The sequence below is a fragment of the Macrosteles quadrilineatus genome, unplaced genomic scaffold (assembly GCF_028750875.1).
Source record: "Macrosteles quadrilineatus isolate MER2022 unplaced genomic scaffold, UCM_ALF_1.0 Scaffold_6__1_contigs__length_79288215, whole genome shotgun sequence".
Classification (NCBI taxonomy): Eukaryota; Metazoa; Arthropoda; class Insecta; order Hemiptera; family Cicadellidae; genus Macrosteles; species Macrosteles quadrilineatus.
Genome location: NW_026542599.1, coordinates 78,748,441 through 78,809,388, shown reverse-complemented (window position 1 = coordinate 78,809,388; position 60,948 = coordinate 78,748,441). Strand labels below are relative to the sequence as shown.

Sequence of the window (60,948 nt, the reverse complement as noted above, 5' to 3'; positions counted from 1 at the left end):
TGGCTCTTCTTCCCGACCGATTTTTATTATTGATGTCTCAAATTGAAGGTATGCACGCACAGATTTGCCATCAAGCATCGGCTTATATACATATCTATTTTCCAACTCGGCTTACACGTAAACGAAATTAGCTCCCCATGTATTTCTTATGGAAGTTAAATTTGGTTTTTCCGAGTTCGTTTGGCTCTTCTACCCGATCGATTTTTATGATCGAGGTCTCAAATTGAAGGCATGCATGCCAAGTTTTCACATAAAGCATCGGCAAATATTTACCTACTGTACTACTCGACCGAAACACATAATGTGATTTATTTTCTAACTCTTCAATTTAAGATGTACCTTCACCAGTTATAATTTTACAATCCTATATATATATTAATTATTATATGAGGGAGCATCAGTGTCTACGACACGGATATCATATAATGCATCCCCTCTGTGTCTCCCATACCCCTCTACATGCCAAGTCAGCTTTAATTGCAGGCCCGTTTGCATTTCCATTCTCTACTATAAGGGGCTCTTTGATACAATTCCCCCATGCCTGTTCCATAATGTTTCCTAAAGCATCTCTAATTTCATTGTGTCGTTTTATAATTAGGCCACCTACAAGACATATAAGGTCTGTATTAAATTCTTTCCCACAGCCATCACATTTGGTTGGTAAATGGATCGGTGTCCGACCATATCTCAGTGCCAGGGAATCCCTAAATTCTTGGGGTTACATGTCTAAATTTAATTTCTTCAATGGTATACAGGATAACCAGCTGCCATGTTTTGATTTAGGGTCAGCATTTCGTAGAATTACATTTTGTCTTTGTCGTGAAAAATATTTTAAATTTTCATTTAATAATTTGTTTTCTTCAGTTTTCTTTCATTATCTATCTATCTATATATTAATAGGCAAGCATGTTTCTTTAAAACCTTTTTTCTCAGCTCGTGTGCATCGTAGGGAAAATCTACGCATACCGTTGGAAAGCTATTTTCCTGTAGGTGAGCAGAATCCCTTTATAAATTTAAATAGGCTCAAAGATAAGCACAAAAAATAAGTTTAAAAGTTTTAAAAAATTAACATGGATCTTATGCGTTGCTATGCTGGTTACGAAATAACAACGAAATATAAACAGAAAATCAAAACAAATGGAGGAAACTCCAATCACATGTTTTATTTACAGTGTGGGGTGAAAATAGTTAAGTGAGTACATTACATATTTTTGGTCGAGTTTCGACCACTGGACGACCTCTCGTCTATATATTAATAGGCAAGCATGTTTCTTTAAAACCTTTTTTCTCAGCTCGTGTGCATCGTAGGGAAAATCTACGCATACCGTTGGAAAGCTATTTTCCTGTAGGTGTGCAGAATCCCTTTATAAATTTAAGTAGGCTCAAAGATAAGCACAAAAAATGAGTTTAAAAATTTGAAAAAATTAACATGGATCTTATGCGTTGCTATGCTGGTTACGAAATAACAACGAAATATAAACAGAAAATCAAAACAAATGGAGGAAACTCCAATCACATGTTTTATTTACAGTGTGGGGTGAAAATAGATAAGTGAGTACATTACATATTTTTGGTCGAGTTTCGACCACTGGACGACCTCTCGTTTATTTTAATGTGTAAAATACCTACATTTTGAGAAAACAATAACTACAACACAAAAATTGAATTTTGTGCAGTTAGTGCCTATAGCCGTTCGCGTTGTCGACATTGTCTTTGTGTCAGCTGTTTCGGTTTGGTCTATACCAACTAACTATACCCTCACTAAGTCAGTGGATGGTTTGATAGCTCCGCGGTGGCAGGTTGTCGCACGTCCATCGGTTCCGCCTCGGACACCAACCTTCGGCTTTGTCTTTCGGCCTTGATGACGCTCCGACGTGACCACCGAAACGGATGTCGAGAAAAAACGTGTGAAGAACAAGTCTCGTTCTCGTACGTCGTTCGGATAAGGATTCCATACTGCTCCTCCTCGCCACCAGTTTCCTATGTATATCACAAGTGGGAAATTGAAGAAAAATATTTGTTCATTGAGCGTTTACGGTATTAGTATAGTCATTAAACCGAATCATTCCTAACGTACCTAAAACAGAATTTATAAGAAAAGATATTTTTACATAATAGCCTACATTTTTAATCTTTAAATACGTATGACATTCTTAATTTGCAAAATAACGTAAACAGAACAAAGTATATACGGGGTTTATATGATTTATATAACGAGCAGTATATGTACAACAATTAGAAATAAATGGTATCAGCATTCTGACACATACTTTCTCCCATAAGCTTGTCAACAACCTTTTATCATAAACGGTGAGAGTAAATATTTTATATTTTATTTTTAAATAAAAGAAATGAAAAAACGCCTGGAGATACCATGAATTTGTACCTACATACCTACCAAATTTCATCAAAATCGGACTACAGGTGTGGTCTGTAGCTCTGTACACACGCAGACACACAGTGGTTTTCAAGTTCGAAACCCACTTTTTTTGGGTTCAGGGGGACTCAAAATTGATATATCCATTCAAAAATCAAACTCGAAAATTTTAACGAAAACGATACTTTCTCAATATACTATGTATAGGGGGAGAAAGAAAAAAAATAAAACTAAGGTAAAAACTCATGTAACAACAATCATCATGAAACTTAAAACCTAAAGGATACTGTAAGTAACTGAACAATAAAACATTTTAAAGTTTATTGCAAAATCACGGTATCATGGTTCTTAGTAAACTTTTAGAGATTTAGTTATTTGATTTGCCTTGACACATTCTTTAAGTTTTCTAGCCTTTGCTCACAATTTTCTCCATTTGTTGTACTGTTCCAGTATTTCCAACACCTCCCTGCTCTTGCTTCTCGTAGTTTTCTTCTATACAATTTCAGCACTAACATTTTCCTTTTGTTATGGACAGAGACTCGTGCACTCCATTTATTGATGTGAAGTGATGAAACAGAAAAACAAAATTATATTGTAATTTTTTTTTAAATTAAAGCAATATGTAAACTTGTTTTAAATTTCAATATATAGGCATACTATGGAATCAGTTTCGTTTGGAAAAATATAGTTTAGTCAAATTAGCAAGTTTTACTGTATTCTTAATAAAAAAAGCCACTTATAGCTTTGTTTCTCTATTATAAAGGAAATGTCACAGCATTTTTTTCTCTGTGGTTATAGTATCAAATTACAAAAGCAATAAATTCCATATAAAATGTTCAGTTCAGTTACTGTTATTTCAAATTTGGTAACATCTAAAACTAAATACACCAGATTCAGTACTGTAACATATCTCAATATTTTCCCCAACTACTAAGGATTACAGTATACAGTAATCAAATCTCATTAAAGTTTTTTTTAACGTTAAAGATTTTGTTTAAAATTGTATTTGAACATTTGAACATTTTTATAGTCAGAGTCTTAATATTTGTTTTGGTAATGCTACTTTTCATTTATGTCTACCAGATGTTAAACAATTTTCTAGTTGATATGAGCACACTCTGTAGAGTTTTTGTTCAAACAACTCAAATCTTGCTCAACATAGTATATTTTAAATGTGCACAAATGACAGTTTTATCTTTGTGGTCTAAACTGAGATGATTTCTAATAATATTAATGGGTAATTTGCATCGACAATCATTTTAAAAGATTTCCAAATTAGCTTACAAACAGATTGTAAAACATCTATGATCTGTATACATATAAAACTACTGAAAGTATGAAAATCAAGTTCTTGGATCTCATTATTGAACATGAACTCTCATCAATACATATTTGTTATTATTTTTGTTATTCTTTGTCCAACTGGAGGTTTGTATTACCATTGTCTGAAATCTTCAACTTCCTTAGGGAAGTTAGAGGATAATAATATGCCAACTTGAATACCATTTCACATGATGGTGGAAGGGAAACGGACAGAAAAGCAACTGTCAACCCCATGTCCGAAGAATTCGCAAGGGTAGGATCGAGACGCTCCTCGGTTCGACTAGTGCGAGTATGAACTATAATCTCCTATTTATTACGAGGGTAGAAAAATAAATGACTGGTTCATAAACTCCATAAGTCACGTGCACGTCCACAGACTACACCACTGATTCTGGCATTTCCCCTAACTTAATAGATCAAAATAACATTTTGTCAACAAGTACACTCCCAGTGTTGCTTACTAACTTTCTTTATAACGGTTTAAATTTGAATTGTAATATACAAGATGAACCTTCAGTTGAATCTTTAACCCCATTCTGATTGTAACCAAGATAAATTAAATATGCTTCCAAAATAGTTGACAGTTACACTGCCCGTCTATTTTAACCATTTTCATTTAATGAAATTACGATTGGTAGCAATAATAGTACAATACTTCATACTTTACTACACAATGAGGCTTTTAGGATATCATACTCATAAGAAACCTACACTAGATATTATTAAGAATTTTACTCACTTTTCACCCTGAGTTGAATATGTTCATACTGCATCGCCATAAATAAGATGTAGGTAATGCATTGTTTCCATGGTTTTAAATTATTTTTACAAATTTTAAAATATAAACAGTTTAGTTGAATTACCTAGTGGCATAGTGACATCAACAGAATTTACTTTCTTTGTTTTACTTTGCTAACATTAAATCTTTTCCCCGGACCTACCCTCTCGCTTGTAAGTGGGCGGCATATTGGAGAATCCATGCCTCCAAATAATTAACGTTTTCTAGAGAATGAGAAAAATAATAGTAAAATCGAATTTTCTTGAACTGGCTATTGAAAACGGTCCTCCTGAAAATAATCTAACTTGTATCACTCTGGTTTATCGCTTATCATCATCTTTAAGATTATCTATCGTTCAACATCGTTAACAACTACCAGGATACTACAAAATAATTATACCGTACGTTAACAATATGGACCGATCAACTAAAACCCACGTTTGATAGTATCAGACTATAGATGACCACACAACTAATCGTCAAGTAAACAATACTAAACCCGTTCGGTTTACTTACGTTAAACAATCGAGGTGTGGACAATCATTAATTATAACGTTTCATAGAACAATTGAATAAACATGACCAAGAGAGTTTCATATTATTCGAATTACTACCATAGATAAAACATATAGTCTATGTTACTACTCTCTACACCACTCATAGCCAACAATCCACTCATCACTCTCCACTCTCCTCACTACCACCATTACACACGAAACTCACACACACACAGTCTGTCTCTCTCTCTCTCTCTCCTGGCCACCACGAAATCTATAATGCGCAAACTCGCCAGCGCCGTGTTCACGAAAATACATTTCCATACATCACTAATAATAACAACCCTTTTATTTTTAATTGCCATTCCACAAATTCAATAATTTCCTTTTTTTTCTATTTGACAGCAACTTAGCAGACGCACAGGTAGCACTGCCTATGTCTGCTAGTTGCATTTGTTTATTGTTGAATATTTTGGTTCATTAAAACTTGTATGTATTTTAGTGTCATAAGTCTCTGTTAAGTATATTTGATTTTATAATCACTGTTTGTAGCCAATGTTTTTTGGAATAAACTATATATTCATTCATATATCGATTAGCATTTAAATTACCGACATAGCGGTTGTCTGAGTCTAAATTACATGGTTGTGATCTCCTGATGACCATACAACACCGTGTCTAATTACATTCAAAGAACTTACCACGTAGGCCTAAGTTTGATGGAAGTTCATGTCTCGTTCATTGTCCTAAACTCTGGAACATCCGGAGACCACATGAGGACCACTAATGAAATGACGTCATCATAACGTCTGTCTGTCTGGGGCTAAGGTTAATTCTACCCGCAGCTGCACCCGCGGGAGTTAAATCCAGAGCCATTCCATGAGTTAAAAGCCAGTAAAACTCTTGAGTGAACGAATCTCGAAATGATTTTCGTTACTAAGCAATATTGAGAGCAAACATTGTTACTTTACAAACAACGATTACAAAGAGATGTATGTTGTCTTGGTGTGATATACGATTTTATGTCTACGCCTCATTGATGGTGAAAACAATAATTATAGTAGGGTTCAGATACTAGTGACTTCTGAACCTATTATACAGTGCTGGCCAAATTATTAGACTAATGCATTTTTTTCGTGTTTTTTTTATATTTTTCGTACATAAAAATTGCATAAAAAATTATTGTATTGCCTATTTAAGTATAAAATGTCTTTTGTATGTTACTTAAGTATAGTATAAGCTGAAAACTTCATTATTTAATTTTGCAGTTGGCACCCCTGCCTTTGGTGGAAAAACAGCAAAAATAAAGAAATAATTCAGGGCTACCACTTGTGAAAATAAAAAAACAGAATTTTTAGCTTATAATATTTAAAAATAACACACAAATAAGAATATGTACTTTAACCAGTAATAAAATAGTTTTTTGGCTGAAAAAAAAACCAAATAACTATAAAAATGAGTTTAGTCTAATAATTTGGCCAGCACTGTAAATTATAAACCTAATAACCAACCTAATAAAATAAACCTATAATAATTGTATGTGTGTTTTGATGCACGTTTCAGTATATTTAGTATGTGTGTGGTTCTACAATTGCTGGCCAGTGAGAAAATTCCATTAACCCTTTGAGGTCGAATTCTTTTTTCTTTTTACGGCGAGTAAACTTGGAGTTGGGAACATCACAACACATGTTGACCAACAAAGAACTGATAATCACCAAGAGGGATGGTATTAATGGTATTGTAGTAAGAAAATGTATGACTAAAAGCCACAGTGTCTCTTGTTCACTTTTCCTATGTATCTTACGGTCTCTGTGTATACAGTGAGAACCCTAAACAGAGTAAAACAACCTTTGTTTGATTTTTTTATGGTAAGTATATTTGAGGGATCATTGCAGGCATTATTTTTAAAAAGCCCAGCCATTCCCTTAAACAAAATATTGAGTCGAAAATAATTTTTTAAAAACATACAAATAGTAAAAACAGCTTTAAATATTTTAAGTATGAAAAGAGTTGAGCCAGAACGCACAAGAGTGTTATCCTCCACTTTCAAAATACCTTTACCGCCACAAAATAAGTGTAGAAAGGACTAAAAAACAAAATAGTTTGTAAACAAACATTTTATTACAAGTCCTAATTAAAACTTCTTGAAGCTCTTTTTGGCTCTTGTTCCCTTGGTCACTTTGAGAACGTTGAACCTGACTGTCTTGCTGAGCGGACGACATTCGCCGATGGTCACAACGTCACCAAGACTGACATCCCTGCAACATGGCGGTTTCTTAAAACTGAGTATTGAAAACCCATTAAATTATATATCTGAAAAAATTATTAATAACCCTTTGGTGTGGCAATTTTGTTATGTCACAAAATTTTCTTCACAAATGTTCTTTGTTAAGGTTATGTTGTTCATGTCAATTATGGCATATGTCTTTTGTTTTGATATTACATATTTTACACTGAACACGACAATTTTTAACCAAAGTACAAAAAATGCAAGTTACAAAAAATGCATAGATAAATTAGGTGTTAAATAGGTGTTAATTAGGTGCTAGGTGTCAAACTTATTTTAGTAGGTACTAGCTGTTGTACCCGTGCTTTGCAACGGGAAGAGGACACAAAATAGAAACATTTTAATCTTTACATCTGTTGCTATAATAGTTACACATCCCCCAACGCTTTTAGAAACAAAATTCAACTTTTATGGCCAGCTAATAGAAATGTTTAAGTTATGACTTTTATCTGGTAAGCAGTGGATACCACCATTTCATCTCCCTTAGTAACATATCTTTTTATTTATTATTGACATTTTAAATTTCAATTTTGAAGTTACTACTAATTATTAAATTTATATGAACATTTTTTTAAATGTCACTCTTCTTTACCCTATATTAAATCACAAATCCTTCCATCTTCAGTTTCTTCACTCACAATAAATCATTAGCACAAACTAAGTCAGCTGTTATAAACTTTAGAAATATTGCTATGCCTTTTCAATACAGTCTTTTAAATATTAAAGAAACTATATCTATAGGCACTATAAAAAATGTTAAACAAATAATTTAGCATTAAAGACAGCAGACAAAACTAATATGATTATCAAAGCATCAATGCCTAAACAATTTAACAGCAAATACAGTGTATATGTTTCATTGCATCTCTGATTCTACTCTACAAAAATATCAACAAACAACTTATTAATATACAAACCAGTTCTTTTATATGTAATCAGTTCCATCGTCCATTGGCTTTACATTTTCACACTTACCATAAAGTAAACATAGTAACAGATATTTCATTGATTTTAGAAACAAAAGAACACTTTGTACTGCTTAGTTTTATGATATTTTCCTTGGTTTAATTTAATCAGTGGTGTGGCAAAACACAAATAATAAATGTATCAAATAAAGTAAATGTGAACTGAAAGCTATGTTAAGACAAAATAAGAGTATTTTGTATTACCATTTGATAATTAATAATTATAGTTACATACAACAGATTAAAAAGAAAATCAACACAGTACAATTTAGTTATTGATGATATTCTTTAGTTTAATTTATGCATAGGTTTAGCAAAACACAATAACTTAATTTACTTAAATATACATATAAAAAACAATGTGATGTGCAAGTTATGTTAAGTTAATCTAACACATGTTAAGGAGTTGGAGTTAGAATTTATTTAAAGTAGCCTCCAAATTCATATAAAATATCTATACATTGTAATTTTCATACTGTTTCCATCAAATCACATTAATAACATTATTTTCATAACTTAGACGCTTAAAAAAAATCCAAAGCAGAGCCGGAGTTGATACAGCAACGGTTATAGAATCTTTTTTTCATATAATCATTGACATAGTTTTAGAATAAATAATCCATGATAAAAGGTTAGATTAAAATAAACCTACCTCATAGTTATGGAAAATATTATATTTAATTTCTTTGTATCAGCTGTCTGAAATTGTGAAATATGCAGTTTAGCAGTTCTTCTTGTTTACATTTAAATGACAAAGCAAATGTAAACAAACATTGTTAAGTGTTCTCATCTGCAGCCATGGAGACTAATCAATATTTACTTTTAAAATCTTCACCTCACAACCTTTAAAGCCAAAGGGGCAAAGCCTACGGTCAGTATCGAAATGTGAATAGTCCTATAATGGTCCTCGGTATGGTAACTATATTTTTGTAAAATTTTAGTCCAGTTTGTACAGTAGCTTTTGCACCTATTAGTAATACACATACAGACAGACACCATTAGATTTTTATATAATAGTATAGATATAGATTTTAGTTATTGCAACACCTAAGTTAATAAGATGATATTCTTATCCTTTAATGTTATATCAATTGAAGAACAAGACCAGTTTTATCCGAATTATTTAATAATTGAGATTTTTGTTAAAAGAAGGGGATATTTTTGTGAAGAATAGCCTAGGCCTACTGAAGATGATTTCAAAACAAAAGAATGTAACTTATTGACGTTTTTGTCAGAAATATTAGTTTTCAAAAACGGCTTTTGGCGGATCTCCTGAAGCGTTACAGCAACACAACCATAAATAGTTATTTTGATGACAGGTTCGCTGCAACAGGCTAGACTGACAACAGTTGACGTGCGGCAACCATGTTATTTATCTAGTTATGTCTCTATTGCAGTCATTAATGTTATTGCTCCACTGAAGCCCGAGACGGTTTTTAAAGGTGGGTGAATCTACCAGCTAAGCCACATTAGTTATCCTAATATCGATTGTACTTGTACGGGGGGAATCAGAGCCGAGCATGTGCAAAGACCACAGCAACACTCGTCAGTGCAACAGGTTAACCCAGCCACCACGCCACTGTGGGTCACCACAGCCTAATAAATACCAGCCTGAATGTGACACTACTGCCTGGTCAATGAGATTTAATTAACTTAATGTGGATTGGCATTAAAGTAACGAAATGCCGTGATACAGTCAAGTCAGGTACAGTAGACTCTCGCTAATCCGGTATGTTTGGGGTTTTGATGTTGCTGGATTTTGTAAGTACCTCCATTACACATATAGTCGTTCTTTCAAATGTTGCGGAACTACCGCTAAATATAGAATGCAACCACCATCTGAAGTATTGCTCTTGTCTGACATCTGCTATGGCTCTTTGCAAAAACATTTTTTACATTTTAGACATATGCCGTAGGTCTATTGAAAGTGTCGAATCGATGGATTCCGGATCAGCAATCTTTTATAGTACGTCAAAACCATCTAAGAGCTAACGTTCATACTTCAAGTAATAACTTAAGACTGGTAGCTGTCTACTACAGTAGAACCTCACAACTAAAGCCATCCACAAACAAACTTGCAGACTCGGATATTCTAAATTCAGTGAATTTTCTGTAACATTCAATAATAGTTAGGGGTGTGCGATGCATCGAAAATGCATCGAAATTTCGATTCGATTCGATGCATCGAATCACGATTCGATTCAGCATGCATCGAAATCACGATGCATCGATTTGGCCTCGATGCATCGAAAAAGACCGATGCATCGGTTAGCTCCCGATAAAACGATTACGTCCCGATGCATATTTAAAATTAATTCAGGACTCCAAAATGAGTTTTAGATGTCAATTGTCATTAGTCAAGTGTCAATTATCGCTACCACCGATACTCGGACATTGCCGATACTAGGAATATCGGTATCAAGAATCGATTGCCAAACATCGATTTCACCCGATTCCGCCGATACCGACAGCCGACAGGGATGGATAGATATTTTATTTTAACATTTATTTATTTGATATCTATTAGTTTTGTAATCACGCTAACAACTTTAGTAACCAACTTAGCACACTATTTAGTTCAAAACAGCTAAAGTTTATTTTCAGCTGTTCTCTCTGCAGGCAGATGATATTGCACAACACAATACAATCTACATTTCAAGATGTCAGAAAGTCAGAATTCAGTCTCAGACAACCGGCGCGCGAGTGTCCTCAACACGAAATTATACTTAAAAAATGTCTGTATCAATAAGTCAGATCTTTAAATGTATTATTTTTATTTTTAGAACAAAATAAATAACCTAAACTTGTCTAAATGTTCAGTTTCATCCCTGCATTACGCATCATTAGAAAAATTCGATTCAATTACAACATCGAAGTCAGAGGGTTAGGCTTGCACTTGCCTATTGCACCAAAAAGTAGATCCACATTATATCTGTACTATCTACCTAGTTTAAGAGTTTAAGTGAAGTTTTAAGTGCTACTATAACATAAGTTTTGATTGAAAAACACCATACGCATAGTCCATGTCGATTTTGTAATGTTATAATGAAAGGTAAATGTTGACCATCTAAGATAAATCAAAGTATGTAACAAGAGTTCTCATTGGTCGAGAGGCCACGCTGCACTGTCATGTCAGCCAATCGACGTTCGTGTTTCAATGGAGCAAGTGACGATTGCTAAGATACATTGATAAATATCAAGAACCGTTATGTAGGACGTGTTTGTTTGTAAAGAGTATAAAATTAGGTTAAAGTTTAAAACGGTGTGATTTTCTTTTGTCTTACAAAGACCTAGATTTGACAATAAGGTTATAAACGAGTATTGTCGCCTCGTTGTTCCTTGTTTGTTTACTTTTAGATTCCCTATCAAACGCCCCTATCTGTTATCTCTCTCTCCCCCCCCCCTCTCTCTCTAACGATGTACTGATTAAACAGATTGTGGTTGACGACTTTTCTACTTAAGATTCCCTGTGGTTATTTTAGTTCAATCAATCCCATAACCTTTCTATCGTTTATCAAAATAATTAATTAATCTGTTTTGTATTTTATTTCCTTTAAACCAACCCCTATTTACCATCTGTATTTTATAGAATAAAATGTTTGTTTATAAATTTTGACTGGCCACACAATTTTGTACCTATTTTATTTTGTATAAAGTAACAGATACTTTGATGATTATATATACAGTATATATATATATATATCAATAAGTGCTGCGTGCTGTAATGAATGCTTTTTATTATCAAAATAAGTAATCAATTATAAATTTTTGATAATACATGGGTCATTGAATAGGTACCATAATGTCATGTAGTTTCCTATTTGTAACTTGCAAATAATAATAATTGATAGTTAATTCTGGAAAATGAAAAATAGTGAACGCATTCATAAACCTGTTGTCAAAACAGCAACGCAGGTGTAAGGGTTTATTGTTTCAGAGGCTAGGGTGTTTCAAGGACAAAGTGTTGGGCCTCCCGGCTTAGAGGGGAGGGGTGGTGGTTAGAGGGGGAGGAAACTGGTTTTGGCTATTTATTGATTAGTTCACCGACCCTTCTAGACAACAAAATTGAGTGACAGTGACAGTGTTAAATCACCGTGTTCTGTATTTAATTTGTTGTTTACTTTGTTTGTTATTCTATTAATTTTAGTGTTTTGTTCTATTTCCTCCTGGTCATTTGCAAATTGTATTATCAATGCTAAATAATTGTGGTCAATTCAAATTATATTTTTGATTATTCAAATCTCCTACACAAAAAGACAAAAGTCAAACCAGGCAAGGAAAAAACCTGCTATTGTAATCCCGTACCCAGCCATTTGGGAAGTGGTGAAAGTCTAGTCTAAATATAGCTCAAAGGTCTCACCCTTCCCTTCCCCTACTCAATGTTACTATTCCGCTCATTTCAAGGTCATTGCACAGCCTGCCTCCCGTCTATTGTTTTGCCTTTATAGTGTTTCTATTCTGACTTTTATAAACATAAATTTATTGCTTACGTAGTTCAGTAGTGAAATTTTCTATTGTGAAACAGTAGGCCTACTTTAAAACAAAATCACTACCGGTCATGTCAAGTCAGTATACCATTGCCATTGCCAGTCAGTCGCCGGCCACTGCTTTGAGTTGACCTATTCTGTCGTGACAGCTATAAAAATAGGTTAAGACAACTACCTCTTGCTTATTTCTATATTGTACTTTACTCAAACTCAAAATCTCGAATACTCGTCCATTTTGTGTTAATAGTATAAATAAAATTGGATCCATTAAAACCGGATCCAGCCCAAGATCCGATTTTTTGTGGATACGATCGGGCGTCGGTTCTATAGCCGGCGGATCCGGTAGTCCGATATCCGGATCCGACCATCACTAAAATAGATAGTAAACACTGATTATCAACTTTTTTGGTTCGTGCTGATTTAAGAATGAACCAGAAGTATTGAAAGCCAACAAATATAAATGTGAAAACTAAGTAACAATACTACCATACGTCATAAAATAAACTCTATTTTATTTAATACAGGTCAATAATAATAAACTTAACGATTGCTTTATTGATATATAGGCTTATTCTAATTGTTAGTGAAGGGTGAATTTCCTTAGGCCAACCATAAAATTAGCAGTGTCCATTAATGAGGTTAGGTCAGCAACTATCCTCTTGTTCATAATTTTATTTAGTACATTTTTTACTTTAACTTTTTTTAAGGTAAAGGATCCATTACAAAAACACATGTTGTATTAAATTTTTGAAGAAAATCATGCCGTGCTGCATCGAATCGAATCGAAATTCTTTGAATCGCATCGATGCATCGAATCGAAAAAAATATGCTGCATCGCACACCCCTAATAATAGTAAGCAACTAACGAAGCCCATACAATATACAGAACCCAATTACAAACAGACACAGCTTATGTACAACTGAACAACAATACAAGACGTTATGGAATTTTCAAGTCCGTGATATGCAAAAAATAAGAAAAATACCTTGCCAAACGAGTAGCTTTTGTGAAATGTTCACTGTCAAAACCGACATTAAACTGGGCAAAATCTGCATAGTTATTCCATAAAAGCAACCTCTCAACTGACCTGAAGCATGGTGAAAGGTGAACAGACATGTTCCGATGGCGTTTCTCGAACCGATTGTATTTGCGTATGTAGTGCAGGTAGTCCCTTCTGATGACGATGGTCCTCTGCATCTTCATCTTCTGAACAACCCCAGTGAGGATGCGGCCTCGGATGGACACATTACCGGTGAATGGACACTTCTTGTCAATGTAGGTGCCTTCGATGGCCTATAGCGGAATAAAAAAAAACCAAATGAATATTGGTTCAGAGCTTAGGTACAAAACAAAACATTTTTACCTCCATACAGCAAATGTTTATGATTTATAATTTTTAAAGAAGTTTGTGTCTTGAGTTAACCTTGCTTTTATTTGCCCCTCCACCATCTTAAGCCTGAGTGTGAAAAGTTCCCAGTGAAGCGAGGTGAGCCAATAGAGAACAATAGCAGTATAAATTGCAATTATCATGGTATTTTATCATCATGGTATTATGTTATTTAGGTATTTTGAAGTAAATAAGATAATTAATTATTGGATGAAACGCAACACAATTAAAATTTCCACTTCCAGCATGTATAATTCAGCGCGTCTATCGACACTTTTTTTTGTCGTTACTTTACTTAATGTATTGTAAGGATTTTGTCTTTATTTGAAAACTGTTAGGTCACAATGATACCTACAGTATCACAATTGTAACGTGAGTAATACCCCCGCCGCAGCAAACCTGCAGACTAAGCGAATTTCCATTTGACTGATTGGATTTACACTGAAATGTCTACTTAAAAATATAACATTTATTCCCGATTTAAATAGAATTAGTTTAACAAGTACTTAGGTTTGCTGCATCAGGGAGGGTAAAACTGGTTTTTTTTTTTTTTGTAAAATGTTAGTAGTTAGTAAGAAATAAAAACATTTTCCAAATTTGATCAAAATATGTTCATAAACAAGCAAATTACAACAGTTTACTTATTCTCCATAAGAATAACATGGGAATTTTAAATTTAAATTTTTTTGGAATTTTCTCCGTAACCATTAGGCGCATAATAACGCTTCAATATACTAAATTATTTGTTTTTTTAAGCTCTACAAAATGGTTTAGAAAGAAATTGCTAAATTTTATGTTTTTTGGGTCAAAAATGGGAAACACCTATTTTTACCCCATAAAAGCCCCCGTAAACCCCCGTTCCCATGGTCCGATCATGCTGGATCGCGAACTCGTTCGAATAAACGTAGGTTTACACGTTTGTACCAAATTTCATCAAAATCGGATCATTTTTGCTCGAGTTATCGCGCTAACGGACACATATATATATATATAAATATATAAATAAATATATATATATATATGAATTTGAACGGATGGTGTTTTTGGCCTCTAGGGACCTCAAAACGAAAAAAAAAAAATCGGTCCCGCGTCCAGGTCTTACCATGAGTACTACGGTAATAGCTTATTCCCTATATGGGAAATTCGCTAAAAAGCAAAATTTTTAGAAGAGATTGCGATATTAAACTTTTACCAATGGCAGCTGTCTATAAATTAATAGTTTTCCAGGAGGCCTAATTCAGAACGTTTCACTTTATTGTGCAGTACAAAACCGTAAACACATCTGCCTAGATCAACCACATTTAGCTTAGCTAAAATATCCTGTAAAATTAAAGCATAAATTAATACATTGAACTCTTAAGATTATGGATTAGTAAATAATAGCACAAAGATAAAACCAGGTTAAACAATGGCAAGCAACAATTACAATAATTTACTATTACTTAGAGTAGATTATTACTTGCACACAAATATTCTTAACACTATAAACCATGCAATATTCACCTTTTGTCCAGCTCCACAACCGAGTTAGTTAGACCCACTTTATAAATAGTTAGTGTTAGCAATTAAAGCTTATAATATCAAGGCTTACTAAATTTCAGAGGACAATAATTTAGGTGTACAAAAACCCATACACCCATGCAGATTTTTGAATATACAAACCAATGGTTTTTAATTTGCAGGATAAAATAAAGCATTGGTCTGAGGTAGTAGACTAATCCTAACATTTTAATCTTTTTATTTCAAAACAACCATGCTAAAAAAATCATGTCAGATTTGGAAAATGTACCTATGGTTTATCTTTAAAAATTTTCACTCTTCAAACAAGAAATTTTAATTTCCAACGGGTAGTGCAGTTTTCAAACGGGTTTTAATTTCCAATTTGCCTACATGATGTTTTTCATATCATAAATTCACCTTGATATTATAAGCCTGTTAAAAATACACATTCGGTACCAATAGGCCTAATTGTAGTCAACATAGCAGCTTTATGAGTAAAGTAATCTATTACAACAATTTCTTCAGCTGAGTAGATATAAACAAAAAAAATGTATATAAGTAACACTTAACAATTATTAGCCTACTTCTTAGGCCCTTCACCACCAAATGTTAGTCAGTGTGGATTCAGATAGTTTTAAGGATTGGGGCATATTCATCTTAAAAAAAAAATCCCTTTTTTCATAAAAAAAAGCCCACAGTGAAATAGAATTTAACAAAACAATATTTTGGTGTTTAGTAGGCCTTAAACTTAATAATCTTGAATTTTCTCACAGTATCGAGTAGGTACTGTTTATTTTCATAGAGAAAAAATAATAGGAAAAGAATAGTTATTTAACAGTTAAAAGGATAAACAGACTAAATAATCAGACAACAAATAATCTAATCACTCCATTATAATTAATTTTAACAGTGGTATGACACGTTTTTATAATACCGTAGCATATCAGCACAAATTGTGTGACTAATTTTTATTTAAAAATTTAATTAGGTTTCTTATTTTTATAGCAGAAGGCCTAGTCTATGTCAGTTATTTTATTAAAATGGTAAAACCCATTTTGGCATTTGTTACAATGATAGAAAGGGTATTTAGCACCATCCTTACACCTCAACCTTATTGTTAGCGATCAGATCCCATTGACTCAAGCCAAGCCGAAGACAGAAGACATTCCCTCGACCACCGACACCTGTCATTAACAGCTGATTGGTACAAACCTCTCTGGGAGTTTTAAACCCAAGACCGACACTGCGAGATCTCCTAGCCTTTGTCTTCTTCAGTCCTGGCTTTCTGGCCAGGAAAACACCCGGTTGTTTCTGGAATGCCTTCTCAGTCTACAAACATACAATCAGTTTAATCAAGTACCAACCTCACGGGGAGTTTTAAATCCCAAACCGACATTGCGTGTATAACGCAACGACTTCCTTTTCTTTGCTCCCAAACCCTTCTTTCGGTTTAGAAAGATTGTTGGTTGCTTTTGAAATGATCGCTCAGTCTGAAAACAGAAAAAATTAATTCTTCCATGGACTAATGCCAAACATGCTTTAGGTTTATAGCAGACTAGAAATTCTAGGCTAATGGTCCCAGATTCCTGAGCTCTTGATAGTTCCATAACTTATATACTAAACAAACAAATCATTATATTGGCTAAGTGAAAGTACAGAGAAACAAATAAGTTAAAAATAACAAGCTAGTTAGATCCCATGTTTACGTATAGGCCTACACTTTTATCATAATAGGCCCTAAGGCCTACAATAAAATTGTTTTATTCCGTATAAAAATTTAGTAGTAAGAATGAAGTTGTGTTTGTTTTTATTTCTGTAGCCTATATTTAACTAAGTAGCCTAAAAATGATTGATCATTTAAGATCAGAAGAATTGTGAGACTTCTTAAAAATTTGCTGATGAAGAAGATGTTGACCATCCCGATATTTATTTTGGATCCCAGACCACAAAAGCGACGTCGACTTTTTTTTGTAAAACTTCTTCAAACAATCCAGGACTTCAGGTGGACGTTTTGAAAAATACCACTTAACCTTAGTGAAAAAATCACAGAAGATTAAAAGAGAACTTTCAAATTGTTGTTTGTAAGAGTGACAAATATACATATGCCTACATTTTACACGTTTAGTAAATGCGTAAATTCTTTAACTTTCCATTTTCAAACAAATGTGACTATGTTTACAATCGATATAGGCTATCTTATTTGTTTTTTTTTATTAAATAACACAGTTGTCAGTATAAAAAAAAAACAATTGTTTTATTACAATTAAAATCCCCAATGCTAACATTGCAGGTTTCCAGTAAAAACAATTCCGAGCTGCCAGGAGCGATCCACCATCATAAATGCCTAGGTGGCGTGGAGTGGGACTTGGCCAGTACAGCTGGCCGTCCGACCATCAGAACCGAGTTAGTACGGTACTGATAGAATTCCAACTGGCTGCCGAATGTGTTGTGGCCACTCCTGCTGGCCTTCCGATTTCATAGAGTTAAATAATACTGAAAGTATTAGAATACAAGGAAATTTTGATATTTTGGTAAATGGCCCCCTTAACCATTTTGAGTCTGAGAACCACAATAAACACTTTTACTACAAGGACTAATAAAATATGAACCACCAACTTACTGTCTTATCCTTTTGTAAATTATTATAAGTGCAAGTAAGTTAGGCCTAATAAGTTAAAAATAGCCAAACAAATAGACTAATATTTAAAGACAACTGTGGCCACATAGGCTAGGCCTACTTAGTTACTGACTTTTCTCAAGATTGAACCAACGACCGGCAAGCACTATATCCACTCGGCTACTTAGCCAGTCAACAGTGACCCCCTGTGACCTAATTCAAGCGAGTTACACACCTGTGTTGTGTGAGTTGTACACCGTTCACACCTTATAGACTTTTTAAGCATAAAAAATATCATTTAAAACCTATTTTATATTTACAGTAGAACCTCTTTAATCCAAACTAAAAGGGACAAAGGGTAGTTCGGACTATTCAGGGTGTCTACCAGATTTTTCAAATGGAATTCCCGACTTTTTCCCGACTTTTCATTACCATTTTTATTAAAATCCCGACCAAAAACTCCATTCTCCATGTTACTACACCTTTTTCCGTCTCGCGGTCACGGTACCTTCGTCAACATATGTTGTCACCCGCGACGCAGCGAATTCACTTACGATCTAAACGAATCACATACCGAGAAAATCCCATATCAATGTTGGGGTGTGTGAAGCAGCAACAAATTCAGGGTGTCTACCAGATTTTTCAAATGGAATTCCCGACTTTTTCCCGACTTTTCATTACCATTTTTATTAAAATCCCGACCAAAAACTCCATTCTCCATGTTACTACACCTTTTTCCGTCTCGCGGTCACGGTACCTTCGTCAACATATGTTGTCACCCGCGACGCAGCGAATTCACTTACGATCTAAACGAATCACATACCGAGAAAATCCCATATCAATGTTGGGGTGTGTGAAGCAGCAACAAATTGTAATGTAACTCAATTCGACGCAACATGGCATTTTTCTATTCATACTTGTCAATGGAATGAAATATTTGTTTTCAATCATGCATTAGAAGAAACAGTATTTCTGAAAATATCAGTGAGCTTCTTGCCTATTTCATAATTTTTACTTGCAGCATCATGTTGTTCAGCATGTTACCTATTTTATTTTATTGATTTTATAAATATAAAGATATGTTTTGGTGTAAACAAACAAAAACCTTTGCAAGATTTATACTGAATCCTTCAATTGGTTTACATTGATAAAATAAGAGGATAGAATCAAAACCTACAAGGTATACATAATTTCTTGTATGGCTAAGCAATGGCTCAGTGATTGCCATGTACTTGGATAACAATAACCCCTATGGCGAAGCAATGTCTCAGTGTATGCCATGTACTTGGATGGTAATAATTTGTATGGCTAAGCAATGTCTCAGTGAATAGCTTATATAAATTAATGTCAATAATTTGAATAGTGTCAATAAGTTATATGGATACTGATAGTCAAAGTAACAGTATCAATGTAACAGTCAACTACGTATATGGATACTGATTCAATAACGTATGTATGGACACTGATTCAAAAACGTATTTGGATACTGATTCAATAACGTATGGATACTGATTCAAAAACGTATATAGATACTGACTCAATAATGTATGGATATTGATTCAAAAACTTATATGGATACTGATTCAATACCGTATATAGATACTGATTCAATAAATTATAGATACTGGTTCAAAAACGTATGGATACTGATTCAAAAACGTATTTGGATACTGATTCAATAACGTATGGATACTGATTCAAAAACGTATATGGATACTGATTCAATAATGTATATGAATACTGACTCAATAATGTATGAATCAGGAATATAAGATCCAGAAAGTTTTTTAAAATTTTTGGGATCCGTTCATCCCTTATTTTGAAAGGTTAGATTATTCCCGACCTTCGGACGAAATTCATAACTTTTTCACGACTTTTCCCGACCTTTCAAAATCCCCGACTTTTTCCCGATTTTCCCGGAATTCCCGACTAGTAGACACCCTGCTATTGAATAGTTTGGATTACAGAACATAGCCTAGATTGTTGTTTTTACCTACATAACAAAAAGTTAACTAAAATGTGGGCTAAGTTAAAATGGATCGTAATTGTTACAGGAAAAGTGAAAATGATTTATAAAGTAAAATACAGTGTTTATTTAAACACAGAATAAATGTGTGGATTAGGTGTCCGGAATTGACGTCACCAGGTTGTGGGGGTCCGGAACGCAATTACCATAACGATACGATGTAGGCCTATAGCCATCAGTGTTTGTGGTGTAGAGTGCTCGGCTGATATGCAAGAGGTCCTTGGTTCGAATCCCATCGGCAACTTTAACTTTTTATCAAAGATTTTGCTTTGAATGCCATTTCTTCTTAACTAAACTGTACCGGTACATCTTTGATTAGAAATGGTGACATTTATAATTTTATTTTAAGAACAGAATCTATCCTTCATTTGATTTTCTCATTATCAGCATTATGGTTGGTTAGGTTAGGTTATGACAGTAACTGCCGGACACCTAATCCACGTTCGGTTACCGGACGCGTATCCTCTGCGTTATATAAAACAGTAATAAACATAGTGAATTAACAGTAGGTACTGTACATTAAGTTACAATAGAAACAAAAAAAGTTCTGTACACAGCGATGAGGCGTTCGGATTACGGGGGTTCAGATTAAAGAGGTCCATTACTTCACAATAATCGGCGAGTTACAAATAAGTCAATAGGTGTAAATATGTAAAGTAGGAATAATCTGCCCAAATACTGTGATCTTAAAAAAAGGTTCTCTTGAAATTGCTTAGTAACAAATAATACCCCCGCCGCAGCAAACCTGCAGACTAAGCGAATTTCCATTTGACTGATTGGATTTACACTGAAATGTCTACTTAAAAATTTATTCCCGATTTAAATAGAATTAGTTTAACAAGTAGGCCCTACTTAGGTTTGCTGCATCAGGGAGGGTAAAACTGGTTTTTTTTTTTTTGTAAAATGTTAGTAGTTAGTAAGAAATAAAAACATTTTCCAAATTTGATCAAAATATGTTCATAAACAAGCAAATTACAACAGTTTACTTATTCTCCATAAGAATAACATGGGAATTTTAAATTTAAATTTTTTTGGAATTTTCTCCGTAACCATTAGGCGCATAATAACGCTTCAATATACTAAATTATTTGTTTTTTTAAGCTCTACAAAATGGTTTAGAAAGAAATTGCTAAATTTTATGTTTTTTGGGTCAAAAATGGGAAAAACCTATTTTTACCCCATAAAAGCCCCCGTAAACCCCCGTTCCCATGGTCCGATCATGCTGGATCGCGAACTCGTTCGAATAAACGTAGGTTTACACGTTTGTACCAAATTTCATCAAAATCGGATCATTTTTGCTCGAGTTATCGCGCTAACGGACACATATATATATATATATATGAATTTGAACGGATGGTGTTTTTGGCCTCTAGGGACCTCAAAACGAAAAAAAAAATCGGTCCCGCGTCCAGGTCTTACCATGAGTACTACGGTAATAGCTTATTCCCTATATGGGAAATTCGCTAAAATGTTGACATCTGGAACAAATATTGGGTACAGTTTCTTAACTGGGCTACTTAGAGCCTTATTATGCGCGGCCACTCGAGTCGCGCGCGACCGCGACTGCCAGTCGCTTGGGGTAGCGACAGGTGTGGCTTGGGGTAGCGACCGGTGTGGCGAGGCCACGCGACTGACCGAATTTTTTACAGACATACATGTAGTTTCTTAGAGTGAATAACTTAAGTAAAGAAGCTGAACTATTTATTTTACTTTTACTTAAGCGTCGTAAACGTAGACGAAACAAAAGTATTGGGATGCAATCCGTTACTAAAAGTAAGACCTCAGGGGTATTTTTCAGTGTTTATGATGATTTCAGAGATGACGACAAGATGTATATTGGTTGTTTCTGAGAGACGAGACGTCCTTTTTATAACCTTTTAGGAAGAATATAAGGCGACTTATCCGTATCGCATAGGAAAATGAATAATTTTATTTCAGCTAAGGAGAGGCTAGCACTTACCTTAAATTAAATATTATAATGGTTTTGATTTGATTTAATCATAATATTAATACAATATTAGCAGCAAAACTCGGTGTTGCCCGGGTCAACATTGTATTCACAATAATGGTAATAATTGAGTAATAATACAGCCAGTATCTTGAACTTAACTGATTCAAATGGTTAACATCTCGAATGAAAGCCTTTGTTTTGAAGGGTAGGCCTATCAAAAAAAAAAAAAAAAAAAAAAAATCATTTATTCCAGACAAAAAATATGTTACAAAAATTATAATATACATATAAAGGATGGTCCCCACATAGGCAAAGCCTGTGCGTGGGGAACGAGTTGTATCAGTCCATTTAATACAGAATCGTTGATGCCCATTCAACTTATAATCAATTTACAATACTTTATACTACTCTACATACCAATACATAATTAAAAAGGAAAAACACTTTCACCAGGGGGCTACAGCAGGTAACTTAACTTAAAACCTATTGTAAGACCAAGACATGTAGAATAACTGAAATTGGAGATACGTAAGTGCAATTGCAGATAAGTGTTAAAATAATAATTATTAATTGTTGATTCGTGAGTCAGTAGCGTATACGTCCGATATTAATAATTAATAGGTCAAAATTAAAGCTGACATTTCACTGAATGTTCTTAGACCAAAACATATAGGATAATGTAGTCAGAACTGGCGAGATACGGCTTTAATTGAAGTAAGAATTTGATAAAAAATCTGATTTATTTTTTGTCAAATGATACAGTAGATACATGAATGATGATGCTTGGTGGCGAATCTGTTCGTGAAATTAAGACCAAAATTATGAACATCGGTCAGGTAGAAGAGCCGAACCGACTCGGAAAAGAAAACCAATATTTATTGATATAACTTATAGGTAATATAATTAAATAAAATGTTGAAACAAAATTCAGGACTGAGGCGAGGGCAGAGAGTAGGGTCCGCTGTGGCCCGCGACTGTGGCCGCGCGTAATAAACAGCATATGATAACATGGCCCGCTGGTGGTGCGTGGGCTCGCGACTAGTAGCGAGGGTGCGCGACTGGAGTGGCCAGTCGCGGCGACTGTCGTGTGCCTCGCCACCGCAGTCGCGGTCGCGCGCCACTCGAGTGGCCGCGCATAATAAGGCTCTTAGGCTATGCTAATATTGATTGAAACTATCAAATTGAAAATATTGATTAATAATCGATATTTTTTAATATATCTCAACCTATTATTAAATTAATCTATCATAACCTAACCAACCAAACTTGCTGATAGTGAAAAAATCGCATGAAGGTTTACCTATCGAATCAATAGTTTCAATCAATATTAGCATAGGCCTAGCCAAGTTAAGAAACTGTACCCCAAATATTTCTGACTGATAGTCTATAATCTTGTACAATTTTAAAATCAACAAAAGTATAGTTTCAGGTTGTAACTTAGGCCTAAGTTAAACCTGTGTAAACGTAGCCTAGAATTTGCCAGACATGGACTAGCTATGTAAAATTTCAGGGTGAAATATGAAATTACCCAAAAGTGCTAATTGAAAAAGGTTTTCAAATAGGCCAAATAATGAGAAATATAGTTTTTTTCGAAATTCGTTAGAAGCCCCTAACGTAAACAAATAGGCCCTACCTGTGATTTTTTCCAAGCCCTTGGAGTAGCCTACATCTATGTAAGGGTAACTTGGCCCTAATTTTGTCATATAGAGGCTAAGCTAAATTCATGAGTTTGAATATGATGACATTAGTGATAGGTACAGAACTAGGACAGCAGAAATAAGCATCCTTCAAAGGCAAGGCAACTATTGTGCTTGACACGCATGTGAGTGAAGTGATGCCTAGCATAGGTTAAGGAGAGAACTGGGGTCTAGCATGAGAAAAATATGAATCAGGGATTTTGCTTTAAAATGAAATGAGGCTACTACGTACTGCTAATTTAAAATTCTACGTATCAATCAAATAAATGCTAGTTTTATAAAAGTAAGTTAAGTAAAAATATAAATACCTGATCAGCCATGATGAGGAGTCAGCTATAACCTAACCGGAAAAGAACAGCGAAGAACAAGAAGAAAAGGGCAGCGCACAGCGCAGCAGATCGAGAACGAGATCCTAGAGTATAGAGCAGAATAAAAAGTAATAGAAGAAAACAAACGGAAATTTTCAGCAAGGAGTATATTTCTGACTATATTACTATCACTCATATCATTGTTTAAAACCTATCTTAAAGTACAACGGAGGAAGTGGAAGTGAATTAAAAAGTGCTATGCCATTGTACAGTAATAATGCTTCTTGAAAAATGTTGTTGAATGTTTAGGAATTGGTAATGTATGTGAATTGCGCAATGTGTATTGGTTTTTTATAGTTAAAACATGTGTTATCTATGCCAATATATACCTACACCATAGATCCTACTCAGACAAGCCGGGACAAGCTCATAATCAATGATAAAGATTAAAGATACATAAAAAATGTAGTCGTATTCTATCGAGGCTTTCCACATTTCTTCTTCTTCGTGATTTTCTCTTCCTTTCATTAGTCCCACTATACCTGTCCTTAACAGTTTCAGTTCAGTTTACACATGGTTTATTTTTTTCCAATTCAATAAAACATTCATATGTGTCGGTCGGTCGATTCGGTGCGTCGTCTGGTTTGTTAGGTTAGGATTAGGAAGTTCGATTAAATTCTGCTGAGTGATGCTTTATTAGCTTTTGTGGCTTTATTGCGCTAGTTTTGTTACATCAATAGCAAATCTTGTGAAGTTCGTGTTTTAGTATATATTTTTAAACATGTGGTTAAACGAGGCCGATGAATTCTCGGAAATATTTAAAGGAATCTTTCCATTTTATCTCTTAATTGTTTTACCGTTGTTTATCATTATATCACCAATAAATCCTGTAGAAGCTTCTTATGAATTTCCAGTTTACCGGATGCAACAGTTTGATCTTCATGGTGTTCCTCACGGTAATTTATTTGTATTAGGCCTATCAGTATTAATGCAGCCTAGGCCTATGCTATAAAAAATTGACCCTCTAAATTTAGTTTGTTAGTTCTAGGACTTACTAAGTTAGGTCTATCACATTGGAGGTGTAGGGAGCTGTTAGGGTATATTAATAAGCTGGGCCTATCTTGGCTGCAATGTTAAGTTTTACACTTTCAATATTATTGCATTAATTAAAACAATTTTTTCAACAACAAAAAATGCTTAAGTCATAACTCAAGTTAATCTTTGGCAATATGACTTAACACGTTCGCTACTGCAATAGTACAAAATTTGTCATTCACATGGACCAGGGGTGCAGTTTCTTAACTGGGCTATGCTAATATCGATTGAAACTATCAATTCGATTAGGGCCTAGTAAACCTTCATGCGATTTTTTCACCATCAGCAAGTTTGGTTGGTTAGGTTAGGTTATGATAGCTTAATTTTATCATAGATATATTAAAAAATATCGATTATTAATCAATATTTTCTATTCGATAGTTTCCATCAATATTAGCATAGCCCAGTTAAGAAACTGTACCCTGGACCAGCGACGCACGCGACGGCCGGTTTCTACCCATAAACTGCCGTCGCATATTTGCGTCAGGTTTATAATGTTATTAAATTGCTTACCTACATCTTTGTAACGAAGGCTCTGAATTCCCTGCTGTGGTCTACAGATATGTCTGACGCACAACTGCATTGCTTGGTCTGTGGATATGATGATTGGTGACGTCATATGATAGTTGGAAAAACTGGTCTTTACTTTTCTGCATCACTGTATGTATACTTATGTATGCAGTATGTATGCTGCATTATCCTATCTAGCTTTTATATTTGTTAAGTTATTAACTGTTCTTGAATAATCTGTTTTTTTACTTAGGCTACTTTCACCTCAAAAGACAAACAAAAATGAACTGTCACATATTTTTGGTGTTTGGGCTATTTCAAGTAAACTAGATAATTTTCATTATTGTCTTCGCTGTAGACCGGGCGTTGCAAATATGTGACATTACAAATGGTTATAAAAAAAAACAAAAAGACAAGAATAAATCATTTACAAACATGATTGCAGTGTATTACAATGTAAATGATCACTGTTTTACAGGTTTTCTTCCGTGGTCTATGTGTAGGCTACTGTTAACCAAGTGATAGCCGGTCTATGTGTAAGATTCAAATGTATACCTCGGTCTGTGGCATTGACCGTGGCGTCGCATATATGCGACGTTCAGTAGCGAATCTATATAAATAAAATTACAGTTTTGTCTGTAGGCTACATTGCTTAGACTCATGCAGTTTTTGGTTATTTTTACGTTTCATAGCCTAATAACAAACCGTCAAAAACCCAATTTTGTTCGATTTTTGTCAAATTTTCTCCCAATGTTTACTAGGTCTATTACATTTTATGAAATAACTAGCTGGCCCGACAGACGTCGTCCTGTCCTAATGTGGTTTTATGTCAAATGCTCGTTCATTTTCAAGATGAGCTCGTTCGAATGGCTCAATTACGTCCTGGTTGAAGTTCGTTCGCTACGCTCACTCACCTTTAGGTTGGGGCTCGTTCGCTGCGCTCACTTGCCTTCAGGTTAGCTCGTTCGCTACGCTAACTCACCTCTAGGTTGAAGTTTGTTCGCTACGCTCACTCACCTTTTGGTTGCAAATTAGCTGTTGTCATAAATTTAAAAAAATAAGAGTGCTGCACCCTGTTGGTAAGTCTATTAAATTTTTAATGCTATTGAACATCACAGAATTAAACATTTAAATATGAATACTCATAAGGTTAACATGGGAAACTCCAGAGCCACTGGGGCGGAGCCCTTTTGACGGATCTGCACCAAACTTCACACAAACCATCCTTGAATAATGCTTAATAATACCTGAAAGTTTCATTACAATCTGTCGAGCGGTTTCGGAGTCCATAAAGGACGAACAAACAAACAAACAATCAAACATACATAGGTACATACAAACAAGCATACGGTACGTTGGATTATATATAGATGATCAGCTGTTTGGATTAGTTCTCACTTCTAGCTGTCACTGATATGTTTACATTAAAAGTTGTTTACAAATACCGCAAACATTTACGATCAAGTTTTGTTAGCACATCAAAACCAAGTGAGATTAAAAACGTGCCTTACTTAACCGGTTTAATTAATCGCAAGTGCAACGATTGTTCTTGAGTTTTGATAATCGGGGAAAATACCGTGAATCAGTGTTGTATTAGTGCTGGGAAACTTACATTTTTTTAATCATCGTTACCAATAGCTTACAAAAAAGGTTTCCACTCATTGACGGCGCTTCAAAGACAGTTGTGTAAAGTGCAAAGTAAAAAATCACAACTGCAGAGGGTGATTGTGGATGTTGCTGCGATCTTGGAAGATCTTTCTGATTTCGCTGTGATTACTGACTGAAATCAGCTCCAGCTGTTTGTTTCATCAATCAGGATCATTTAACTAGTTATTTAAAGCCCAATGATCAGGGACAGCTGGTTCTAGTTTCACATCTAATACAGTTTATATAGGTTTTAATGAATTAACTTATTATCCTTTTGACAGGTTGTCGCTCTGCCCCAGTGAATCTAGAAGCTCGTTCCCTTACCAGTTGGAGTACGTCTCGACACTGTGTCGTTGTTCGGTTCCAAGATCTCTCTGCTGAACACTTCAGAGAAATACGGTCAAAAGCTGGCGCACTTTTGGTTGTTCTTCCAAAAGATGTTGAAAATTTACCATCCTCTGAAAAACAAGTAAGATAAACTCAATAGCTACTGGTACATAACTTACAGGTTAAAAATTGTTAAAAACTGGGAATTCAAACAATATTTTATTTCAAGTTTGCTCGCTCTTACAGGTAGAACTTAAAACAGGTTAAATCTACTAATTGTAGTAACTTGCGTATGTTTTCAGGTTCTAATGGACTTGGAAAAATTTATGCTTTCCCAGGAAGTGTTTATACCTGTGTACTTTGCCAGTTGGACACCGGAGTTTCAGATAATTCTGGATGACGTTGCCACGAGTATGGTGACGGACGAGAAGGCGGGAACTGCTGCTCAAGGTAGACTGTTTGATACGTAGAATAACAATACTGTGTTATAAGGAACAGCATACACTGTAGACTTGTGCTTGTATAGGCAGTAGATCAATTTTTTACGCAAATTGTTGAAATATAGATATAGGCCTATAAATAGTAATTGATATTTGTTATCAAACAACTTTTATTGATGTGTTTACAATGAAAGTATCAAATCAAAAGATCTTTATTTATTTCATGCACATTGGTACTTACAAATAGGGTCAATCGATATACTAAAATACCAAATACAATACCCTCTGCGTGGGGTAGATGTGTTCAGGAAATATGTTGCGTTATGGGAAACTGAGTAGAATATTTGTGATGCAAAATAAATTTAACTAACCATGTAATAGGCCCCTACAAATTTCTTTGTGACGTACTTTTCCCACACTGAAACATATAACACTAGTTTACATGCCAGGTTTAAGTACCACGTGCTATACAGCACATTTAGTTTCCGGATAGGCCTCAGTACGGAGATTTGGGTTGGCCTTCCAGGGTTCGCGACAAGATGTTACCTTCACACTCAGCCGTGCCGTCGCCTTGGCTGAGGTTTACCGCGTCGGAGATCTCGAGCATCTGGTCCATCACACAGATGTCGCCGTAGTCCGGATTAATCCTCACGGACCGGTCACTGCCCCTTCCACCGCAGTGAGACGTGGTGGCCTTCCATGGAAGCTAGTCGCCACCCCCGAAATCGTTATCGTGTTCAGCACACGACATCCAGCCAGGCCCTTGGGTTCTGCACACCAAGTATGGGTTGACTCCGTCTGCCGTTGTAGCCTGGGGTCCACGGTCACCCTCCTGACGTCACAGCCGCAGGCTGAGGCACATTCCGCCCCCCCACTCGTCGTAGTAGGCTGGGGCTCATCCGGCCTCACCTGGCCGTCATTGCAGGCTGGGTCTGTTGTGACCACCATCGATGCTACTGCAGAGTCGAGTCATACTTCCCATCCGTCGCCGCTGTCGTCTGGGCATCTGGTTTCTCACACAGATCCCTGTCGGTGCTGTCGTCTGGGAATCCGGCTCATCGCACGGATCCCTGTCATCGCCGTCGTCGTATAGGTATCCTGCTCGTTGCAGGGATACCGGCGTTGCCGTCGTTTGTTCGGGCGCCATAAATGTGACGTACTACGTGGAGGCTTGAGACTATCGTATGGGAATCCGGCTCATCGCACGGACCCCTGTCTCTGCCGTCGTCTAGGAATCCTGCACGCTGCAGGGATGCCTGTCGTCTCAGTCGTAGGTGTGTCCTCCTCGCTGCAGGAACACTAGCCGCTGGTGTCGTATCGTGGGAATCCGGCTCATCGCACGGACCCCTGTCGTTGTCGTCGTCGTATGGGAATCCGGCTCACCGCACGGACCCCTGTCACTGCCCCTTCCACCGCAGTGAGACGTGATGACCTTCCATTGTCGTTAGTCGTCATCCCCGAATCGTCTACATGTCCTCATGTAGCCCCAGGAGAATCTGGTTCAACACACAGATCCCAGCGTCGTAGCGGTACCTGGGGAACTCCGCCTGCCGCTGTAGTCGGGGTTCGGATCACCCACCTAACGTCGCAGCTACTTCGCCTTCACTGCAGGCTGGGCGTCCATCGTGGCCCCAATCGAGACTACAGCCGGTAGTCCTCGGCCCCGTCGGTCTCCGCCTCCGTCCTGGGTGTCTGTCTGGTTCTGCACACAGACTCGTGATGTCGCGGTACCTTGAGCTTAGCCGACTCAACCCGCCACTGTAGCATAGGGTTCGAGCTCACCCGTCGACCACGGCTACAGGCTGAGGTGCGTTCTACCCCCCCACTCGTCGTCGTAGGCTGGGGCTCTGCTATCCTCACCTGGTCTTCACCGCGGCCTGGGTTTTCCAGCCCGCGCGCCCTACATCGGTACTACAGCCGGGGAGCCTACTCGTACGTTTTCGTCGCTGACGTCCTGAGTGTCCGGTTTCTCACACGGACATGTGTCACTGCCCCGTCCGCCGCAGTGAGCTGCGTGGTGGCCGTCCGTTCGTCGTTGTTGAGTGCCACCCCCGATGCGAGCTACTTGCACCCTTCGCATGTAGTCCTCGGGGATCCGGTTTATCACACGGTCCCGTGTCACTGCCCCGTCCGCCGCAGTGAGTCCCGTGATAGCCGTCCGTTCATCGTTGTTGAGTGCCACCCCCGATGCGAGCTTCTTCTTGGGTTTACACCACGCCAAGATCCACCACAACGGTTCAACACTCGTTGGGTACACGTTGACCAAGCCCCGGTTGTCTCGCTGACCGTTGTTCTCCGTTGCAATGGTTGGTTTGTCACGCAACCACTGCCGCTGGATAATCAATCGAAGAACACCGAAGCTGGCCAACAGCGTGATGTGAGTTCCTCTGGTTGGTTCATCACACAACCCCAGCCGTTCGAGAATCGTAGTAAGCTAGCTGACTGCTCTACGTCAATCTTCCGTCCGCTAACGAGTCGCTGGTTCCAGTGTCGTGAGTTGCTCGTCACTCCAGGTAGGTTTAACACGCTACCGCAGCTGCTGAAGCGTCGATGAACTCCATGGTCGTCACCAAAGGTAGGTTCAACACGCTACCACAGCTGCCGAAGACATGCTGAGTCCACGCCGACTCGCCAGTCCCAGACCATAGGCCAACGTTATCCAATTCGCACCAAAACAATCTCATCACCTGTCGTCAACTCATAACACAAAATATTAGAACACACAAAAACGTTAAACATGAAATAATACTCAAAGGGTTAGTCACGGATTATCTCACATGACACTAACCAAACATCGTTAAATAATCAGAGATTAAATTACCAGACAGAAGGAATATAAAATGCCTTGTTACTTAAAACGAAAATAGCTAAAGTTGGAGGCCATTCCAACGAAGCAAACAAACTCCACTATCAATAAAGTAACTAAGGCCGAAACGAGTCATCCCCTTCTGGTTTCCATTAATCTCTAAATTCGTTATGGCAAACACGTTGTTAAAACCATAAAACATCGTAAACAGGCCTAAGGCCACTACTACCAACACGCCATGCGTGCCGGCCGGGACGTGCTCAACTAGCACAACTAATCTTAGTAGTCACTGACTACTACTAATAAATTCGTATGATGAGATTAAATTATTTTGGGCTTACTAAAAATGGATTAAAAATACACAGGCCTCGTAATATTAAATCGTTACGTTATGGGTTTAACACACCATCATGATCAAGTCAACGTAGCCTAAGTCCATTGGTTTAACAGGAGTGAAAATATAAAATCTAGTAAAACTGATTTTAAAAACTAGTATTTTACACCCTGGCAATAGTTAACTCGGTTTACCTTATATCTATTGAAATATAAGACTTACAATTTGTATTGAAGCGTCACACGAGTTAACTATGCTTCACCAATAAACTATTACGACGATCTCGGTACTCTACTTTAGTACGTAAGAGCTCTCGAGTGTTCGTAGTCGTGGCTGGTGAGGAACTAACTTTCCTGCTTGCCGTCTGAGGGTTCCTCGGTTCATCCCTCTCGCTCCCCTCTCTAGCAAAGTAGGGGGCTCAGCTGATCCGGAACGTTTGCTTGCTGTTTGCTAACCCGAAAAAAAGCTAGCCGGCCGCCGTCGTCTGCAGCCGCTAAATCGTCAGTCGCTCGAGCTTGTTGTTGTTGTTGACTGTAGGTTATGTTGTGTTTGTTTCACACGACAATGAGTTTTAACTTCAAGTTGTCGGTTTATATTATTCACTCCGCATTTCCTCACGTCTTTGAGACGGATTATTGGCCTAAGGCTATGATCTGCGGGTTTACTAAGTGTAGAAAGTTTCTTCAAAGTACCAAGCCGGGTTGAGCCCTAGCTTGCGAAACACATAGCTGGTGAGTCAATAAGCTATAAAACACTGTATAAGGTTTATGCCACGCTCATACAGTATTAATAACTCTCGTTCTACACTTATTTAATACCAAACACAACAGTGTATCATGCCTATACTTTACTGAAGATGTTATAACTAAGGTTAGCCTTCTAACCTATAACCTTAGTTAGGGCTGGTAGGCTATGCCTAGGGATAGGCTAGACATAGGAGTAGGCTAGTTTGACCCCCCTCAAAATAGGCACGTTACATCTTTAAAAAACATAAATTTTGTCTTTAACATTTTCCATAAAAAATGTCTTCCCATAAACTACTTTCAATCAACACCAAGTTGAGGTCTCTTGGTTTTTATGGGTGGAAATACTTAAAATTAAAGAAATAATTACTTGTATAGATCCTAATAAACTTACAACAATGTTAAACCTCCTTTACTTAATTTAGACAACTCCATTGAAAGTAACATAATGAATATTTTATGTTGTAGCGTTGATGAACTCAGTGTCTGCAAATGGTTACCAAATTGTGGTCAACACAAACAAAGCCTCGCCAAAATCTGACGTTCAGATTGCTTCTGTTCAGGTAGGCTATGATTTAGTGCCTAGACTAATTTCAGGGTTTCATATTATGGTGAAACATTCACCTAACCTTAATCTTCTTGCTATTACTTGTTGACCTTTTATTTTTTTAAACCCCTCTTGTAGTTCACTGCAGCTATTATTGTACTGGTCGCAGGCCCGTGGTTTGCTTGGAGGCGCAATGGGCCTGAGAGATGATTGCGCCCCCCTCCACTTTTATGGAGGTTGCCTTCCACCTTCCCCTATAACAGGGTTGTGGGGAATTTTTCTCTTCCTTGCGCCCCCAAAAAGCGTAAACCCACTTGCGCCCCTGGGTCCATGCCTACCGGGCCCATTTAAAAGCGGCTCTGACTGGTTGTTAAATATTGATTGATATAGTTTTTATAGTACCAAAAATTACACTTTGTCTTGAATTACGCCAATTTGTGATAACGTGCTGATGGTTTCCGTTTATTTTATGACGTAGTAACTTTAAAGTTATGTCAACCAAACTAAACAATCGATCTATAAGCTGCTGTTTGTACTCTAGAATTGTAAACAAATAACAAAGTATATAGGTTATGTCAATTAGTAATTGGGACATGAATAAATCTTACAGTTAGAGAAATTAAAAAAACTAACTGACCATTCTAATCAATTACCTTTTATAACTGAAACATTAAATAGTCAAAACTGCATAGTCAAAAAAAAAAAAAAAAAAAAAACATGACCGATTTCTTGTACAAGAATTTAAATTTGACCTTCCACTGATTTCTATTATAGGGAAAACTTGTGGGACATGGGATTGAAGACAAGATGCCAACAATCGCAATTGTCGCTCATTACGACAGTTTTGGGGTGGCACCAGTAAGTATCATATATTTTGTTCACTACAATAACTCTTATCTTACTTATATTACCACAACACATAAAAGCTTAATTTGTCAATTCTGACAATCCAGTAGCTAATCAATCATCGAATAAATATGTTGTTGGCAAACCATTCAACTAAAGTTCTTGAATACTTTGAGATTTCATACAATAAATGTGTCTGTGTGTGTAGGTGATTGAATAAAGTTGATAAATTGTTTGACAGAGGTAATGTAAACGTTTACTCATCGCAGCTTTTACGACCGTAACTTATGATCCTCTTAACTACCGTCTTTATTCCCATTCTTCGCTGTCTCTTCTAGGAGATGTCGTTTGGAGCGGACAGCAATGCCTCAGGTGTAGCGATGTTGCTGGAGCTTGCGCGACTTTTCTCCCACCTGTACGCCAACGCGCAGACACACGCTCGAGTGAATCTGTTGTTCCTGCTGTCTGGTGGTGGCAAACTCAACTACCAGGGGAGCAAGAAGTGGCTGGAGGATCAGCTGGATGGGATCGACGCTTCGTTGCTTCAAGTAAGTGTAGAGGTTTTGATTACTGACTGTTTAGGGCACTAAATGTTCTTCTACAACTGCCTTTTACACCAGGCACTTCACTGTTGAACCAGAGCATTTGATTGATTTTTCAGTTGTACAGTAAATGGTTTTTTTTTATTTGTTTAGTTTTGGGGCTCCACACAAAGTAAAAAGTCATTATTTGGCCCATTTTGAACACTTTTTTGGCACTTTTGGGGGGAAAGCTTATTTTACCCTTAAAATCATGGTCAACATTGCAAAAAGTACTAAAAGTCACCAAATTGTTTTGACAAAAAATCTTTTTTAAAACAACACATTTGGTATGGTACAGTACAAATCTGGTTTAGTGTAAGACTACCCCCAAATCGATCATTATCAGCAGTTATCAATTTTGATGATTTTCAAACCTAATGTTTGAGGGAAAAAACGCATTTGCAAAAAAATGTGTCAGAAGTAAAAAGTAGGCCTACTAAAAAGTACAATAATTATACAAAAGGTCAAAATAAAAATTTCATTGTTAGGAAAAATTTGGCTATTTTCAGTGCTTTTTGCAATTTTTCATCCCGATTTTTCAGATTTAAATAGGTGTTTCCTTCTAAAGTGCCAGAGGTAAGTGTTCAAGATGGACTAAATAATGAGAATAATGCATTTTAAAAAACACATTTTTGGCCCTTAAGTAGATCTAATCACAAAAACATTGTTTTTTTTCTTATCCAACTTATTAAACTTTACCCTAATCAGTGAGAGAATTTGATTGAGTTTAGACAAAAACTAATATACACTAGGCCTGGGCCTACTTACTTTACGGTAACAAACATGTTTTTTCCCCAATAAATATTTAAATCAGGTATTAAAATCAGGTATTTTTCAGGTTTAATTCGGATGTATTTCAAAATGCAATGGTTTTGTAATGTTGTGTATGAAAAAAAAACTGTAACTTTCCCAGAAATAACCTAACAATCTAGTGACATTCTGTACAGAGGGTTGTGTTTCACTGCAGGTGAAGCCAGAGAAATAACGTTGCATTGGAAGGTTTCCTGGATTTAGATTTGGAGGGTCTTCCATTGCATTTGATGTTAAATCCATTATTGTGCTTCACATGTTTAAATAAAACTGTAGAGCGAGTATAAATAAAAATAAAAATGACCAAACAGTTTTACTTTGATCCTTGATATGTTCTGTTGAAAATTTAAATGTAGGTCAACAATCAACATTAATCAATTATATTTACTGTTGTAAGTTCTGACTACTGACTTGTGAACCTAAATAAAAATTTAAAATGCCATTAGAGATTTTTTATCATTGAGCTTTTAATCGATTATTCTGGCTGAAGGAACAAACAAACTTACCCAATCAACAAAGCTCTAACTTGCAGCTTATCCCACTACATTCCACACTTTTTCATTAATATTCAGTTTAAATTCGCATCTAGCTACGTAAGTAATGATCTCTATAAGTTGCATTGTACAGGGCGTTTATCTCAAGCGATGTAGATTACGCTGTCTCCAAAGTATGATGATGAATGAAAATAATCCTTAACGTTTAGTCTATGTTACATTTAGTTTACTATTGCTCGAGTCACATGACTCTCTCGACATTTTATTTAATTTTAGCCTTCTGATCACACTTAAATACTATAAATTGGTCCATACATACCTGTATTTTTGTGATCTTTGGTGTTGTGTTACGGCTAGTCTTGACTCGACTTCTGCCCGATCACATCGTGTCCCACTTAGCTGCAGTATTATCATCTCGTTTTGTCAATAAAAAATGTTAGTGTTTTTTATGTCTGTTAAGTGTACTTTTGAAGATGGAGACTACAGCATAATTGGGTACTGAGAGAATTATTTTAAGATCCGGATATTGTCGCTGAAGTACAGAGTAGAAAGATGAGATGGGCAGGACTTATGGTAGGAAAAGAAGACAACTCTTTACCAAATAAAGTACCGGTACTGGAGAACCCAGAAGGAAGTAGACCCCTTGGTAGACCGAAACTGAGATGGCGGGACCAAGTAGAAAAGGAATAAGTAAACTGGGAAGAAGGAAGGAGGATGCAAGATACAGAGATGGAGGGCAGTGTGTTAGGGAGGCCAAGTACCATCTAGGGCACAAGTGGCCAAAGCAGTAAATAAGTATATTTGTAATAATGACGACCTTCAAATGAAGCTAGACAAGATAAGATGACATCTGTTCTGGCCTGAAGATGACTACAATGTCGAGTCGAAACTGGTTGACATAACGCAACATCAAAGATCACATAAATGCAGATACGCCAATTTATAAGACTTTTTCATGAAAAATATTCACAACCTTGTTGATTAAAACTGTTGATTTAGTTTTTGGTGTTGTAACATACAAATTATTGACAAGTTCTATTTCTAGTGTTAGCTTTGTTAGTTTTAGCTAATTTGATGCAGGTATATACTGATACTCCTAATGTTAAGATGGAGCTATCTATGCAATTCCTACAAAGTATATTTACCTTGTGTGCAGGAAGCCAACTTCATCCTCTGTCTGGACACAGTTGGAGGAGGAAACTCTCTTTACTTCCATGTATCCAAACCTCCGAGGGAAAACTCTCCGGGAGCAAATTTCTACAAGGTAAACATCTTTTGACTCCATTTTGTCTTGTCTAACCCTTTTAGCCCCATGAATTCTCTCATTGATTTAAGTATTTTTCAATCACTGCGTTTCCTCATCAGCTAACTCATTCTGCCATCTATCACAAAATTCCAAATTATTTCTTGAATAATATTAAGTTTTTTAACAAGAAATACCCGTTCTGGCTCATCAACTATGTAGCGTTAGCAAGATGATGTTGGCTAGTTCGTGTATGTAGGCGTTATGTAATGACGGTGGATGATGTGATATGGTACTGTGAGACTAATTTAAGCGTGCTGATTCTGCTACCAAATGATTTATATGAAAGACGTGCTGGGGACCAGAGGACGGAGATCTTTTACCCAGACCGGAAGCTTGCATAGCCAGCTTTGATTTATATACTAATACAAATAATATACTTAAACTATCCTTCCAAAACTTGTGACCTAGAAACTGACAATGAGTGAAATGATTTGGTGGTGATTGAACTACTTAAATCAGAAATAATTATGAATTTAATGAGATGAACTGAGTGGAAACTTACTGGGGAAACGTGTTACCTTTTTCATGTTGAAAATGAAAATGGTCGAGGAATAGGCCTTACTGGCAATTAATTAATTCCTACATTATCAAGGTCTGGGCGACCGTAGTAGGTCTCCCCCTTTAGTTTGCCAGCTAGCCTGACATTGATTACTATTTAGTATCTAACTATATAATTATTCTAGGGACTTAGCCATTTCATGAAGGTTTTTAGATGATCAGATTTCAGAGCGATTTCCTTGATGATCGGCGATGAAGTGGGAAGAGAATTGGAAAAGTAGGTGGGGGAAGGCGTTCGCTTGCTCGCAGTGGGCTGATGAGTTTTTCATGTAGCCCTGCCACGCGAAGCGCTGACACTATAAGAAATTAGCGTGCCACTATGCGTCACAACTAAATAAATATAAATTCCTTGCCACAAGACAACTGTTTTAATAGATCATTTTGTGGTACATTGACTTAAGTAATTACTGAGTTACCCTTTGTCTTGCAAGTGTCGATTCATAGTAACAGCATGTCACCCATAGAATGTCCTACCCTTCACCATAAGGTGCATAGCATTTCATTCCAGACTGATTTCATTGCTGAAAACATTTTACCTCTATCAGATGGTTTGGCTGGATAGTGGATGGTATACTTTAAACTTAGGTGTGGCGGAGAGTGAATGTGTTACAGACTGTGATTTACCACTTTAGCTATAGTTATTATTTTGATCATAACTCTTAAAAATGTTATAAAAATTCATCGTTTAGTTTATACATAGAATTACAAGGTTAACTGTAAGAAAAAAGTTCCCCTAAACAAAAATTATATTTCATTTTATTTTGACATCTTGTGGAAATAAAAATGCAACTTATTCTAAACAAGTTTTCAGTGGTCACACACAATAAGGGTAGGTAAAATAAAGCAAAATGCCTGTTTTGAGTACGGTAGCAAATTACAAAAAATCCACCCATCTTGTAGACATAATGGCACAACATACACCGGTATATTTTCCAGTGTTATTTTGATCTGTAGGAACTGAAAGGTGTGAAGAGTAACGTCCCGGTGGAGGTGGTACACAAGAAAATCAACCTCGCAGAAGAAATGCTTGCCTGGGAACACGAGAGGTACAGCATCCGGAAACTGCCAGCCTTCACACTCTCATCTCTCAAGGTAAAATTAACCTTTGTCATCCGAACTTAATATAGATTTGACGTAGTTAAATCAAAGTAATATTGTTACATGATTTTTGTCTCAGATTGAAAATAAAAATTAATTACAACACTCATAAGTGGGGAACGAACTGGTCTAGTGGTAAGACGTGAGGCTTCAGAGCCCAGGCTTAAATCCCGCCATTCATTGATGAATTTTATGTATGCGATAATGCGGCGATCCTAAGGGAGTCTGAAGTAATGTGTATCAACAGTTCAGGGCTAGAACCTAGCGTCCTAGGAAGTGAAGGTGGGATAGTAAAGACACTTGGAAATAGAAATGGTCGGGATTGTACTTTAGTTAGAGAAGTGTTTTCTAATTCCTTGTTAAGTTTTGGGACGGAAACAGGAATGGATTTTTCTCTCTGTTCAACAAAGGAAATTTTAGGTTTTTAATCTTGATGAGTAAAAGTTTGCAAGTGGCAATAGTGACAAAATAATTTTTAGTCTTTATTGTACTGTTCCATGTCATGATTGCTGTAGGCCTAACCGGTAATTGTGGTTCCTTAAAGACCCTAACAATCTTGATTAAGCTTTTGCTATACAAGCATTTGCAGCTTGTTGGAAACTTATTTGTAAAACTTAATTTTTGAAACTAAACAAATAGAAATTTAAAAAAATCTGTTTTATCTTTTTTATTGTTTCAGACACACAAACATCCCGGTCGAGGGACCATCTTGGACACAAGACAGAGCGTGGATGTTGCAAACCTCGTGCGCAACACGGAGATTGTCGCGCAAGCTTTGGCTAGACACATTTACAACTTGACAGGCGGGACTTTTCCCTTCTCCAAACACATGGTGAGAAAACACATTTGAATCTGTTGCCATTGTTTATCTTCATAGAATCTTAGAACTCCTGTGAGAAACAAGATAGCGGATAAAATATTTATTAATCTTTGTGTTGTAGCTTTACTACTGACTAAGAGCAAGACGTAAAGTCATGTTTATACAAGGCCAGTTGGCGAGCATTGGCAGGTTACCTGCCTCAGTTGACTTAGAATACAGTAGAGGCAGATACTAGGACTCCGCACTTGCTTGGTAGCTTCTATTGAAATAAATCTGAAAAAAGTTTACTCTACCAACAATTTTGCACGCCATTTATTTGCTTTTGGGGAAACTAGATTGTAAAACTATCCAAATCTACTTAAAGTTGCACAAGCTACTAGTGGATTAGTATTGAAGATGTCAGGGAATTAGTCAATAGCGGGATTTGTATGACGTACTCTCCCACAAACCTGCTTTCTCACTCGCTGTGTAGTGTTTATATAGTCTTGTACCGTTTATTGCAAACTTAAAACCACATGATCCTTACTTATGCCTCTGCCAATCAAATACTGGTCCATTCAATACACACTAAAATGGTCTGTGACGTGTGAGTAGAATTTCCATTCCACATTACATTTGTACCTCAGATCCTTCGTCTTGTTTAATGTTTGTGTTTTGCAGGGTGTGGAGGCTGATTCTCTCAAGATGTTTTTGGACTTCCTCACATCCCAGCCCAGAGCTGCCCTGCTGCTGGCAGACAAGAACAATCCTCTAGTCACTGCTCTCTCTCAGACACTCGGCGGGTAAGGCAAATCTTGTAAATTGCTTTAAACCATAATCCAATAGTACAGTAGAACCCTGGTTAACCGAAATAAAGGGGGAGAGCCGTTTGGATAACCAATTTTTCGGTTAATCCATCAAATGCTAAAAATAGCCTATGTATTACCAGAGTGTGTAGGAAAAATGAATTTAAAACAATATTTAAATAATACAGTGTTTTATTTCAGCCACAAAAATGTTACAATGGGTTATAGAAAAAGCCCCTTTCGAGAAGAAAGGGGCTCTCTGTTTAGTGTTTACATGTTACTTTATTGTACTTATATTTTAGCCCTGTATTAATTTATGGAACCGTTTCGGTTAACCGGGGTTCTACCGTATTTTTGTGTTTTTAGCTAATTTACCATAAGTAAAGTATGCAGCTCTTGGTACATAAGGTGGTACTTCGCATTGGCGTAGTGGTGTGGGAACAGTGTTTGCACTGTAATAGAAGAGGTCAAATACCACAGTCACACCTATTGTTACACCACTCTTTTTTTTTCAACCTTTTTATTTATATGCAACCTGTATTTTTTCACAAAAATGACGAGAGTTCTCATATTTCCCAATTTGCAGCCACCCCCCCCCCTTCAGGTCTTCCCTTCTTGAGGGTTTTTTCCAAATTGGTCATGCCATCTCACCATTTGGTCTGACTTCCTGCTGATCTATTCACAAAATTATTCGACAATATTGTTTAGAGAGTCGTCCTCTTTTCTTCATGTCAAGCCCATCTCATCCTCCTGCTTGCCTTTTCTTGAATAGCATAGTTATTGGTAGCCTAATAAAAAAATGTGTACAGGTCTAGAATTAACTTTTCTTTGGATTGAACCAGCAGCCTACAGATTTGAAGGCAAGCACTATAACCTAGAGTAGACTCCCTCTTATCCGGACACCTTTTAACCGGACTACACTCGTCGGAAATGATATCTCTTCAACCGGACAATTTTTATCAGCACATTGGTGTAACCGGACTAGATCGGCAGGAAGTGGGCGGTACTGAAACGACTGTTCTCTTGGGAAAGATTTGAGACCAGTGATCACTTGTCTAAATACAATGCTCTCCTAAATTTAAGTCAAATATTTGGGTTACATAACAAGTTTTTGGGGACGTCGGTTTAACCAAAAAAACTGATAAGAGGGAGTCTACTGTATCAGCTAACTTGACAAAAGGGCTCATATGTTTAGGCATTTTTAGGTCATCATAAAATGTTAGGTCTCATTATAAGTAATTGTTCATTGACTGGTTCATCATGCATGCAACTACGAACAGTATTTTATAATAGTTTATTCTCACCTTAGTACTAAACAATCGGTTATAACTTACATTTTTAATACCTGACTTTTGGTTTCAGTTACATCAAAGATGTCAAAATCTCTTACCAAACGGCTGACAAAAGAGATCCCGAATTTGTATTTTACGATGTAACAAAAGCTGTTGTTAATGTCTACAGGTAAGAAAACCTTCTCAGGCTATATTTGAAAGTTTCTTATTCTTGTAGGTATTGTTATATTTTCGGTTTGTCAATTTATATACTAAATTACTAAATATTATATTTATTACTAAATATATTATTCAAGTGAGTGTATTAAAGTTATTTTTTTGGTACTTTGCTATTATACTGATCACACCGTTAAATCAACTTCCAAATAAGAATTTAATTAGATCAAATAACAAAATCTTCCTACCTAACCTAATCTAACCACCCTTAGGTTAGGTTATGTTATAATTATTAGGTGTGGTTAGTATAATACCAAAGTTCCTATTTTTACTGCTAAGAAGTTGAAAAATCAGTTGAAACTTAATAATTAATTAGTTGTGATTATTGAAAATTAATTAGTGTGTTTTTAATTTTCAGGAAAGTTTTATTTTAAATGAACTGTAATTTGAAAACTCGCAGAAGAATTAACAGTAAAAGTATAATTTTTTATGATCTTCTGACAGGTTTTTTCAATCTTAAATTAATTAGTTTTAAAAATAGTTTCATTTAAAGACATAAAAACAATATAGTTGAATGTGTTTGTTTTCAATAAGAATGAGATTTTTTCTTAAATTATGTTGATTTGGTGATCTAACGTTTTTATCCTTTGTTACAGCGTAAAACCAGCAGTATTTGATCTGTTCCTGACTTTTGCCATTGTTATGTATCTGACTGTCGTCTACTTTTTCATACAAGTAAGTTCAACCAAATGACCTCTAACTTTTGATAAGGTACACGAATGATCGCAAACCACTGGTATTTCGTTTTAGTATAGGACATTTCAGAGTAAGTTTATAAGAAAAGAATATGCCTTGGATAATATTTTTTTCAGATGATTCAGCTACATTGCACCTCTTTAAACACAAAACAAAAATCCACCTGAAATGTTTTTTATATATTTTAAATGCAAATTACTTGCTGTAAAATATTGCTTGTCATGTTTTGCTTAAATAACAAAAATATTTTTAATGATGTCAATTTTTAAGAGAAATTTAACCGGCATGAGACACTGCAATGAGATCAAAATTATGGTACTTTGGTATTATCCGGAGGCCACCCTTATACAGCGCGCTGCGGTGGTTATGTTAGGTTGGGTTATAAATATGTTTGTAGGACTTTCTTTGTTTTGTTATGAATCGAACCATACCAGAGTCATACTTTCGTCCGCCAAATCCCCTCCAAGTAAGCCAATGTCTGGTCGTTGATCGTAGCCTGCGCATCACCTGTCATCGCGCCTGTATCTGGATCAGTGTCCAGAGTGATGACTCATGTGGTATCGTTGGATTCATAATGAAATGAGGAAAGTCTAACAAACATATTTATGCCCAACCTAACATAACCGCCGCAGCGCACTGTATACCTACTTGGCGGAGTACACATCGCAGCTAGCAGCCGCGACGCATTCAACTCAATCCTTCAGACATCACTGCCTTCTGAAAGGCAGAACTCAAAGGCCGCTAATCGTAATCATGTCAAATTTAGACAGTAAGTAAATTAAAGTATGTTCTTTTCAATTATGTAGTTATTTTTGGTCTCCGGTAAAATAAATCCCTCTAAAATAAGTGGCCTCCGGATAATACCAAAGTACCTAAATTATCTACAAATACATTGCAGTGACAAGTCTACTTTCTGTGTGTGCAGTCAATAATTCAAGTCCTGTAACAGAAATCTGACTTTTTCAGGGGTTCCCGACGCTCTACTCCATTATGCTCAGGTTTACGTCTCAGAAGAAAAGTAAAGCTCATTGAAAGATTGATGTCCTATCTTTTGACCGATACAGCATTTAGCCTAGTTATTTGTCTAGAACCATCTTGTAAATATTGCTACCTCACCTAGTAAATTGTAAGTCGTCAAACATTTATTGATTGTAGAATCGATTAGCTAGTCACGGGTTGTTGTAGATCAAATGGTGAAATGGGAAAGTTTACACTTGCGTTTATACAGGGTTTGGTTTGGAAGCGTCAGAATAGGTTTGACTAGTTTCTTATTTATCGAAGGTTTTGTGTCCAATAACAAGTCATGTTTAGTCAGTATCGTCTTCATCTTTATGTTTATTGATGTTATACATTATTTTTTAATTTGATATGCTCTCATACATAAATAGGTAATTGTTTTGAGAAGGGAGACATAGTAAAGAAAGGAATTGAAGGTATTTTAAGCAGTGTTGTAAAAACTTTCAAAACTAAGATTTGAAAATTAATTGTTTGTTGTATTGATTAATTTTAATAAATCCATTAGCATGCTGGTTTGAAAAAATTAAATACACCTTATCAGTTTGAATCAACTTTATAATCGATAATTAATTGTTTTTCTTTATGTAGGCTATTTTGTTGGCTAATTTAAATGTACCATTGTATATTTCATTTATGCATCTGCAATATTTTGTAAACCATTTTTTACCAATACGGTCTGATGATAGTATCATGGTATCATTCGGCAGTTCAGACTAGTTGTAATTTTCTACACTATTATTTTACAACTAAATATTTATACTTGGTGTTTTGACAGAGAGTTGTGGCCTATCGAAGTTTTTAATAATTAGAAACATAGAAAGACTCAACATGTTGAGGCAACCTATAAAATGTTAATTGCTTACATTTAAAAATATCTTATAAAAGGATAGGGCATTTGCCAGGAATTATTAAGGCTAATGTCTAAGATTGTTAAGATTTTCTCCAATCTCCAGTGGTTGAAAAAGTGGTCAGTGACCACGAAAATTTCTACTTTTAATTTTGTGATGTGTTATGTGTCTCTATGGACTTATTTAAAGGTAAGCCTTAATAATTACATTTAAAAATGTTTGAATTGAGCAGTAACAAGAAATATATTTAAGTTTTTGTATGTTTGCTATAACAAAATGATAAACAATATATCCTGTTTAGAATGATAAGTACCATTATTTAAGTTGTAGTCATCGCCAACTTACTTTTGTTGCATGTAGACATTTGTGTTGCTTAAACTTCGGTTTTCTGTTGTCCCTCTTTACAGGAATATTGTTGTAAGCAATACAGATTTGTGGACCAAAAGTGTTGTCTTTGTTCTTCAAAATATACCTTTTGTCAAAGCAAATGTTTTTTTTTCATCCTGTTGGGAATAGTATATTACTAGTACGGAAAAATGATAGATGTTTACCTAACGAGTATGGTTCGTCCTGCACGGAATTACCATATCGTAATTTAATTTGTATGTCTTATATGAGGTTGGTAGGCCTAAACACATTCTGGACGAGTGATGTACGATATTGTTCTCCATACTACTCTAAACTAACCTAACAATTACTAATCCGTTATATATTTCCACCGACTAGAGAACTTAACAATCAGTCAATCACTACTCATAACTTCAAAGAGAGGTCACTTGTTTTTGTTTATTGATTCGTTGACTTATTATCAATTATAATCAGCAGGTGTCCGGTAAAGATTCTTTTTTTTGTTTATTGATTTGTTCACTTATTATCAATTATAATCAGCTGGTGTCCGGTAAAGATTCATTACAGTACAGTAGTACCTACGTAATAAAACCACATTTGACTAAGCAGGCGGAAAACAGCTGTTTTCCAGACTAATTTCTTTCATACATGGAGATTGGAAAGTCTATTAAACCAGTGTAGTGTGGCGAAATAGTATATTTCATAACTAGAGTAAGTTAGAAAGTGAGTCATTACATAGGTATTAGAAACCATGTAGTTGCCAAGAGCTGTATGGGCTATTAATTAACAGCCGTGAGGAATATGTCTGCCTTAGTAACTAACAAGAATACAAGATCGCCCACTCATCTCCATTCATACTTGGCTTAAATTTTAGATGGCTACTTTCGTATGGCTGCCATTTCAAAGTGAAGTACAGTATTTCTAGCTAGTAAGTTAGTCTACCTTTTCAATGGCTTATGGCGAAGACCTTAGATAACAAATGAACAGTTTTTTTACTCAATTGCACAAATAAACTGCACAATTAACTGATTTTGGATGGCCCAACCCGCCTAGCTTTAGGCTTTTTTCAGGCACATGCTAAAGCTTTGTGACTTATAGGCCTAATTTTTATATTTAGTAATACATAAATTATGACGGTCAATATATTTGAGTTGGACCTCATGGCTTGTTGTCTAGAGTTAGAGGTAAAATATTCAAAATTTACCCCATCTTTATAAAGTCCTTTCCTACATATTTTAACAATAACAATAAACAAGGATAAAAAAGGTTAGAGAAGAGTAGGTATTTAATCCTCATATATTTTATTTAATATACACATTGAACACTTTACTAAACTACCATGTGATCTTAAAACTTCCTTTGCTTACTAAGTCGATGATTCCTTCTAATAGCCAGGCTTCTTACCTTCTGCCAGTAGTCGAGCGTGTTAGGATCCAGTTCCTCTAGACTTTTATTCTTACCTGCAAAACCACAATCGAATGTAGTAAAAGTAATACACTTGTGGCAAGGTGGATTTTTGACTCATTACTGGCAGGAATAAATCAAGTCTACCGTGTTCCAAGTTTTTCAAACGTCAAATAACGATTGTATTCAACAAAAGTTGTTAAACGTTGGTAACATACAATTACAAGAAAGTTCTAACACAAGTGTGAATCTCAGAGTTAAACAATGAACACAAACCCTTTAAGAAGCGAAATGCTTATGTAGAATAGACAGACTGGAATTTTACTGCTGAAATGAGCTTGGCGCAGTCGTCGCTAGGATCGGTCGTGCGGCGGCTGTGCTACAATATCTCTCTCTAACCCGATTCTTTGTCTCACTCATCTTACTCAGTCACCTGAATTGGCTGCGCGCTCGCTATAGTCTACCTAGCAGCCGCCGCGGGAACTATCAAAAATTTAAATATTCCTAGACTGAATTTTTAACAAAGGTATTGCGCTTCTTATAGGTATTATATTGATTGGTTAATGGGTGAATTCAGGGGGACTGAACAAACCATAATTTAACATATAAAATTACGCCATAATTTAACATATAAAATTACGTATGTTAACTAAGTAAGTCATGTTGATAACTGAATTCATATTGGCAAGGATAGGCAGTTTGAAGGACAGAGTATTTTCCTTGCCGAGGCACCACTTAGGACTTGGAGTCTCAAAAGAATTTTTTTCTTTTTAAAAAAATTTCCCAAATAAGTTGTTAGAGGGTTTGGCTCGTGCAGTCTCGTTTCCATTGACTCGTGCAAAATAACCGGCTCCAGACGGAGCGCAGGTGAGCTTCATGGCGCATTGAGTTGAGCGTACTCTTCCACTCGCACCTACTCGCCTTGTCTCGGCGAGAGTGTACTAGGACCATAACAGGTAGGTCCTAAGAGAGTTTGAATGCTAAGTAGGAACCTGCACCAAATCACAAAAGCGTACAATCAACACGTTAACCTACCAATGTGTAGTTTCCAAAGCCACTCAGGATATTCGTTGTCCGGTTTAAGTTCTATTTCTTGACCACCTTCTGCCTGAATGTTACTACCGCACAAATACTTAACTAATCTTTTTGCATCAGTTTCAACTGGAAGTTTGACTTTTTCAGCGGCAGCTCCAATTTTACCCTTTAACTTTCCTTTGCTTTTCCCCAGAGAGGCTATTGCACCTGGAAAAGTCAAAACGTACAATAAACACATTCAATGTAAATATTCCAAAAGTCAATCATTTAACCTACAAAATAATACTTAAGTATAAAACAAATTACAACAGTGGTGACTAATGAGTGACTTGGGAAACGTAAACTAAAGTGCAGCCCTCTATGTTCTTAATCAATAATAAGAAAATAACAAAAAATATATCAAAACATGTCTTGGTTAGGCCTAACTTAATTAAAGGGTTAATTAAGAGAGCCTTAAGTATTTTATTCTATTTAATTTATGCCTTAATGCCTAGATGTTCTATTGGTGGGAGTAAAAATGGAAACCCATCCCTTGTAAAACGTGTATGATATATACTTAAGGGCTATGCTATGACAGGACTTTTTAGATTATTTAGAGTTGCCTCAGAGCGTGATCACAGTAATACAGAATGATCCAACAGTTTACCACTTCATTCCTAACATTGTTTATTCAGCAGCATAAGACATATTGTGCTCATATATATGCATATATTATCAACTTTATTTGTAAAATTTACTTACCAGTAGCATAAGATTGCTTGACAAATACATTTCCAGGTAAAGTTCTTAAACACAAGTGAGAGGCTATAAACGAAGCACTGATCATTATAATTTGTGTGTGTGTGTGTATTTTGCAATTAAATTAATTGTTTATAGTAGAACAGAATAATCAATAAACCTGAAAGTACAGAAAACGCTGAAGAGAAGACTTGAGGAGTATAGATTAAAAAGGTTATAAACAATCACAAGAAAAAAGGTTGAAAATCAACGACCTTCTCACCGCAGTATTTCACCTCCCTTTTTTTTAGAACCTTTGGAACAGTTACACGGAACTGTTTGGGATAATGTTCAATACAACTGTGACAAAAAGTATAGAATAGGTTAGGCGAAACCGTTATATTACAAATAGCTCCGTTCCTTCTCAACTTTATTATTTTTCCTGCATAAAAATTTAATTATTATGATATACCTTTTTTCCTCCTCCTCATAATAATAACAAGTCTTTTATAGACATGGACATGACCTGTAAGTTAGTTAACTGGTTTCGTTTATTTAATTATTCTTACATTACATCACGAAAACCGGCTTATTCTTAAAAGACAATGATATAATAGCATATTAAGGAAAACTATTCAAAGAAATTGCACAGTTTTGTTAAATTTGCTAACAATGAGAAAGGTTATAAGGTATAAGGTATTGTTGATGGAGCAGGAGTCACAATGAAAAAGCACATACAAATTAAAATCAAAAGTTTTATTATTATATTTATAGTTATATTTTGGATACAGTATTGTGAAGTTCATAATTATAATAAATTTAACTTACCTTCTTCTGTTTCAAAATTCAGCTCCCCAACTATTATTTCAATGGCATGGGCTTCTTCCAGATGCTGGATCAAGTTTTCAAACCACGAAAATTGATGAGAGCAATCACCCTCTGGGCCTTTGGGCAAATAAGCCTTTTCGGGTTGTTTGAACAGTCAGATTGTTCACTACAACAACTATCATGCACATTACGTGTATGGCGCGTTAAATTAAATTTACTAGCAAAAGTGTTTGTCACAAAATGAACATTCAAACTTTTTTTGTATTAATATCAGACATACTGATCCAGTAACTCTTTAACTTGAAATAACACCATCGATTTGAGATAAAGTTTCCAATCACTTGACAAAATGGAGGTTAAAGACAGAGATCCGCGAAAAACAAAATGAACGCCTAAAAAGGAAATGGAATGGAACTCTTTGTTTGTAATGTAACGGTTTTAACAAATCTATTCCAAACAGTTCCGTGTAACTGTTCCAAAAGTTCAAAAAAAGGAAGGTGAAATACTGCGGTGAGAAGGTCGTGAAAATCAAATCAAGTTCGCTATCGATTTCGAATAAAAATCAGCTGAGCTTATGCCACGGTTGATTGTTTGAGGCACGACGTGGGGTGTCATAGCTTATAATGTCATAGCTTATAATCGTGAATTTGTTCCATAGCTTATAATGTTGAAAATGTGGCATAGCTTATAATCAGTTATAAGCTATGCCACACTTTCACGAAAAATTATAAGCTATGCCACAATTTCTCTAAAACGTTATAAGGTATGACACATTTTCAGTTTCACAACTTATAATGGTCAAATAGTGGCGCAGCTTATAATTCCGATTCTGTTCTATAGCTTATAATCCTGATTTTGAGTCATACCTTATAATCCTGATTTTGGGGCATAGCTTATAATTGAAGAGAATGTTGCATTGTGGGAATGGCATCAGCTGCTCGTTTCAGTCAGGTCTACCATATATACGATATTTTATGGTAGGATACGATAATTATTGTAATTGACCGTACTGACAACTGCGATATCGTAATTTATAACCTAAACATTTATTTATTTAAATGTTTTAAACGATTTTTATACGAGAAATGGCAACAATTACATGCTATATGACAATGAAAATGCAAGAAATATTTATAGTGAGAAGTTAAAAGATATGAAAATGAAGTGAAGGATAACGGCATTGAAAATTAATGAATCTTGTCAATAGTCCGGCTGGTGTTGACAGAAGATAAAGAAGAGGAACAATAATTATTAATAAATTGTAAACATCAAAAAATTCCAAAACTATTGAGGTGTTGAAATCCAGTAAGTTGTGTTTTAATCCAATCCTGTTCCTATCCTAGGCCTTGTTATTCAAAGTAACAAAATGCAGTAGGCTATTATTTGCTTGAGTGTTATTAGGTTAAGTTAGTAGGTACAGTTGCCTAGCCTACTTAAGCTTAAGGTAGCTGTGACTCAAGTTACAGATTTCCTGTGACAGGCCTAAACAATTAACTTAATAAAAATATCAGTGAATGTATTCAACGGCTGCACTTTATTTTACGTCCTACACTCATTCGAATGAAAATATCGATTATTAGATTGTTTCATTCGATATATCGTTTGGTTAGTTAGGTTAGGTTAACCTTACCTAACTAACCAAATGATATAACTTATCTAATAATCGATATATCGATCGATATTTTCATTCGAATGAGTGTAGGACGTAAAGTGCAGCCCTTAAGTTTACGTCCTACACTCATTTGAATGAGTATTAAGTATTCGAGTAGGCCTATATTCGATATAAGTAGGCTATCAAGTTTGTATCATTTGTGTAACCTTAGAAATGGTAAGCGTGATAATACTGAGCCAAGAGATTTAACTTGGGTAGGCCTACAGTTTCTTAACTGGGCTACGCTACCTTAAGTTAATATATATTATTGAACTACAGTATTGAATTAAAAATATTGATTAATAATAGATATTTTAAAATATACCTATCTAAGTTTAATAATAATATACTGTTACCTTCTAACGTTCCAAAATGGTGTGGTCATACGACGCGTTTCGTCAACACAGTGACGTCATCAGGTGATCCGCTATCGCTTCGTCTTGATAATTAACACAAAACACATATCACGAACACGAACACATAATTTTTACATTTAAGGACCGATCGGTATTGTCGTCGCTTAATAAAAATATCAGTGAATGTATTCAACGGCTGATGATGTCACTGTGTTGACGAAACGCGTCGTATGACCACACCATTTTGGAACGTTAGAAGGTAACAGTATATTATTATTAATAACTGACGTTCCAGTAGTAGGAATGAATTCTAATATCTAAGTTTATTATAAAATTAAATTATCATAACCTAACTTAACCAACCAAACTTGCTGATGGTGAAAAAATCGCATGTAGGTTTACTAATCGAATCGATAGTTTCAATAAAATTAGCGTAGCCCAGTTAAGAAACTGTACCCTTTAACTTATTCTACCATCAATTTTTTTAATACTATTCAATGAAATGGCGACGATACATATTAGGTATTTTAAGCCAAGTATGAATGGAAATTTAGTAGTCTATAAAATAACTTACAATAGGCAACGTCACAAAACTTAAGTTAGGTTAATTTCACACAGTAAACAAGGCAGCAAACCATGCAGTTAACTTATGGCAAAAAACATGTAGGCTACCTAAGAAAATGAAATTGTGACACATACCTGAGTACATGAATAAAATTACAAATTAGGCAAGTAGGCCTATGGGTCAACTGTTTTCATATTAGCCCACCATAACTTACTTACAATTGATTGTAATTGGCAAAGGCAAATATCCTTGTATTATGTTTCTTTCATAACCTAAAATCAAATGAAAATTCGGTTTGAAGGTGTAAGGCGGGATAAATCTGAATGAGTTCGCGAACTAGCATGATCGGGCCATGGGACCGGGTTTTAATGAGTTCTATGCAGAGAAAAAATGGGGTTTTCTCATTTTTTACCCTTAAAACACAAAATTTATCAATTATTCTCTAGACCTTTCTAAAGAAATTAAAAAAAAATAATATGTCATCTATGTATCGTGTTGTGTATAGTGGAGTCGTGGATTAGTTGTCCGCTTAACTGTGTGTGTGTGTAAGTATTCGCATAAAAAACTCAAGCTAACCATTGCACCTATAGTGTTAAAAAATTGCACGAATCTTAATTATGACACCATTGGAAAGACACCATAAAATTTAGACGATTCCGTTCAGTAGTAATTATAAAACCCTCAAAATACATTTTTAAATTTGTCCCATAAGAATAACATTAGAAACTACCTTCTTCTACTTTTTATTTGTTTATGTTTTGCGACCAACAAAAAGCTTAATTTATATTTTAAACTATATATATATATAGGCTATATTTATTTTTATAAATCAAACTTGAAAGCTTTATTTTATACTAAGCTATTAATGTTTTAATAAAAAAACACACTTTATTAGCTCCACCTGGGTAATGACACTTGGGTCCGAGAGAACCAGTGGCCTTCGAGTTTTTAAGTTTTTATCTACCAATCCAAATATTTGTACAAAGAAAATATGCCCTACCTTGAGCTATAGTTCTATATTCTGTTTTTACATTTAACAAGAAGTAGGCCTGATTGATGTACACTGCCTATTTTTGTTCCAGGTAAATTTTCTTGTAAAGCTTGGAGCATTGCAAATGTTTGGTGTTAATGTATGAGAGTACTTCACATGTAAACAATATTGATTAAGTTGTCTGCTTATTTGGGGCCAAATAAGAAGGAGAGAAATTTTCTTAAAAAAGAATCGAAAGCAATAAAGATAAGTAAGTTTGGCTAAGTTATCAATATGATTAAAAAGCATTTTCAGTCCTTGTTTAACATTAACACGTTGATTGCTGACGCCGACTCGCTAGCACTTCAATGTGGCGCGCGCCGACAAAAGTCGGCGCCAGACCAACAGAAATATATTGAGTCAGTGTGAGCTTAGCCTCAGACGGAGACGTTATAATCGTTGCCAGCCTGCCAGCTTAGAATGCGAGCTTTACTTTGGTGTAGGTTGGTACTAAAATTTCCCGTAAAATCCTGTCTGGCAATGCTTTTGTCCCGGTTTTGGGGATTTTTTCTCTTCAACCCACATTACAAAGACGCTGGATACGGATCCGTGCAGTGCTGCTACCTTTGGGTGTTTCAGTGAACTACATCCACTCTCGGGGTAACGCAGCACAGTCACCACTGCTCGTTTGTGATTCGTCAGACTGAAATATTTGAATGCCAATTGCGTTCGCTGATTTGGTTGCGTGCCGGGGCTTCGCCCGCCACTGGGGAGCGCCTGTACGTTGTTTCCAGCAGTCATCGTGTTAACTTATGATGTGCTGTGGCGGTTAAGTTTTTATATTTGGAAAAAAATACACTTTAGCTAGTAGGCTAGTGAAGAATAACAGATGGATTTTGATTGGCTTAGCAGACTTTGGTTATGGTTGGCAAAGGCACATATCCTTGTATTACGTTTGTTTCACGTTTGGTTCACTTGGGTCTGAGAGAACCAGTGGCCTTCGAGTTTAAAATAATGAATTATATAACCACTCTGCTATTATTATACGTTTTTATTTACCATTCCAAGTATATGTAGAAAGAAAATAGGCCCCACCTTGTGTCATTGTTTCTATACCTATTCTGTTTTTACTTTTAACAAGAAGTAAATTATATACACTGCCTATTTTTGTTCCAGGTAAATTTTCTTGTAAGGCTTGTAGCATTGCAAATGTTTGGTGTTAATGTATGAGAGTACTTCACACGTTAACAAGATTGATGAAGTTGTCTGCTTATTTGGGGTCAAATAAAAAAGAGAGGAATCTTCTTGGACAAATATCGAAAGCAATAAAAATAAGTAAGTTTGGCTAAGCTATGTTATATCAATATGACTAAGAAGCATTTTCAGTTCTTGTTTAACATCTACTTAAATGATGTGCTGCAGCGGTTAAGTTTTTATATAAAAATACACACACGCTTTAATCAACTTACAGCAAATGTTCAAGTTTCAGAGTTACCTATGATGACAGAATAATATGAGGCATATTATTTAAGTAAGTACTGTTTTTTAATTTCTCCATTCCAGTGCTGCGATTGGCATTTTGGACATTTGTGCCATGTATGTGCATCTATTGGCAAGCCTGCGCTCAAATTTAGGTAAAAATCGGCTGTGTTTACAACCAAATTTGAGCATTCAAAATGGTGCTGCCAAATGAGACTGCCCCATCTGTGAAGTTTGCGCTGTAATTAGATTTTTAAGTGCTAAGGGTGTGAAAGCCATTGATTTTCATCGACAGATTAATGAAGTGTATGGCGAGAAAATTATGAGTGATGGAATGGTACGCAAGTATGGGTAAGGGCATTTAAAGATGGCCGTACCAACGATCATGAGGAGCAACGCACGGTGTGGCCATCTGTCAAATTGCCATGGTGATTGCCAGGATGTGAATCCACAATCATCGGAGCCAAAGACTTACGCTAAACAACTACACCAGCTTGCAACAGGCTAAATGTGTGGAATGGAAACACTAAGTTATTTGTTTATAGCTGTGATTAGTTTATTGCTACACATTACACAACTGGTAACAAAAGTAGTCTCACATCTTTTTGTGGTAAATAAATTTTAATACATGCACAGAATTAAATTAGATATTTCCCCCCAACACCCATTGATCATTAGATACATCGATTGGTCATACGTACGAGCTTTGAGAAAAACGAACAATCGTGCTAGTTCGATGAGACACCTGGCTTGTCAGATCATGCGATTGAGAAAGGCTACTATCATTTATATTTATGTAATGATTTACAAAACATTATATATAATAACATTTTTATTAGTATCTAGCAAAGTACCCGTCCTTCGTACGGGGTCGGCATATAAGTTTAAAATGCTTATTGCAGTTATACTCCAACTTAGCATTTGCAATGGGGGAGGACACAGTTTGATTTCTGAAATTTCTCTTGCAGCAAAGTCGAGGACAATATAACCACCAAGCTAACAAGGCACCCATTTCTCTATTTAGTTCTGATTACAATTTTGAGTTATTGTTTATTTGTTTCAGGATATCAAGACAGACGAATGCAGAAGGGTTGCTCAGCTATTAACTTCGCTTATAATAATTTCTTAATTTCAATTGTGTTGTAAGAAGTCATGTTTAAGGTCTAAACAATAAAACTTTCTCTAATTTACAGACTACCTATTATGATTCATTGTTGTGTTTTATTAAGGTCCCTACCCTTATCTAAAAATATTTTATAAACAAAAATGTTTAATGCTATTCACCTTTTATTCTAGATGAAACATTAAAACATCACTCCATTATTATGCCTAATCATGTTGATTATCTACTATATAAAAAGCAAGTAACACAACCAAGATCAACCCTTAAATAAAAGTACTTCATAATCCCAGTCAGACATAATGAATTTCCAAATTCCTTCCTTGGTGTTAATTTGCATCCGGACAACAAAATGTTTGGATTATTATATTTATAGAATAGGCTTGCTAATACAAATATTATGTTATACTATTATAAATTATGAAGCTGTGTGTGAACTATGAAATTATTAGCTGTGCGGCTGCCACAACTAAAACACTAAACCAATTCAGCCCAAATAACAAGTGTTTGGATTAGGCCGTGTATTACATCTTCCCGCTGCAAAGCACGGGTACAGCAGCTAGTAATAAGATAAAATTACTATATTTACCTTAGGCCCCATTTATGCTCATGTTTGGGTTGCAACTTAAGCTGGGTGTAATTGTCGCCAAAAACTAGCGACAAGCAACATTTGAATTTCATTGTTTACTTAGTACTGAATCACTTGATCAATACAAATCAAATGTTAAATAAACTTATTGCTTATTCCTTATTATATTATGGCTGTTTTGGTAACAAAGTGCCTTCTTAGTAAACTGACAATGTATCTAAGTAAGTTTTGCTCATGACTTAAGCCGTGTTTACACCAAAGTTGACCACCAAAAGTTGACAACAAAAAGTTAACAACCAAAAATTAACAACTAAAAGTTTAAAACTAAATGTTGCTCCTGTCCTGACAAATTTAACAAACTAGTGGATGAGTTTTTGCGGAAAACCAAAAGTTGCTCCTCACTAATTTAGAGCAACTAGTGGAAAACTTATTGCCAAAGAATTGACTACTGCCCGACGTCACACTCGGGGTGCTTGGAGGGGCCAGGGGAACAGTTTTCCACAAGCTGCTTGCGCAAAGCCCGTAGTAACTAGTCTTCCCCTTTTTATTGTAAACTTTCTTTGATCTTTACCAACTCTCCGCGGTAAACCAAAATTTAGTGGAAAACTTGTCTCTCCAATAGTGAACGACAGCAAAAGTCGCTGTATTTTGTAGAAAAAGCAACTAGTTTTCCGCAACCCGCAACTAGTGAAAACTTAGTGGAAGGCTTTGGCTTTAGAGTTCAGTATGGATTTTAGAATTTTAGTACTTTTTATAAATACTATCATTTATAATATTAAAGAAATTACATTAGACAAAATTAACAACAGTTTTTAGTTGTTTTAAAATTAATTTTTGTCCGTAATTTTTAAAATATTATCTGGTAGAGGGTTATAAAACTTAATCCCAGCATATGAAGTTTTTTTTCAAAGAATTTTAAGTTGAGATTAGAAAAACTGATTTTATGTCTGTGCCTTGTCCCATAGCTGTGGCAAGTAAGTGTGGCCAATAAGTCTTAAAATTGCATCCACATTCCAAAAAGATCATAAAATTCATTAAACATATTAATTATACTATTTAAAAAATGGCGGCCATTTTCCAAAATGGTGGCAAACTTGAAAAGTGGAAAACTGTGTATTTTATGGTCCTTATGGAATGTGGATGCAATTTTTAAGACTAATTTGACTTATTTACTATTCGCATTTTCGCTATAAACCTACTTGTTTAGGAGTTACATGATGTAAAATGTACACCGAAAGTCATTTTTCCATAGGCTGTAACTCCTAAACGAGTGGGTTTGTCGAAAAAATGTCAAGAATAAAAAAGTTTTTAAATTGCATGTTCTATCCGAAAACATGATAAAATATAGGGTGTTCCATAAGAAATTTCAAAGTTGACCGCCATATTGGAAAATGGCCGCCATTTACAAAAAATGCATTTAATTATTTTTGAACCTCTTTAAAAACAAGGGAATTTTCCCCTTTTAAAGTTTGCTGTAAAATCATTAGTTACTGAGATCCCAATGGTGGCACACTTAAAAAAACACCCTGTAGATGAATTAATTAACCTTGCTAATGTCATTATAATTATTGTTAAATGATTAATTCATCTCCCCCCCCTCCTTAAATTTTTCAACTACTAAAAATTTGCTCAAATAACTTAAAAAAAGCAACAAAAATATTTGCATTATTATAATTACCTATTATATGTTTTAAGCAGGTGTTCCATCACTGTATCTAGTATCACAATTAACGTCATCGGTATCTTATGCATTATGAATTTACTATTCAAGTAATTCAATACTCATAATGTAATAACTACAACGAAATTATAAAGAATTGTATTGTATTATCAAAAAATTCTTTATAAGAAGAATTATTTAATTGCCATGCTTTACCTGTACAATAAACATAATTTTTTACGTATTTTAATAGGTACTTATCCAATTACTTCATTTCATTTTCAATTAAAAAAATTAAACATTATACGCTGTTATTTATAAACTTGATTGATAAAATCTATTTATCTAGTATATATAAAAATTAAATGCAAGGAAATTTTAAAACGGCCAAAAAGGGATAGCCCACAACCCATTAATTAGAATTAAACATAAATAATCAAAGAAATTAAACATTTATTTCAAAATTGTTGAAACTTGTATTGTAATAACCTCAAAACAATTGTTTAGAAGTTTTGTAAACAATTTAAATATTGTTGAGAAAATTGATTTCAAAATTGTTGAAACTTGTTGTTTTTTAAGAGCTACACAAACAATTGTTTATATCACCGGTACTGTATTGTAAACAATTTAAAAACATTGTTTTAAAATTGTTTATAAAAAACTAAGAATAAAACAATTTAAAACTGTTGTAAAATAGTTACAGCTTGTATTCAAACTTGTTTTTTAAACTGCAAAAAACTGATTGTTTAACAATTTTAAAATTGTTGTAAAATAGTTACATGTATTTAAACTTATTTTTTAAACCGCGAAAAATTTATTGCTAAACGATTTTAAAACTGTTGTAAAATAGTTACAACTTGTATTAAAACTTATTTTTAACCAAAAAAAACTGATTGTTAAACAATTTTAAAATTTTAAATGACAACAATTTTATATTAAAATTGTTGTAATATGAAGTTTAAATCAAAAGGTTTTAAAATTGTTATACAACAATACAACTTTTGCCAATTTTTATCAATTTTTTGCTTCAATAAATTATATTGCATGAAGGGTATACTACTTTCTGGCTCTCTGTATTACCATAGAGACTAACCAACGTTTTATCGACGTATCCTTGTGTGTCGTGGTGGCGTCTTAAAAACGCGCTCCCATAGCAATACAACCATTATTCAGGTTTCATACTCATCTTCGCACTTTCTGACTTTAAAACTCATAGTTCTAATTTTTCATAGAGAGTAAGGCCAGGTTGTTAAATTTGACTTAGATTTTAAATGTGAACACCTGCAAGATAATTCTGTCTTTCAACACAGAATTCTGACGGTCAATTTTAAAATTTGTAAATTTTTAAGCTCGTTTTTTGTGTCTAGTTCTTGTCCGGCGACACTGACCGCTACATGACAAGATAGTTTTATTTGGCTAAACGAAGGCTGAACTATTTCAGCAATAACAATAAAGAAATTTACTGAACTAACAAGAAACAAATTGTAAACATAACATGACCTCTCCAATCTACATTGCACCGGACTGAAATAAAAACTAAAGTTTTGGCTTCAACTGTTCTATAAATATGAGAAATCTACTAAGGGCTAAGGGAATATGTTGTATCGTAGATAAAACATAAAGTCCCTTAGTAGATTTTTCATCCTTGTTGAACAGCTGAAGCCAATTTTATTGTTAGTTCTGTACCAACTGTTGAGGTTGTGTTTGGTTTAAAATTTGTTTCTTGTTTCAGTTATTTAAAACCTCATTTAACGAAATAAAAGATATAATCATAAACAATAACTGGTCTCCTAGTCCTAATTATAAAACCAAACAGTAAAGCACAAATGAAAATACCCCTAAAATAATAGAAACAAGATTACGTCTACAGTAGCACGATAAGTGTGACGTACATGAAATAATAGACAAGAAAAACAAGCTTCAAAATTAACAATGGGATGAGAAGTCTACTTATGTGGCATAGTCTATGGTTTTATCTATGATAAAGTATTTTTTTGCCGGTATTACATAATATTACAAAATAAATATTATAAAATAAAAACTAGTTATTATACGATTGTAAATAAAACTTTGTTAAAAAAATGCATAGTATAACTTAGCATCACGAGCAGTATCAAACTTTTGATAATATGTTTCAGTTTACATAATTAAAGAATAACAATATAGGCCTATACCCAAAATTATTATTCTACTATTAAACAAAAACACGTTTTAATATACATCGAGTACATATGATCTTTTTGCTTTCAGGAGTTTTAAAATATTTTGGGTTTTGCTATGTTGGCTGCACTTAACGCAACTTCTATTGCCGAGTAGTGGCTGCTAGTCCGTACGATAATTTGAGGACCATCGCACGATAATTTGGTTGTTTACTGAGGAGCAATCAGCTGTTCCATCCGCTATGACGTCATTCCCGCGCATTATAAGCTATGCCACATTTTGAAAATTATAAGCTATAGAACAAACGAGATATTATAAGCTGCAGCACATTTGAGCTATACCATTATAAGTTATGCCACATTTTAAGAAAACCGTTATAAGCTATGCCACATTTCTACGATTATAAGCGATGGAACAATTTAAATTTTCCATTATAAGCTATGCCACATTTTCAAGATTATAAGCTATGCAACATATTCGCAATTATAAGCTATGACATTATAAGCTATGGCATCGTACCAGGCACGATTTAAAAGCTATGTAGCTGTAGTGTCAAATCAACGATATGTCAAATCTTGCTAATAATATTAGGGGAACGCGCCAAGGCGCCACCACGTCAACCAGCCACCACGTCAACCCGCCATCAAAAAGAAGAAGAAGTTTGAGGTGGCGGGTTGACGTGGTGGCTCGTTGTCGGGATGGCACGTTGACTCTAGCGTGCACGACAACCCGCCACCTCGGAAAATTGTGTGATGGCGGGTTGTCGTGGTGGCACGTTGTCCTGGTGGTGCTTAGACCTGTTCATACACGTCAACCAGCCACCTCTGTAGTGTGGTGGCGGGTTGACGTGGTGGCTGGTTGACGTCTACGTGCGAGGTGGCGGGTTGACGACACCGAACATTGAGCGTACACGACAACCCGCCACCTCATAAAATAGTGATGGTGGGTTGACGCGGTGGCACGTTGACGCTTACATGCGAGGTGGCGGGTTGACGAGAGTTAACATGGGGCGTACACGACAACCCGCCATCTTTGTTGGCAAAACCCGCTGGTTGTCTGTGTATTATAAAATGCATCACTTTTTGCAGTTTACCTGGACTCGTGTTATCTAGTTTACTGTTAAGTTAATTAGACATTAGTTATTGTTAAATCATTAATTTTCGAACCGTTTTCCTATAAAGATCTGCCATAGAAATAAAGTACACGCATGACAATTTTTCCTTTTAGTTAACGGTTATTGTTTAAAATAAATTGTAAGATAAAACTCACTACAAATTAACGATTAGGGGTCATTCTAGAATTAAAATAATAATATTTGTTATGTTTTCGCATATTGTTATTGAATACAAAAACATGAAACTTTAATAATTTTGAAAAATAAGTTATTACTGTACTTTCTTAGGATTTTTTTTAGGTGTATACCTGGTATTATGCCCATACTTATTTTCTTTTTCAGCATTATGACAATGAATTATAAATTCAGTTACCTAAAAACTTCATTACTTAATTGTAATTCACGTGTGTATGGCCTAAACAAAAATGATGAAAATGTATTGTTCGGTTATAATTTCTCTTAAAACCATATTGTGGTGAAAATAATAATACAGTACAATAGTACATTCAACCAAAAACAAAATATACATCGTTGATACAGAGTACAGCAAACAAAAATGTACTTTGTGTGGACTAGCGCACACCTGTTTTTCTATTTAGAGGAATTTGAGAAAGGATACATAACTAGATTCGACCCAACCGGGTAATGTACTTTGACCTCTGAGTCAAGGGTATTGCCCAGAGAAGTTCATACCAGACAGATATATTCCGAAAAACTCATTAGGAGATATCTCAAACCAAGATTTCTATTACATTTATGATGTTCTGCTTGAAATTCCATTTCATTCGTAAGGAAATACCGTACCGTTACTTTGGTGTTATTCGGAGGCAACTTGTTTTAGAGGGTTTTTTACCTAAGGCCAAAAATAACTACATAATTGGAAAGAGTATACTTTAATTAACTTATTGTCCTACTGTCCAAATTTGACATGATTG

General features: G+C 35.5%; 3 protein-coding genes and 1 long non-coding RNA gene across 5 annotated transcripts; 2 read left to right on the top strand and 2 right to left on the bottom strand.

Annotated features, from left to right (window-relative positions):
- Nucleotides 1–7,077: 7,077 nt before the first annotated feature.
- Nucleotides 7,078–24,307, bottom strand: LOC128996972 (40S ribosomal protein S11-like). 2 transcript variants are annotated; one of them, XM_054422538.1, is made up of 4 exons: nt 24,202–24,307; nt 16,815–16,931; nt 13,803–14,008; nt 7,078–7,233 (listed from the first exon to the last, which is right to left on the bottom strand). In XM_054422538.1, the coding sequence occupies exons 1-4, from the start codon at nt 24,211–24,213 to the stop codon at nt 7,110–7,112; spliced, it is 459 nt and encodes a 152-aa protein (XP_054278513.1). In that variant the 5' UTR covers nt 24,214–24,307; the 3' UTR covers nt 7,078–7,109. The 2 variants fall into 2 exon arrangements, with proteins under 2 accessions (XP_054278513.1, XP_054278512.1); XM_054422537.1 differs by lacking the exon at nt 16,815–16,931 and adding an exon at nt 16,967–17,092 and having other exon boundaries at nt 24,202–24,279.
- Nucleotides 24,308–24,823: 516 nt separating this feature from the next.
- LOC128997172 (BOS complex subunit ncln-like) lies at nt 24,824–44,495 on the top strand. The gene is made up of 13 exons (XM_054422766.1): nt 24,824–25,157; nt 27,735–27,922; nt 28,083–28,230; nt 32,572–32,666; nt 33,425–33,508; nt 33,835–34,044; nt 36,538–36,645; nt 38,200–38,337; nt 39,023–39,175; nt 39,824–39,945; nt 41,311–41,409; nt 42,053–42,131; nt 43,119–44,495. Exons 1-13 carry the CDS (start codon nt 24,983–24,985, stop codon nt 43,182–43,184), a joined length of 1,665 nt encoding a protein of 554 aa, XP_054278741.1. The 5' UTR covers nt 24,824–24,982; the 3' UTR covers nt 43,185–44,495.
- A 1,154-nt stretch (nt 44,496–45,649) lies between these two features.
- Nucleotides 45,650–47,758, bottom strand: LOC128997201 (39S ribosomal protein L54, mitochondrial-like). The gene is made up of 3 exons (XM_054422802.1): nt 47,546–47,758; nt 46,805–47,011; nt 45,650–45,825 (listed from the first exon to the last, which is right to left on the bottom strand). The coding sequence occupies exons 1-3, from the start codon at nt 47,628–47,630 to the stop codon at nt 45,713–45,715; spliced, it is 405 nt and encodes a 134-aa protein (XP_054278777.1). The 5' UTR covers nt 47,631–47,758; the 3' UTR covers nt 45,650–45,712.
- Nucleotides 47,759–49,346: 1,588 nt separating this feature from the next.
- Nucleotides 49,347–54,567, top strand: LOC128997104 (uncharacterized). The gene is made up of 4 exons (XR_008491095.1): nt 49,347–49,654; nt 52,004–52,162; nt 53,068–53,226; nt 54,434–54,567. It is a non-coding gene; the product is annotated as an uncharacterized LOC128997104 (long non-coding RNA).
- The last annotated feature ends 6,381 nt before the right edge of the window (nt 54,568–60,948 follow it).

Coding starts and splice junctions, on each gene's coding strand:
- LOC128996972 (XM_054422537.1), bottom strand. Junction 14,009..16,966: donor GATTTAAAACTCCCCGTGAG/GTTGGTACTTGA, acceptor ATTCCGCTATAG/GCCATCGAAGGCACCTACAT. Junction 7,234..13,802: donor CACCTTTCACCATGCTTCAG/GTCAGTTGAGAG, acceptor GCCATGTTGCAG/GGATGTCAGTCTTGGTGACG.
- LOC128997172 (XM_054422766.1), top strand. CDS start 24,983: ATGTGGTTAAACGAGGCCGATGAATTCTCGGAAATATTTAAAGGAATC. Junction 32,667..33,424: donor TTCAGATTGCTTCTGTTCAG/GTAGGCTATGAT, acceptor TTTCTATTATAG/GGAAAACTTGTGGGACATGG. Junction 39,946..41,310: donor CTCTCTCAGACACTCGGCGG/GTAAGGCAAATC, acceptor TTTTGGTTTCAG/TTACATCAAAGATGTCAAAA.
- LOC128997201 (XM_054422802.1), bottom strand. CDS start 47,630: ATGATCAGTGCTTCGTTTATAGCCTCTCACTTGTGTTTAAGAACTTTA. Junction 47,012..47,545: donor CAAGCAATCTTATGCTACTG/GTAAGTAAATTT, acceptor TGACTTTTCCAG/GTGCAATAGCCTCTCTGGGG. Junction 45,826..46,804: donor GCTTTGGAAACTACACATTG/GTAGGTTAACGT, acceptor GTGGTTTTGCAG/GTAAGAATAAAAGTCTAGAG.